Source organism: Euleptes europaea, chromosome 17 (genome assembly GCF_029931775.1).
Source record: "Euleptes europaea isolate rEulEur1 chromosome 17, rEulEur1.hap1, whole genome shotgun sequence".
Lineage (NCBI taxonomy): Eukaryota > Metazoa > Chordata > Lepidosauria > Squamata > Sphaerodactylidae > Euleptes > Euleptes europaea.
The window spans coordinates 10,376,366-10,432,993 of NC_079328.1; the positions used below are offsets into that span (position 1 = coordinate 10,376,366).

Consider the following 56,628-nt stretch of genomic DNA (forward strand, 5'->3'; position numbering starts at 1 on the left):
TATACTCTGCGTTTCTCCCCAGTGGTGACCCGAAGCAGCATACCACTTTATTCTTTCTTCCTTTTTATCCTCACAACAACCCTTTGAGGTAGATTAGGCTGAGAGAGAGAAAAGAGAATAGGCGACTGGCCCAAGGTGACCCAACAAGCATAAATGGCAGAGTGGGGATTTGAACCTGGTTCTCAGATCCTCGCCTGACACTCTGACAACTGTAACGTAATTCAAGAGCACACTCCAAATGGTCATACCCAGGTAGCCTCCCTGTGCGTGGCGGTCCGTTCCTTCAAACACTTGAACAGCTTGGAAGAGCTTTCTCGATGGGTTGTGTTTCTCAAGCAGTAGCAGAAATGAGTGGGGAGGGGGGGAGAGGCAGAGCCCCAGCTGGGCTCCCCCCAGCCATCTCTGCAAGTGAGAAATTTACTTGCCTCTAGAACTGGGAGGTCTTATCCTACCTGCCCGTACAGGTTGGTGCTTCTCACTGCAACCTCTAGAACTGAGTCTTGCTGATCCTCTCTTCCCTTTTTAACCTGTGAAAATGAATGACAGGTGTGCCCAGCCAGAGGCTCCTTCTCCAGATGTGCTTTCTTGCACACTTAAAGCACTATGGTTGAGAGGACTGAGTCCTTATTAAGGCCTGGGGTGGGGAGAACAGGCTTTAAATAAGAAAAAAATATATATAAAAAAGAAAAGCCAGGTTCAGACTCAACTGCAGGGGATGAGGGTGCCTTGGAAGCCGCCTTCAGCCTTCTCATGGGAGCATCATAAAAGTGCTCTGCAGAATGAGGGGAGACATGATCGCTCTCTTTAAGTATTTGAAGGGCTGTCACTTAGAGGAGGGCAGGGAGCTGTTCCAGTTGGCAGCAGAGGGTGGGATTCACAATAATGGGTTGAAATTGCAGGTGGAAAGGTACCGGCTGGATATTAGGAAAATATGTTTACAGCAAGAGTTACTCAACACTGGTATCAGCTACGGGGGTGGGGGTGAGCTCCCCCTCACTGGCAGTCTTTGAGCAGAGGCTGGACAGGCACTGGCCAGGGAAGCTCTAGGCTGATCCTGCATTGAGCAGGGGGTTGGGCTAGAAGGCCTGTCTGGCCCCTTCCAACTCTATGGTTCTATGACCTGAGGGCGCACACACATACAGTTGTGTACTAAAGGGGCCAATCCTTTTACCCCAATACGGGGTCAGCAAAAGCAACCAGTGTATAGTGGGTTGGGGTCAGCGGTCCAAGTGTCGGACTAGGATCTGAGTATGCCAGGTTCAAATCCCCACTCAGCCCTGAGGCTCAGACAATGCCTCTCTGCCTGACTTTGCCTTAGCAGCCAAGAAAATTCAGGCTAAAGCTGTATTTAACCAGAGCATTTAATACCTTTAATGACTAGCATTTTTTGGGGTCAGACTGTTTTAATGTTATTATTTATGACTAGGTTTTATACGACAGATTGTAATGGCCTTTGGCCGCAACCAGGAAACTTTATTGTATTGTATCTTTTGGAAGTATCTTCAGATATTCAACTGAAATTGACCCTTCTGTAATTTAAGCCTGTTAGATCTACCGGTAGTCCTGCTCCGTGGAGCAGCAGAGAAGTCTTTGCCCTCTTCCATGGGGCATCCCTTCAGGTATCTAAGGACCATGCCCATGCCTCAGTCTTCTCCCTGCTAAACATACCCAGTTCCTTCAACCTTTCCTTGTAGGACATGTTGCTCCAGCCTGCTGAGCATCTTTGCTGCCTTCCTCTGTATCTTTATCTATATCTGTTTATCTATATCTTTCCTAAGGTGTGGCATTCCGAACTGGCCACAGGACTCCAGATGAGGTCTGGCTAGCACAGAGTAGAGTGGAACTGCTATTACTTCTCATGACCTGGATATGTACACATGAAGCTGCCTTCTACTGAATCAGACCCTTGGTCCATCAATGTCAGTATTGTCTACTCAGACAGGCAGCGGCTCTCCAGGGTCTCAGGCAGGGGTCTTTCACATCCCCTACTTGCCTAGTCCCTTTAACTGGAGATGCTGGGGATTGAACCTGGGACCTTCTGCATGCCTTGCAGATGCTCTACCACTGAGCCACAGCTTCTGTTAAGGCAGCCTAAACAGTTGCAGCACAGTGCCAACTTACGATCGGCTTGTGATTGACTACAATCCTGAGGGTACTTTTCATCTGTATTACTGCCATCCTGTACTTGTGTATTGGATTCTTTTTACCCAAATGCAGAACACTGCCAAAGCTTTGCACTGGATGTGTTGCAGGTCAGACGCTGGGTACCCAAAGTTGGGTGGGATAAACAAAAAATATAGATAATGAAAATATAATCTATTTAAAGCGCTATGTCAAGATACAAATTATTTAAAAAACGTTAAAACAGCACAATGACATTCCTTGATATGTATAACCACATGCCAGACACGTTTTGGTCTGTTTGGCCTTCCTCAGTGGTCAATTGAAACCCATGTAAAACATACACACATTTACAGGTATATATACATATACAGTTTAAATCCAACCAGGTATGTATGACATTGTTTACCAGGTTGATAATTGCACACATTTTATATAGGAGACATATACAGCCCACTATAACAACTTGAGACAATCTTACCAGATTTGTCTAATTGGTAATATATTATACAACCTATATACATACCTGGTTTGATATATATTGTCTGTATATGTGTATATATGTATGTGTGTGTGTGTGTGTGTGTGTGTGTATGTATATATGTGTGTGTGTGTGTGTGTATATATGTGTGTGTGTGTGTGTAAATGTGTGTATGTTTTGCACGGGCTTCAATTGACCACTGAGGAAGGCCAAATAGGCTGAAACGTGTCTGGCATATGGTTATAAATATCAACCTTAGGAAATGCCATTGTGCTGTTTTAACGTTTTTAAAATAATTTTTATCTTGACATAGCAATTTAAATAAATATATTTTCATTATCTATATATTTTGTTTATCCCACCCAACCTTGGGTACCCAGCTTCTGTTTTCTAGGTTGGGTTTCATTCTCCTCTTTTTTCTTCCCATGTTGCAGGTAAACCACAAAGGCTGAGATGTCGACAACTCTTGTTTGGAGATAAATGCATGCCATGAAGGTGCCTCATCCTGAGACAGACGGTTGGTCCATCTAGCTGTTCTCCAGGGCCTCAGGCAAAGGTCTTCTCAGCCCTCCTCCCTTTTGAGAGAGAGCCGGGGACCTTCTGCATCCCTAGTCACTGAGCCAAAGGGCCTTCCCTAGGACTCTCTTTGAACTTGTTCTGGAAGTAACAGAATGTTCTGGTATGATAATATTTCTGACTTCACAAAATGCAGGAGCCAAGAGCTGCCAAGAGCGCGGGCTTGAAGAGTTGGTAGTGATCAGATGCAGAGGAGGAAAGCAAGGATCACATCCCCTTTAAAGAGACTTGTAGGGGTTAGTCTCAGACTAGAATGAGGGAGACTGCCCTAGTTATGCTGCCCTACATCAACCTCTTCTCATTAAGCCCCCCACCAGTAGTCAGTTGGCTAGAGACCAGCCATTCATGCAGAGACCGGGGGATGGATACATTTCAGGGCCACGTGAAGCCTCGTCCTCTCTTCATTTACTACTTTCCTTTGTTTATGATTGCTGTTTTCCTTTTTGCAAACCGTTCATTTGCCTGCCTGGTATTAATAAGCCTTCCCGTTTGGATGTGCCATGGGTCCACATGCTGCATTTAGCGAAACCGCCCCCCCTGCCCCGCTGTCTCCTGAAAATCTCCAGCGCTGTTTGCAATAATAGAACCAGAAATGCTTAACTATGGGTGTTTGCCTTTTCTATGAAATATTATTAGTTTTGAATCACACAAAGAATCAGAAGCCAAGGATGCCAGCTGGTGCCTTTGGGGCGGGGGTGGGGAGAGAGACAAAGTAGGAAAATAACAGACGGTGTGCAAAATGTAATTTTATATTCGTTTAAAGGCCATCTTCCCAGAGTTAGCACAGTCTTAGTTGCTCTGACATCAAACTTTGAGTAGAACTTCCACAGCTCTACATTGGCCCAAATGGGTCAAACATTATTTAGTTCACTGTGGCATACAAATATTTTGTGGATTAGAGGCCCCTTCATCTGATGTGATAAGTGTTACCTTAAGCTGTAGGGTTGCCAACCTCCAGGTACTAGTGGGGGAAAAACAGCACAAAGGGCTCTATAAATAAACACAATATACAATTACCTAAATTTCTACAAAGGCATATATTATTTAGTTCTTCATATAAACCTGATACACCACTATAATTCCTATGTTAACATGCAAAAACATATGCAAATAGCAAACAACTCAACTGCCGTGAATTGTGCCAAAGCCTAACCGGCTATTGCCTAAAATCAAAATGAAAAGGATGCACAACTTTACAAGCCTAACCAGCTTTCGCCTAAATGGAAGGCAAAATACTACACACACCGGCCGTAGGCCATTAAATCATACAATTAAACTCGAGTGAGCGAACATATAACACACTGTGAGTGCAATAATGAGTGTCCACTAACAAAAATAAGGAAAGTTCTTTCCCATGAAAAAGCTGCGCCCCGCTTGAAGTCTTGGAGGAGGGGCAGCGGTATCGAGCAAAGGATTGACTCGAAGAGTAGAATGAACACAAGAACGTGGGGTAGATCCTGCGGCACGTTTCGATACGATGCTTCATCAGCTTGTATTCTTCTCATGGAAGACAATCAATATCCCATATTATCACAGGTTAAGCAACAGCTGTATTCTGTATATATACAAAGCAAATAAACATAATTATTACATTTCGTCCCATGCAACCTATTTTCAGAGACACTTATTTCCTAATGTAATAGTGTAAAAGTAATGTGCATATTGTTAATGAAATAAGAGCCGATGTCTGTCAGACGTAAGGCTGGGCCAAAGATATCCAGCCTCTCAGATGTTCAGGACTCCCATGTGCCTAAGGACTAAGCAATTAAAAAACTGCCAGACCTCTGCCCACGGAACCCTCCCAGCACCCTCCTGGTTTGGCCCTAAGCAATACTGAGCTAGGTGGCCTGGTGATCTTGGCAGAACCATCGTGGTGTAGTGGGTAAGAGCGGTGGTTTGGAGCGGTGGACTCTGATCTGCAGAACCGGGTTTGATTCCTCACTCCTCCACGAGTGGTGGACGCTAATCTGGTGAAGTGGATTTGTTTCCCCACTCCTTCATACATGAAGCCTGCTGGGCTAGTCACACTCTCTCAGCCTCACCTACCTGACAGGGTGTCTGCTGTGGGGAGGGGAAGGTGATTGTAAGCCGGTTTGAGTCTCCCTTAAGTGGTAGAGGAAGTCAGCATATAAAAACCAACTCCTCCTCCTCTTCTTCTTCAAGAGGCAATACATGTATGTGCCCTTCAAACATGCCCGAGAGCCAGGGTGTAGTAGTTAAGAGCGGCAGACTCTAATCTGGAGAACTGGGTTCGATTCCCCACTCCTCCACATGCAGCCTGCTGGGTGACCTTGGGCTAGTCACAATTCTCTCAGCCTCACCTACCTCACAGGGTGTCTGTTGTAGGGAGAGGAAGGGAAGGGAGAGGAAGGGATTGTAAGCTCCTTTGAGACTCCTTAAAGGTAGAGAAAAAGCAGGGTATAAAAACCAACTCTTCTTCACATGTATGCATTCTACAGCTGGACTTCTGAGCATCACAGTCACCCTCCAAGGAAAGCTTTACAGAAGTGATTCAAGACAGTCTACCTATTATTTAGAAGGGAGCCCCATATATGGCTTAACACAACAATGTTCCCCCTGGGTTAGGGAGGTGCGCTGCAGTTTTTCTCTTCATGCCTTCAGCTCTTCCTACCAAGACCTAACCTGCTTTCTTGCCATTCTAGGAGATGATCAGATTTATCTCCTTCATACAGAAGGAGCAATGTTTCACACCCTGGTAAATTCAGAGGGGCGTGCTTCATAACCGGGAATTTGATTGAATGAAGGTTGCTGAGATACCTGCTCTCCCTCTAGGGATTTATATCGGTGCCATTGGTGTGTTGAGTCAACACGTTATAATGCTTTTAAATTGTATTTCATTGATTTTATTGTATTGGAATGTATATTATGTTGTTAGCCGCCCTAAGCCCGGTGCTGCTGGGGGAGAATGGGATATAAATAAAAGTTATTATTATTATTATAACTGCTGAATGGAATGTTTTTCCTTGTATTGACTTTCCACTGGAGACTACTCTCGATTTAGATTTCATCTCTTCCCCCCGCCCCGCCTGCATTTCTCATAGGTTAGCGGGAATATGCAGGGATATGAAAAAAAAATCTGCCAGGCCACATCCACCAAATATACACAAGGCAGGAATATAAAATAATAACCCACTGGAATATAATGATCTCAGATGAAAAACTATAGTGAACTTGACACTCAAGTGTGAAATTACCAGATTAATTTGCAATAGAGCAACAGATGTTTCACAGTTAATATGAACATAAGCAATGGATAGGGTTGCCAACCGCCAGGTAGAAGAATCAAACCAGTTTACAATCACCTTCCCTTCCCCTCCCCACAACAGACACTTTGTGAGGTAGGTGGGGCTGAGAGAGTTCAGAGAACTGTGACTAGCTCAAGGTCACCCAGCTGGCTTCATGTGTAAGAGTGGGGAAACCAACCCAGTTCACCAGATTAGTGTCTGCCGCTCATGTGGAGGAGTGGGGAATCAAACCAGGTTTTCCAGATCAGAGTCCACCGCTCCAAACCACTGTTCTTAACCACTACACCACTAGCTGGAGATCTCCTGCAATTACAACTGATCTCCAGGTGACCGAGGTCAGTTCACCTGGAGAAAATGGCCACTTTGGCAATTGGACTCTATGGCATTGAAGTCCCTCCCCTCTCCAATCCCCACCTGAGCCAAACTCCTGCCACAGCAGTGACAGACTTTGGCTTGGACGTAGCCAATGGTGGTGTGACACACACTAAGACAGGAGACCAGCTGCCTCCTGAGCAGCTAAGGACTGGGACTAACTCAACCCCCTGCAGTGCCTCGGGGCCACCTTCCTTGCATCCCCCTAAGTAGTCACTTGGGTGGCTAGGCCACGCTTCCTCACTGCTGAAATGGTTGCCATCCTTTGACGACCATCTATGTATTTTTAAAAATAATGGTTTTAGTTGCATTGTAAGCTGCTTTGAATTCAGCCAGCTGGAAAGGCGGCTAATGATTCAAATAAATAAGCGAACTAGCAAACGAGCCACAGTAGGTTGAGCTACTGACAACTGATCAGTCACTTAAATGCAAACTCAAACTATCAGTGTTTCCATTCAATGACTTAATATTTTAATTTCATTCTCCTCTTGGACCAACATTTTGACTAAACAATAAGGGGCTCCACCATCTTCTTCCTTGCTGTTGAGCGTCTCACAATTTGATGTAGTCTTTGAGAATAGTCTCCAGTCTGTGGCTGAGCAGGATGCTGCCTTTCACCTTTATCTTGCCCACCAAGAAAGCCCGTTGAGGCTTGACCTTGCCCAGAACGAGTTCCATGAAGTCATTTTCGGAGAGGGTGAAGATGGCATCGGCGGACTGGCGGGAAGGTCCTCGGTAGATCTCACCCGAGCCGGTCTTTAGATCCAGAGTCCATTGGGCTGCCATCAACTCCCCACTCATGATATCCCACTGAAAGATGGCATTCACCTTTTTGACGAGCTGCCCACCAACCTCTCTGATGCGGCGACCGATTTCTTCAAACACCATGTCGCTCTGATGTCTGACAGCTTTTGCTGGAGAGGTTTTCGGGGCCATCATGAGAGCCACATAGAGTTCGGAGGTAGCCGTTTCCTCTGCTGTTTTCATCTTGGAGTGAAGATACTTTTTTTTCATTTCCTTCCACATATTCGGTTTCAGATTGGGAGGGAGAGAAGGACCGTGAGCTATTCAGAACACGGATTTCCGATTCCTTTTGTTACAAACGCAATAGCCGTACATGTTCCAGCAAAGGCCTCCTTGTCTCTCCAACAGTGATTTGGTATCACAAGCACCGCTGGCTTTAACACAAGATGAAGTGTGACTCATTGTTGGGCGGTCACATTGTGAACTCAGAAGTAGCAGCCAATCAGCATCAAGTTTTGATTAAGTTGCATGCTGGAATCCCATTGGTGAATTTCAGACCAGACCAGCACCTGCACAGGTCTGAGAGGCGGTTCAGAACAAATGCACCAGGGAAGACCAGGTCAGGAATCTCCCAACTCTCTCCAAATGAGAGAGGATCATTTAAAGCACTCCTTTCAAACTGAAGTCCAAGAGGGAGGACTGTTCTGGGGAAAAGTCTCCTGGTTCATCAATTTCCTTTTATGAATTCCAGGCAGCATCTAGATTAGCAATTATTATTATTAAATACATTATTACATATAACAATAATGATAATTATGTATTATTCCACAACCTTGTAGACAACACAAGTGCTAACATTTACTTTGCATGTGTGTTGGGAAATGAGGGGGGGGGGAGAGGCTGATGAAGGGCTGGTAAGACAGAGATGTTCTGCCAGGCCTGTGGCTGAGGACAGCAACGGTACATATTATATCATAGCTGGCCTCCCTGCCCACCTCTTCCGTGTTTATTTTATTCCATCGACTCTGGTGGGGCCGGATTGCTTTCCCCCCAACTCATTATGGCTCCATTGTGTATCAGTGCGCCGCCAATCATTCTAAAGGGTTTTATTGGTTTTAGTGTCAAATTTTTCTGGTTTTTAATTATATTATGCTTAATTGAAATTTTATGTAATAACGTTGTCCTGATTAAGGATTGTTAGCCGCTCTGAGCCTGGCCCCAGCCGGGAAAGAGCGGGTTATAAATCTAAATAATAATAACAACAAGAACAACAATGACATGGGGGCAGGGGGAGAATAATCCTACAATTGTGTGCCCTATAAAACAAAATAAGGTAGATTGTGCCCCAGCACCCGAGAAAGAGAAGCCCTGCCGCAGGGAAGGACAACGGGCATGAGCACACTGGCCCTGCCCCCTGCCTTTATGTGATCCGAGCCGTATGCACGGTGTGAACACCAGGAGGAAGCGTCCGCACTCCCCTGTGATCTGTGATGCTGCCATCCAAATGCTGCTGGTCACAGCAGGGTGTCTGTGCAGCCACTTCCTCTGCGCATTTGCACCATACATCCACCTTGGCTATTGTAGGGAGATGGGTGCAGGGCCCAGCATGCTCGCGCCCACCTCCCTCCCTGTGCATTCAATCAGCGCACAGATGGGTCATCTGTGCTGGGCTACAGAGTGCTTTTGTCAAAGAATAGAACACAGTAGGCAGGTCGCAGCTACAGGGTGGAAGAACTCTCCTGGCTGATGTCTTCTCCACAATGTATCTTGCTGGTTGTTCCCATATTAAAAGAGTGCAGGTCGCCAGCATTGATGGGATAACTGCCTCCTTGTGAAGGAGGGGCTTGTAACATTCGTGTAGTTCCACACCCTGGGCTGGATCCAGTGGCGGCACCTTCCTGCAGCTCAAGCCTTCTCCTGACACACAAGAGCAGGGGGATCAAACATGAGGCCCGTGGGCCGGATCCAGCCCCTTGAGAGCTCTTATCTGCCCCGCTCTCAATCTGGGCTGGCGAGGCGTGGCCCGGCTCCACCAAGTGGTATTTACGTCATATCCGGCCCTCGTAACAATTGAGTTCCACACCCCTGCATGAGAGCCTTGTCTCAGGAGGAGGCTCTCTTTGTACTACAAGCAGAACAGATCGGTGTGATCTAATACGTGACAATCAACTCTTAATATGTGGCGATCAATCTAATACATGGCTCTCTGGTTAAGGGATCCTTAGGAGGTGGATGTTTCCAAACATGTTTGCTCCAACTGCACACTGTTTTTCAGGTGCACACCAATGAAGTAAAATGTTTGAAGTGTTCCTTATTTGTACGCCTAAGTGAAGATCAGATTCCAAGAGTATTTAAGAATATGATTTATATCTAGCATGTGCAAAACATAAACTCAATCCCCGTATCATATCCCTGCCTCCCCACTTACCTGCATGTAACCAGAATGGAATTCAAAATGACTGTTCTTTTCTCAGTGTATTGCAAGTAACACTCTGATTTTAAACAAGAGTGATACCTGCCTTACCAGCTCTATAGTTCTGTGACGTACCACCCCATCAGCCTATTTCACTATGGTTGAAGGCTCATGAAGCTTCAGAAGGCTTACTTCCCTTTGCTTTGTCTGGATCAGTTTTAATTAAATGGTGGATGGAATCAGTTAAAGGAATGGAATTATTAGGTCTCTTTCCCCGATTATTAACAGTGCTCAATAAAGAACAAACAACGTCGACAGTGAAGCAAAGATATGATACTGAAAGACAAACGGATCTTAGGAGCTCCCCGACTTATTTTGCTCCCTCCCAAGGTAAGATACCAGCTGGCTCCTGCTCAGTATATACATACTATAGAAGTAAACAAGCCAAGGCGAGCTTTAACCCTCGCTAGAGGTTCCGTACTTCCTTCAGCAGCTCTGGGGGGAAAATTCAGGAGTCTTCCAAGAGCACAGTGGGAGTGCCCCTGTGGGATCAGAGAAATTGAAGATTCTAGCCATGTTATCCTTAGGAGTAACTATTATAAGGACATTAGACAGAAGTTGATTCATCTACTTGTGAACCTAAGGGAGTTTGTCTCAGAAGAAGAGGAAATGAAATTTCTGCTGTGGGAAGGGGACACTTTTTGTCTTTCCCAAGTCGCTAAATTTTGCTCACTGGCAATTAAGATCCGTTCGAGAGACATCACTAATGGTAAGGTCAATACTGGTCATAATTAACTTTAATGTAAATTTTAAGACAACACTTTTAAATGTAATTATTTTGTCTTTTAATATACTTCTGTTAAGTTACGGATATATTTTTAGATTTGATGCCTATCCTTTTAAAATCCTGTCTAAGATTGTAATTGTTTACTTTGTTCTGGCAAAAGCTGTAAATAAATTATTCATTCATTCTCCCCATCAGCCAAGCAGCTGGAGACCTTCTTTTCCTTCCTCATCAGGGACTGAAATCCCTTGGCTTGCCGCAGCAGCGACCTGTAACCTGCTCCCCTTTTACACTATGCCTGCTTGGGATGACCAGGCTCTCTTTGCTGGCTCAGACAGAAATGCCAGCAGATGCACAGCGCAAGAGGAACGGTGGCGTCTGAACTCACAGGGCCAGATTACGTTTTGACATGCAAATGCCCAATGGTGGCTCAATAGCTCCTTTTCAAGAGGAACGGCCTCTGGAAAGGGCTCCTGTGACGCACGTTCACGTGCATCCAGCACTGCCTGCAAATGGCCACTGTAACTCGACAAAGCTGAACATCCCTCATGAAAGAGATGCGGCAAAAGAGCACCTCTGCCTTCCTTTGAGAAGAGGCTGATTGCAATGCGTTTCTCCAGGCAATTTTGGTCCCTCACATTGTTTGCACGGATAAAACCCACCGAATTTCCTGGAACATCTATAGAAATCCAACACGAGAGAGATTCAGGCGGCACACTTTATTAATAAAGTTTTTCCCCCATTTTGAAAAAAGTTGAAAGAACATACACACACAAACACACACAGTTCACAGAATAACTGGCAGATGTGCCCTGCCTACATATTTTCCACAGAGATTGTACAGCCAGACACACACATACACACACAAAATACACAGTCAATGTGCACACATTTTGTGCCCAGTGCTATGAAAAGAGACACCAGATGACATCATACCAACCATCAAAATAGAAGCTTGCTTTTTAGAGTTCAAGTGAAAGCACAAGGGAAAAAAGCCGAGTTTATCAAAATGGATCATCTGATCCGTTGTACTAGCGCTGCTCCGACCTGCACAGAAAACCCACGGGCCTGTGTTCAAAAGCTCTTCCCTTTCTGCCTTAGTCTGCTGGGGAGCTGAAGCAGCAGGGTACCTTACCCTACCATTCAGGTGACACGGGGAACCCTGGGCCTATGCTACAGTTCCTCTTCCACCTGCTGGGAGGGATGCAACATGGCTCCTCCCACACGGCCTAGGCCTTGTCATGGGATCGTGGAGGTGTTGCTGAGTCAGACTCAGTTGAAACCAACGGAATCGTGGTTATGTGATATTTGGGGCGTGACTCCAAACCCCCAAGGTCAAGCCCCTGGCCGTTCCAATCCCATCTGTAACCAGGAATAAGGAATCTACAAATTCTGTGCGGCCTTGTGGCCAGCCCAATATCCATGCATAGCAGAACCCCCAATGGGTGTGTGTGAGGAGTAGTGTGCTATTCCTGATGTTAGGGTGATTGTCAGAGGCACTCAGAAAGGCCTCCAAAGATCAACATAAAGTTTTAGGACAATCCATGGCTCCCCCCTCCCCCCCCAACACCAAAATCAGGAAGAGGACTGGAGCTCTTCTGGGTAACTCTGCACTTCTAAGGTGCATGAAGGACCTCAGAAAACAGTGGAACACATGAACCCCAGACTCCTCTGCCCCTCAGACCTGGGAAAGGGATTGTTTCTACAGGTGCCATGTATGTCCAAGGCCCTGAGAGAAGCTCCAAAGGACGGGGAGACTTGAAGTAGCCCCCCCATCCCCCTCCCCAGTTCCAAGCTCCGCAAGATGGCGAAGGGTTCATACTTGTGGCAGGAGATGAGTGGGACAGACACTGACCGGGACAAGTGCGTTTAATGAACTGAGTGGGGCGGGCAGATGATGAAGTTACTCCCCACCAATGTGGAAAGCCACCCTGCAGAAGCGACCACCATGGCAAGCTAAGAACTGATGCAAAGAAACAGAAAAATATGATTTACCCCCTCCACTTTTAAACATGTTAGTAATGGATATAGGCAACATTCCTTTGGTTGGATGGTTGGTTGTGAAGGCAGCATGACGCGGTCCTTAACTTCCAGTTTCTCTCTTGCTTTCTGCCTCAAATATTTTGGGATAGGAATTGGGTGTCATCCTCTAACGAGTACTGAAGGTCACCAGCAGCTTGTTATGGAGCTTTTCCCTGTCAAAACACAGAAATAGAACAATCACATGACCTAGAACCGCATGACCTAGAAGGCTGCCTTTCCAGAACACACAATACTATTTTAGATTCTTATTGATTTCAACCTGTCACAGCAGGAACTACTTTTAAAAATTCCAGGGGAATAGCCTTGTTTACATGCCAGTTTAAAACTTGGTTAACCTTTGGAAATAGCTGCATATTTATAAGGAGCGATCAGCCCAGGACTTCCCCAGCCTTTGATACCCTGCCTGAGCGTGCAGTCTTTTCTTCTGGATTCAAGCTGGGGGCATGGCTTCCTTTTTGACTTTAAAAGGCATGTGCAGATTTTCTCGGTCACTTCCCAGCGCAGGGGGGAAAGCTGCCTCCTTGCAGCTGTGCAGCAGCTCCGGTTATGCTTCCTCCGGGCAGCCTGACCTTCCCCCTTTGCTAAGTCAGTCAGGGATCAGACAAGGGTGGATTTGATTGACAGCCAGCACGGTGTAGTGGTTAAGAGCGGCGGACTCTAATCTGGAGAGCCGGGTTTGAGTCCCTATTCCTCCACATGAGCGGCGGACTCTAATCTGGTGAACCGGGTTGATTTCCCCACTCCTCCACATGAATCCTGCTGGGCCAGTCATAGTTCTCTCAGAACTCTCTCAGCTTCACCTACCTCACAAGGTGTCTACTGTGGAGAGGGGAAGGGAAGGTGATTGTAAAATGGTTTGAGACTCCTTAAAGGTAGAGAAAATCGGGGCATAAAAACCAACTCTTCTTCTTTTAAATCAAATTGATGTAAATCACAATTTAAATCACTAGTCAGACTAGATTTAAATCATGGTTTTCTACATAAAGACTTGTGGAGTATTCTGCTCAAAAGGTTTCACTTTCATTTTAACTGTTTGCCCCGCCCCTCCTCACACTTAGCTCCTTGTACAGATCTATTCCACTTCAAACTATCTTCTATTCACTGAACTTCTTGAAACTTAGCACTTAAGAGGTAAAGGATTGATTCTGTGTACATACATTTGTAAAGTAACAATGAGATTAACGTCTTTTTCTCAACATTGTATGTTTATTTTATAACATTTTTGCTGTGAAGAAGAGGCATGTTATTTCTGCAGACACAAATTCGCAGTTTTGAGAACTGCAAAGCCAGGCATCTGTGATAATAACGTCTAGAAATAATCTTTCACAAACCTCTGGAATAGCATGACATTGTGAATGGATTAATGGAATACATTTACCAAAAAAATTTAACATTGCATGAATATACAGCCTCATGCTACATAATTAAAAACTAATCCTTATTTCACGATGAATTACATTTGGACTATAATGTATCTTAAATAGAAAACTATCTTTAGATAGATTTTTCCTCAAAAAGCATTTTATTTTTCAAAAACCCCATTTAAAATTTAAAAATCCAGTTTCTAATTTTGGTAAAAATCATTGATTTTTATCCACCCTGGATCAAACTGTGTTTTTTAGGCAACTTTGATGCTCCTGGGATTCCCCATGCCTGTCAGCAGTAGGGTTGGCTGTGGTCAGGGAATCCTGCTGCATCTTTCAGGGAATCCTGCTGCAGCCAGAGAGGTCATAGGGGCGAGAGGGAAGGAAGAGATCAATGCATCGAGAGGCCTGCCCACTCCAAAGGACAGAGAGCTGGGGGATTCTTCCAGGCACACTAGTGTCTTCTGGCCCATATTTTGGGAACCACAGCTCTAGAGTGCTTCCAATTTTGTATCATCTTTTTCTTCCGTGGGAGACTGAATAGCGGGAGACAAGAATAGGTCCATACGGGAAGGGGAAGGCCAAGGGGAAAACTCCCCATTTGCGTTGAGGGAAAATGAGCGATCTGACCAACAGAAGGAGAACCAGCGAAGAATGGAGTCATGGAATCCTCAAAGACAGAGGAAGTCATGAAAAAAAAGGGTGGTACACACCCTAAGAGAGGTCAAGGAGGAAGAAGAGGACAAACGCAGAAACCTTTAAATTAGAACAGCCTCTGTAATTTTAGGAAGGGGAATTTTAGCAGCAATGGAATGAGGAAGCCAGATGGTGAAGGCTGGAGAAGGGAGTTGGAAGAGAGAAAACTGAGGCATCAGGGGAGAGCAGCAGGAGCCAGACATGGAGGCAAAGGGAAGAAACAAGACTTTGAAGGCAAGGATGGATCAAGGGAGAGGATTCTTTTTCATACACTGGGAGAGAGAAGGGTGAGTTTGACCTTGGTGAGGAAGAAGCCACAGCAGAGGAGCATGTTAAGGCAGGGAGTTGGTAGCCCGGAGTCAGGAAGGAAAAGGCTCAAGGGAGCAGATGGACAGGCATGATGAGGTCAGCAACATCTCCCTCGAATCATGTGAGGCAAGAGGAAGGGAAGATTTGAGGGAGGTGGAAGAGGGAAGTGGGAGGGAGATGGCACGAGACCCTGTTTTAGGCATTGTATACCTAAGAGCAGCCTGTCAAACACAGAGGAGGAACTGAGAGGGGAGCCCCCTGCACTTTACAGCCTGCCTTGGAAAGGTTATTCTTCTCTCTCTCTCTCTCTCTCTCACACACACACACACTCACTCACACACACACACGCTGCAATTGTTCCACACTAACTTGTTTCCCAGCATCCACTTCAAAAATGGGAATTATGCCCTTCCCAGCTTATAAAAGCCAATCAGAAAAACAGACTCCCTCCAAACAGCTGTTGGTCAGTTCCTGTTCTGAAAGAAATACCAAACGGAATGCGGATCCCCCACCTTGCTATGAACTATGTACAGTTCTGGTTACCATGCCTAAAAAAGGATATTGCAGAGCCTGAGAAGGTGCAGAAAAGAGCAACCAAAATGATCAGGGGACTACAGCAACCGCCCTATGAGGAGCGGTTGAAACGCTTAGGGCTGTTTCGCTTGGAAAGAAGGCGATTAAAGGGGAGACATGATAGAGGTCTATACAATTATGCATGGCATGGAGCGAGTGGACAGGGGGAAGCTTTTCTCCCTCTCTCATAATACTAGAACGTGGAGTCATCAGCTGAAGCTGAAGGGTGAGAGATTCAAAACAGATATAAGGAAGCATTTCTTCACACAACACATAGAACTCCTTGCCCCAGGATGTGGTGATGGCCACTAACTTGGAAGGTTTTAAGAAGGGAGTGGACATGTTAATGGTGGCAAGGGCTATTCATGGCTACTAGTCAAAATGGATACTAGTCATGATGCATACCTATTCTCTCCAGGATCAGAGGAGCGTGCCTATCATAGTAGGTGCTTTGGAACACAGGTGGGATGCTGCTGCTGCAGTCGTCTTGCTTGTGGGGTTCCTAGAGGCACCTGATTGGCTGCTGTGTGAACAGACTGCTGGATTTGATGGGCCTCGGTCTGATTCAGCAGAGCTTTTCTTATGTTCTTAACTCCCCCTTCCTTTCAGAACGGCTGGCGGATGAGGGGCAGCCCTCCGATGCCAGGCATACCCAGATCCATCCTGGACCTTCCGCTCAGGCCTGGCACTACCCGCCGTGCTTGTGGCCTCGGACAGCCTGCACTGCCTGCAGCAGGAACACCTCCAGAGCCAGACATATTTATTTATAGCCCGCCTTTCTCACTGAGACGCAAGGCAGATTACAGATTGTAAATCAGTGCAATCAACAAAACAAGACATCCAGTAAGCAAGACCACGGCATTAGGGATGTAGAAAGTAAAACCAAGTAAAAATCTGGAACAAACTGAAAGTGTAAGTATTAACACGACATATTAAATGATGCAGAAATTACATAACAGGATAAACCATAGAATAACAGATAGTAGTACCACACATCCACTATAGTCCACTATCGCTTTCCCTTTATTAAAGCATCTTCCTGAACCACTGCATTATAATATAGCCCTAACTCCTTAGTAAAACTGCCCTCCTGAATAATTAAGTTTTGCATAGGTTGCAAAATGTCAGGAAAGCGGGAGCCTTCCTGACCTCCTCAGGCAGGCCATATACATGCACGTGGTCATCATGTTTGTGAAAAACATCAACCCATTGAGGCTTGAATCAGATGGTTGGTTTCATAATTTTATGCTGGATAATAATTTCTGGCTCTGTGTGCTGGAGGTTTCCTGTGTGCCAGGAAACACATCGACACTATTTTATTTATTTATTAAAAGTATTTATTAACCGCCTTTCTCCCCAACAGAAAAATTCCTTGCAGAACTATAACAGGTAGATTCAACAACAGCTTCCGTGACCCCCCGCCCAAGCAGGATGCGACTGGCCTGCACGCCTGCAACGACACTGACAGTGGCCAGTGCTAGGGTTGCCCATCTCCAAAGATCAGTTCCCTTGGAGAAGGTGGCTGCTTTGGAGAGTGGGGTCTACGCCACTGTACCCCGCTGTGGTCCTTCCCCTCTCCAAATCCCGTCCACTCCAGCCTCCACCCCCAAAATCTCTGGGTTCCCACCCAGAGCTAGCAACCTTAGTGGCCACTCATGAAAGCTTAAAGGTAAAGGTAAAGCACTGGGTCATTACTAACCCACAGAGTGACATCACATCCCGACGTTAACTAGGCAGACTTGGTTTATGGGGTGATTTGCCATTGCCTTCCTCAGTCATCTACACTTCACCCCTAGCAAGCTGGGTACTCGTTTTATCGACCTCAGGGTGGAAGGCTACCTTGAGCCGCTACCTGAAACCAACTTCTGTCGGGATCAAACTCAGGTCTGCTACCATAAATTTGTTGTGTATTTTAATTTTTCATTGTGATAAACTCACACAGGTACCCAGCTAGAAATGATTAAGAGCCAGCGTGGTGTGGTGGTTAAGGGCAGTAGTTTGGAATGGTGGACTCTGATCTGGAGAACCGGGTTTGATTCCCCACTCCTCCACATGAGCAGTGGACGCTAATCAGGTGAACCAGGTTGGTTTCCCCACTCCTACACATGAAGCCAGCTGGGTGACCTTGGGCTAGTCGCAGCTCTCTTTGAGCTCTCTCAGGCTCTCCTACCACACAGGGTGTCTGTTGTGGGGAGGGGAAGGGAAGGTTATTGTAAGCCACTTTGATTCTTCCTTAAGCGGTCAAGAAAGCGGGCATATAAAAAACAACTCTTCTTCTTCCGTTTCGCTTTTCTCACTCGATGCTCCAGCACAAGGTGTAAAAACAGGACCCCTCCTGTGAGCCAAACACCCCTTCTCCCTGGCAATCAAGGCTCCCCAAACGTAGCTACGAACCCAACTGTCTGCCGATTTGGTACAGGCTACATTGGGTCATTTCCATCTGGATCGGGATTTCTGGGGGTCTGGTGTGTGTGCGCGTGTGTGTGTGTGTGTGGGGGGTGAGCCACTAATTAGTAGCAGATGCTGCTTTAGCAGATGCTGTTTAAGACTAAAAGGCTGCAGCAAACTGGCGCCCAGCCAGTCATGATGCACAGGGCAGATTCTCTCCATCTCCCCAAGAAACAGAGAGCAAAGGCTTTGACTTGCACAAAATGCTGCACAAAGCTGATCCACAGGAAAGGAAAGCAACCGAGGGAGAAAGAGAACAGAGGTGGTTCTTGTAGGTTATCCGGGTTGTGTAACCGTGGTCTTGGTATTTTCTTTCCTGACGTTTCGCCAGCAGCTGTGGCAGGCATCTTCAGAGGAGTAACACTGAAGGACAGTGTCTTTCAGTGTCAAGTGTGTAGGAAGAGTAATGTATAGTCAGAAAGGGGTTGGGTTTGAGCTGAATCATTGTCCTGCAAAAAGTAACAAAGGTAATGTGCTAACCATTGTCCTGTAAGTATCAAGATAATGTGCTGATGAGAGTGTGGCATCAGCACATTATCTTGATACTTACAGGACAATGGTTAGCACATTACCTTTGTTACTTTTTGCAGGACAATGATTCAGCTCAAACCCAACCCCTTTCTGACTATACATTACTCTTCCTACACACTTGACACTGAGAGACACTGTCCTTCAGTGTTACTCCTCTGAAGATGCCTGCCACAGCTGCTGGCGAAACGTCATGAAAGAAAATACCAAGACCACTGTTACACAACCCGGATAACCTACAAGAACCAATGAATTCTGACCGTGAAAGCCTTCGACAATATTTAGAACAGAGGTGATCTAGAAGGCTACTGCAGATATCAAAGATTTCAAAAAGAAAGCCACCAAGGCCTTTTGTAGGAGACAGGCAGAGCAGAAATATTTTAAGGAAGTAAGATTTCTTTCGACATCTACTGCATTTTGTCGGTCACAGTGCCAATTTTTGGAATGCCATCAATGAGGCATCAGAACACACAAAGAGCCCCTCAATTCCAGCACCACCTTTCAAGTAGAGGCCTGGCAAATGCCTCTGGGAAACCCCCAAGTGAGAACTGAAGGCAGTCAGTCTCCTCTCCTGCGGCCCTCAGCAACTGATGCTCACAGGTAGAGAGCACCTGATCCTGGAGGTTCCATGGAGAGGCCGAGCCTTTGTGAATGTGGCCAGTGTTTTTTCGAAGCCATCGGATCCAGTAGTTGTTACCACGGGGCGACACATTTCACAAATAAATTATGCAGCATGAAGCACTTTTGTCAGGTACCAGACTGGCAGAGCAAACCTTGCAAAAGATTTCGAATTCCTGATTGCACAAAAGCAAGAACTACATTTATGATTCTCAGAATCACTTTGTTGAGTAAGGAATTAGCATCTCTTTAGGAATACCGCATGCCTCCTATTTCAATAGAGAATCTATATTCTGCAGCTCCTCTCTGCTATTTTCTGAGCGCCTGCTTTCCCTGCCTTTGTTCCAAAGCTTCCACTGGACAACTTGAAAATGAGTCTGCTGGAAACCTGACGGCTGCCCAGCATGTGAGTCTTAAATACCTTCCTTGCGGGAGGTAAGAGAGTCAAAGCAATTTTCAAAATGAAAGCCTGGAAAGCAGCTTGATTGAATGACTTCCCTACAGAATTGTATGAAACCATCGTTGAACTCAGTTGGGAAAATTGTACAAAATGTTCAGTGAGTCATTTTGAAAGAGCAGCTTCACCCCACCCCCCAGAGAACCAGAAATAGTCTCTCTGCCCAATGAGCGAGTTTAATCGTGCGGCGAAAGGGCTGCCCAATTGCACCACCATGTGGCCAGATCAATATTTGGCCCGTGAGGATCGGCAGAGTTCCCCCGCCTCTTCCATACACCACCAAAGGCTGAAAAGGTATCGATCCAGCAGCCCAACGGAGCAGTTAGATGACAACTCTGTTTGTAAAGTGACTGGTTGTCAACCACGAGGATCGGAAGAGTTCACTTGCCTCTTCCATACACCACCAAAGACTGAAAAGGTATCGATCCAGCAGCTCAATGGAGAAGAAGAAGAATAGTTGGTTTTTATATGCCAGCTTTCTCTACCACGTAAGGGAGACTCAAACCGGCTTATAATCACCTTCCTTTCCCCTCCCCACAACAGACACCCTGTGAGGTAGGTGGGGCTGAGAGAGGTCTAAGAGAGTTGTGATTAGCTCAAGGTCACCCAGCTGGCTTCATGTGGAGGAGTGGGGAAACAAATCCAGTTCACCAGATTAGCCTCCGCCGCTCATGTGGAAGAGTGGGGAATCAAACCTGGTTCTCTGGATCAGAGTCCACCACTCCAAACCACCGCTCTTAACCACTACACCATGCTGGCGGTGGAGGCTAATCTGGTGAACTGGATTGGTTTCCCCGCTCCAACACATGAAGCCAGCTGGGCGACCTTGGGCTAGTCACACTCTCTCAGCCCCACCTACCTCACAGGGTGTCATGCCCCCCCACCCCATGACTGACTCGGAGGCGTCGGATGCAGAGCTGGAGCAGCTGGCTGCTCCTCCTGGGAATGCAGCAGAGGAGCCTTCTGAACTGGCTGATGGATTAAAGGGGCCGTTAGATGCTTTGACGCCTAGTCAGGTTGAGGAATTCCAGGGCCCCTCGGAGGCTTGAGTGTCAGATTTAGAACAAGAAATCTCTCCCATAGGTCTCCGGAGACAGAAACAGCTAACGCTGCTGAGCGAAAGAAGACGCTCAGCACGGTTGCAGAGACGTAAAGGTATCGCAGCTGCTGAAGATGACAGTGAGTGATGTCAGGACCAACCTCACTCTGATAGCTGGCCAGATTTAAGGTGCGGCAAAGCGCAGCTGCAATGTGGAAGCAACTTATTGAATCCCGGTTTCAGTCACGCTCCACTCCGGTTATTATCTTGCCTGACCATGACCTTGGACTGATTAACGATGACGATGACCACCTTGCCTGTGACCCTGACCTTGGACTGATTATTGACGACCCTCGCTGCCTAGCCTGTGATAAGTACGAGACCCCGGCCTGATTTCTGGACTGTTTCCTGGACTTTGCATTATCCCTGCTGACCCTAATGTTTCAGTGCAGCTGCCAGGCGCCTTGGCTTCTGTTCCCTCCTACGCTTCCTGCCACGCCCACTCTCAGCTCCCTCTGCACCGTGCTGTAGCAGCAGCCCTGCCAGCCTGCCCGGCCCAAATGGGCCAACAATTCTGTATTTAAGATCACAGTGGCATACAAATATTTTGTGGATTAGAGGCCCCTTCATCTGATGCAATAAGTGTTACCTTCAGCTGGGAGATAAACATGGGATCTGGAAGAGCCAGGCTCGAATCCCCACTCTTGCCATGGAAACTTGCTGGGTGACCTTGGGTTAGTCACACACTCTCAGCCTCAATCCAGGAAAGTATTTGGATGAGGGACCTCCAAGGAATACCAGGGGTGTGACGAGGAGGCAAGCAATGGCAACCATCTCTGAACGTCTCTTGCCTTGAAAACCCTACGGGGTTGCCATAACTCAGCTGTGACTTGACAGCAAAAAACCAACAAACCAACTAACCAAAAACATTATACTGCAAAACAAAACATATGACAACTCAGAAGCCACTGCAAGTTGGGAGAATGGGCTACTAAAATCCTGACGTCTCAAAGGTCCATTTGCCTGGAAAGGTTCTGAAATGGACCCAAACTGTGCAGGAGGGGGCATGTTTTCCCAGTTATGAACCACTGGCCTAGAGGCAGAGAAAATAATTAGTTGGGGGAGGTATGATGGTCTTGTCCACAGACTGTGCCTCCCAAATCAGTCAAGAATTTAGAAAGCTCCATTCACTCCATCACACGACTAGGATAGCAGAAAGTCCAGCGACTGTGGAGGCGGGTCCAAGGTGGTTCAGGGGAGAAAGGGCCTGATCCTTAGAGAATGGGCAGGGGGCAAGAGAAGCGGATGAATATTGCATCAAGATGGGACAAGGAGAGCAAGGAAAAGGTTGGATGCAGAGAACTTTCCAGCAGGGGCTAGAAGATTGAATGAGAAGTGGAGAAGGGCAGAGTTCTACAGTAGACGGACAGTCTGGCAGCGGGGCAGCAAATCGACAAAAGAACAGAAGCCAGGAGAAGCCAGTATGAGAAGGTCACAGATGATTCCACCAGGGGTGGGCAAATGTCCATCCTGCATGGTCTGTTGCACCCCCACAAATTCCAGTGGTCTACCAACATGTTTTAAATTCACAAGAGGGCACACTCTGAAACTCTTTAACGTCCACAGCATATGTTAAGCAATCCCAAATATTCACACTTACCTAAGAATAGCTAAGAAATCAAGGCCCACTCCTTCCAGCATTCTTCGCAAGAATACCAGCAGGCATGTGGTAGTCTGCAAACAATGGTTAGCGAGCCAGCAGTAGACCACAAGCCTCTTTCATCACCATGGGACAAAGAGAACGATTTAGCAGCAAGTAAAGAAAGGAAGGGGCTAGAAAGGCATGCCTCTGTAACTTTTTATTCACCCAGCCTGGAATCATGCATAGAAGTTGAAGCCATTAGCAGAAACACCATCAGTTCATACCTGACCTTACGTGCGATTAGCTAAGGTTCCCTTTCTGAAGACACATCCCCTTCTGCTCCGCTGCTGGCACTGGGATCATTTTTACTTCTAGGAACATTCCTCTCCCTGCTAGATTCAGAGGGCACCTTCATTCTGGTCTTCTCTTTCCTCTGTTGCTGTTTCTCAAGTTTTGCCAGCTGTTTACAAGGAAAAAGAGAGAGAAAAAGGTTTCATGGATGCATACTAAAGAGGTACAAGAACTATGACAGAAGCCTAAATTCCAATTGCAAAGATGAAGTCGGGCTGGACAGACGCTGTCCAAAACATCTTCAGCTGACGATTACATATGGAAAGCTGCATCTTTGATACCAACACCCTCACACCCCCTTCAGATTATGTGCCTGTCCATTGTTCAGCTATGATTCTCACACCACCACTTCCTTTTGGAATGTCACCAAAAGCATGCCTTCTCAGTAAAAACAAACGTGCAATCCTTCTTTACTAATGTTTGCATTCATTTTAAGGAACAAGACTGCATGCAATGTTATGAATATTCCTAACCATAAAGGTACAAAAAAAATAGAAAGGAAGCACCCGGCCAAAACAAAGTACTTCAAAGCCCCATTGAGATAAGTGTAAAGGATTTAAATCCCTCTTGCTCCCATGGAAATCAACTGAACTAAAGAGAGCTTAGCTTTGGCAAGACTGTGCCTTACGACTGCCAATATGAAACAGTAAAAAGGGATAGAAATCTCCATACATCCATAAACCACGTTACCTGGACAACATGTTTAAGGTTCATAAATAAAAAGTATGTATAGATTATTTATTTTAAACTTCCACACCCAGCATTAACAGTATGCACTTTAGCTGAATTAAATATACATATTTCCCATATGCATTTTTCTAATTTTGCGGACATATTACTTCCTGCTTTTATCATGGCCCAGCAAAGAATTCAAGTTACTAAGACGGCAACAGAGAACCTCCCCTCATCTCCCCAATCATGCTACAGTCTGCCCGGTGAGAGATATTACGTCAACTCCAGGGGAGGCACACAGAAAAAAACACTGCTGGTGTTTGCATTTTCAGCAGAATGCTTTCAGTTGTTACTGCTTCTTCCTGGATGGCCAAGGATGCAAGCAGGTGCCAACACCATTTCAACCCTGCATAACTGCACGACATCTCACACAGGACGTTTGCAAGATGAGGCCGTAAGATCATGGCTTAAGACACACCCCACTTTAAAAGACATCCTTGACTGATGACGCATTCAGGGGAACTCAAAAGCTTGTAAACTGTTTTGCATTGCTTTAGTCAATCCTAATACAAGGTATTGTGGTGTTTTTTTAAAAAAAATCATTGCTGTAAAAAAAGGTTATTTTGGCAACTGCATTTTCTAACCATTCTAAAGCAGGCCTAACAACCAGGAATGTAAATATACCAATTGAGATAGACTGTGAACAATATCATCATACTTCTTGAACAGAAAAAAATAGTATCCTATAGAAGAGAGATAATCAGAACACAGAAAGAAGAAGAGTTGGTTTTTATACCCTATTTTTCTCTACCTTTAAGGAGTCTCAAACAGGCTTACAATCGCCTCATCCCACAACTGGCACCGTGTGAGTTAGGTGGGGCTGAGAGAGTTCAGAGAGAACTGTGACTAGCCCAAGATCACCCAGCAGGCTTCATGTGTAGGAGTGGGGAAACCAACCTGGCTCACAGGATTAGAGTCCGCTGCTCATATGGAGGAGTGGAGAATTAAACCCGGTTCTCCGGATTAGCCACTACACCACGCAAAAGCAAAGAAGGATGTAACAGGAGGCAACGTTGGAAGTGCAAAATGGTTTGAGATAGATGTGCAGAGTGGCAGGATTAGGAAATGCAACACAGTACAGAGGATGGGGAGGAAGGTAGTCTGACCCTCTCCTTCTTTTGAGCTTATCTTGCCCTTACAGATGCTAAAGTGGGCCCCATGGATCTATTTTGCCAATGGCAGAGCCTTCCTCCGACAGCAGCAGTATGTTTCATGTAAACCAGCAGGACCTGTGATAGGGAACAGGCGGGGACAAAGCTACTGGAGATGACCATCTTAGCCAACCCAGCAGTGCACATTTCAATCAGAATATCAAGAGTAGATATGGAGGCCATAGGGGGATCCTCAGAGGAGTCTAGAAGGCTTCAGGTGATTTCAGGTGTCAACCACTGTAGCCTAAGCTATTAGCTCAACAGACTGGCATTCCACAGGACATATGAAGATGTCTTTCACTGTCAGGCCAGCAGCTCACTTGTCTTCTCCTGCTGGCACTGGCTTTCATCTCACAGAGACCCTCAAATGTTTTTAGGTGGAAATGCCAGGGATTGAAATGAAGCTGCCTCATACCCAGTCTACCCAGCCCAATATTATCTACTGACTGACAGCAAGGCCCTGAGGCAGAGGACATCCCTTGCTTCCTGAAGAACAATCTGCCATATCTCCCTGACATCTCGGTAGAGGATTTCAGATAAAGAGATGTCAGGAATCTCATCCAAGCACATGCTCTACCACTAAGCTATGGATTCTTTCATCCAATTACTTTGTTCCTTAGGAAAAAAAGTCCGAATGAAATGAACCATGCAAGTGTACTTAGCATCAGGTCACCCCTAGTGAACAGAATCACCATTCCTACCAAGTGTCTGTGAAGTTGCAGTTATCAAGGCCCATATTATGATCTCAATTCCTTTCCAATATGAACAGAGCTTTCTACATGGCCACCCCATGAGAGCTACTGATCTACCACACGTTTACTGACCCACCACAACAATCATTGTATTTTTCTTCACAACCTTGCTGGCATCATATAGCTACATATAGCTATATACAAATTGTATTAAAAACTACACATAGCTATATAGAAATTGTATTAAAAACTGGTATTCACATTCAGTATAATGGGTACCACAACATGTTGTTTATCTTTGATATGTTTGGCACTCATACTCCCCATTTTTACATTATAAAAATAAGGATGACAGAGGAAGGCAATGAGTGTTTACCTGAATGATTCACTCTAATCAAGATCTTCCATCTATCTGTAAATGTTAAGTGAATGAATCCTCACTTTTAAATTTCGCAGAACATAGCTAACAGGCAGCTTGCGTGCATCCTTAAAATTACGCTACTGCTCTATATTCAGCCACAGCCGCAGCTCTTCAAAGGACAACAGACTCCTTCCCCATTCTCCCTGCTCCCCTATGCCAGAGCATTCCCTTCCAAAGGACAGGCATAAAATAGCACATAACTGATTTCCCTATGGACACTAACCAAACAAATGGGATCAATTCAAGACTTCTATTACAGACTAGGCATTAAAAATTAAACGTAATATTCTTTTTCTAGTCAGACTATTAAAAGAATATGGTACATTTTCTAGTACAAGAAGTCCTGAAAGAGGTTTTTCTTCTCTCCATGAGGCACCATATCAACCTTCCAGATTCTGTTCAGAGATCCAACCCTCTGGAAGAAACATGAAGGTTTTTCAGTTATTTTCAAATCAAGGCTTATTGGGGGGGGGGGATTATGTTTCAGGGGAGTGATAAAGCTTGATCAGGAATGAACAAAGAATGAGCGTGGAGAACAGCTTTCGGGTCCTCATAGCAACAGCAACGAATGCAGGGCTGGAGTCACACAGCATTAGTTGAAGAAGCTTCAATGAGATCAAAAATGCTTGCTCCTAGAATCATACAATTGGAAGGGACCACCAGGTCATCTAGTCCAAACCCCTGCACAATGCAGGAAATTCACAACTATCTCCCCTCCACACCCCCAGTGACCCCTACTCCATGCCGAGAAGATTGCCAAGGTGCCCTCCCTCATATGATCTGCCTGAGGTCATAGAATCAGCATTGCTGACAGATGGCCATCTAGCCTTTTCTTAAAAACCTCAAGGCAAGGAGAGCCTACCACCTCCCGAGAAAGCCTGTTCCACTGAGGAACCGCTCTGCTGGAAAATTCTTCCTGATGGAAGCCCCCCCACCCCCAATCTCATTTCTGTGCTGCAAAACTAGGGGACTATTTTACTACAATTCAAGAGAAAAGCACAACACAAAGTCCAACTAGACATGTCTGTTCAGAAGGTAAAGGTAAAGGTGGTCCCTGTGCAAGCACAGGGTCATTACTGACCCATGGGGTGACAGCACACCCTGCTGTTTACTAGGCAGAACGGGGTGGTTTACCATTATTTTCCCCAGCCATGTACACTTTACCCCCAGCAAGCTGGGTACTCATTTTCCCGACCTTGGGAGGATGGAAGTCTGAGTCAACTTTGAGCCGGCTACCTGAAGCCGACTTCCATCAGGATCGAATTCAGTTCATGAGCAAAGCTTTTGACTGCAGTACTGTAGCTTACCACTCTGTGCCGGGGGCCCCAGAAGGAAGTCAGACTTACTTTGATGGTATTTAAACCCAAGAAAAGATGAACAGGAGTGTAGCTTTAGACACGAGCTGCTTTTGACAGCCACCCAAAGTGGACATTGAATTTGCATGCTGACCGCAAGACCATCCACCCTTGCAGCGAATCCTGCCCTTATTAGGATAATATGCTGCTCCTCCTGCAGAAAATATAAATTAGGTTGCAAATTTAGCCCTAAACAGACCCCCCCCCCAAAAAAAGGATTTTACTAGTCTGGTCAAACAAACCCCAAAAGAAAATCATAGAAATAATAAAACATTGATGGTTTAATTCAGCATGATACCAGCTGAAAATCTATTGGATGTTTGTCTCTGGCAGTAGTGATAGAACAGCAGAAAAGACACCAGAGAAAAATTTAAGAAAATACAATTTTGTCAGTTACCCCCTATACGCCAATTTTAGGATCCCTTTCAATGACAGTGGGAGTAAAGAAACTCCTACCGCTACCCTATGCTTGGTTAGGATCAGCAGGTTTTGGAAGTTTCCTGTCCTACTTCTGAATGTGTGCACCTAGACAAACTGAGTTTGCTTTGTCACCAACAAACTGGGAATCTAAACTATGGGTTAATCCTGGGATAGAATCCTGGTAAACTTCCACATTCAGACATCACAAGTTGGGGTTAGAACTAGAAGCATCTGAGGGTGCTAACAAAACTCACATAATTGCTTTGCCTTTTACAAACAGATTTTTTCTTGACATTGGAATAGTACCAATGCAAAATAAACTAAAAACTGAGTATTAAACTTCCATTAATTCAACTAAACTGATGATAAAACTGGGACTTTACTTTTAAATTACCTAGCAGAGATGCAACTGCAGAGGATGCAATTTGACCCTTGAGCTTTTCCAACAGCTATACTTTCTATCACGATTTATTTGAGCTCAACCCAAAGGCAGAATTATGACAGTGGACTTTTCAAAGAATACTTTTGTTATCCTAAAGTACTTCTTAATGAAGCCTTTTATCATACACATAATAGCTGCAATTTAAAATTTATGCAAGTAATATAATTGCAGAAGGGTTATTAGACTCCCAGAAGGCTTTACAAACGAGGCCATAAAGAACCTCTGAAATACTGAGAAGGATCCAGCAGTTTATTTAGTGCCCTTGAAGGCATATGTGCCATAGGAAAGGCTGTTATTTTTTGCATACAGAAAAAAGGCAGCTGTTTTCTCTCCTGCAAGGCAAAGAAAGGTCTTCAAAGATAAATGCCTTCCCAGAACACTTGCTGTAGCAGCCACCAGTAGGAAACAGGCACTGATTTGACAGACGCTGGATAGAAAAGATGTAGCAGCAGAAAATTATTTAGTCAATGAAAATATTCATTCAGAAAGCACAGACACACGAATGAAAGTAACAGAAAGAGGTCTGGCCCATACAAGCCTTCCTCATTTGCTTCTGTAGCATTCAGTAACATCTGATGAAAATTCAGAACCTCCACATTCAGAAGCAGTAAACCTCTGAATACTAGTGCCAAGAGGCAAGGTCAGGGGAAGGTCTCAGCCTCTATGCCCTGCTGTTGGACCGCCAGAGAAACTGGTTGTATGCTATGTGAGACAGGATGCTGGACTAGATGGACCACTGGTCTGATCCAGCAGGGCCCTTCCTTTGATCTGAAGTCAGTGCTTATTCTGCTACTACCCGAGTCAGCCTGTGTGAATGAACAAGAAACAACACTGGTCGCACTTTGAAGAAGAAGAGTTGATTTTTATATGCCAACTTTCTCCACCACTTAAGGAAGAATCAAAACGGCTTACAATCACCTTCCCTTCCCCTTCCCAACAACAGACACCCTGTGAGGTAGGTGGTTCTCAGAGAGCTCTAAGAGAGCTGTGACTAGCCCAAGGTCACCCAGCAAGCTTCATGTGTAGGAGTGGGGAAACCAACCCGGTTCACCAGATTAGAGTCCACCACTCATGTGGAGGAGTGGGGAATCAAACCCGGCTCTCCAGAGTCCACAGCTCCAAACCACTGCACCACGCTGGCTTGGATCTTACACTGAAAAATATAGGAACTAGCCCTACTTGAGTGGTGTGGGTGCTATTACACATGAACACACACAAAGTTGCCTTACACTGCATCAGACAACATGGTCCATCAAGGCAATTACTGTCTACTCAGACTGGCAGCGACTCTCCAGGGTCTCAGACAGAGGTCTTTCACACCACCTCCTACCTGATCCTTTTAACTGGAGATGCTGGGGACTGAAGCTGGGACTTTCTGCACAACAAGCAGATGCTCTACCACTGAGCCACATCCCCTCTACTTGCTTAGAAACAAACAAACCTATTGCTGGGCACAGCTTTTTGTCAGAACTTGAACTATATGTTTCCCCCGGGCCACTTTTCAATTACTCTTCAAATAAAGCTAAGAAATGGGAATATAATCCCACCAAAGGTACATCTGCAGCAACTGGTTTTCGCAGGGTAAACGCCAAAACACATCTCAATCTGCTGGTGCAGTTTTCACTCCATCCTGGGTGGGGTTCCCAGAAGGGCTCCGCTCCTGGCTGTTGTCATAACGCTAAATTATAACCCAATCTATGGCATGTTTTCTTGGGAGGGAAATCCCACTGAGTACAATGGAACTAAGTTCCTAGCAGCTGTGCCTACTGCTTGCAACCTCAGAGAGTCAGTTCAGAAGTGATGGTCTGTCCCCCTCGAGAGTGTGCGATGTGGGGCCTGTGCTCTTTCATCTCCCTTCACAAATGCTGATTGTTTTTATTTTTGCACATTCTGATTTGCTGTAGCCAGAAACTTCCATGGTATCTGAATCGGGCAAGCTTCAATGACTGAAAACCATGACTTGTCTACCGGCCAGAACTGGAAACCATGTGTCCGGAATGCTGGCAGAGACAAGGGCCAGAGGCAGGTAGCGTAATCAGGAAAACAGTCCGGGGTCAGGTACCGTGCTGTTTGAGTCCAACTTCTAAGCAGAGGGGCAATCTCAATTCAAGGTCAAGTTCAGTTCCAGGGTCAGGGTAGCAGAGGTCCAGGAGTCCAGAGGATAACAGAGACACGAGGTGGCTGCAAGAGAATGAGTCGCTTCCACATAACGCTGAGCACATTGCCTGCCTGGTTTCATCATCGCTTAGTGGGCTGTGCAAAGCCTGAAGCCTTGCAGTTTTCCAACGGCTTTCTGTCATGGCCTTGATCTTCCGGCGTCTCTGCTCGAATGTTTCTCAGCGACTCTCCAGCCGAGGCCACCTGTGGCTGAACCCCAGACACAGCCAGTTCTCCTGAGCTGCCAGGCTGCAGACCCGGTGAGACCTCCTCTTCTTCACTCCTTTCGTTGTCTTCTGTCTGCTGGGGCTGCTTCTCTGTTCCTCTTCATCTGAGGAAGTGTCGGCAGGCTGACCCACAACACCATGAATCCAAGAGGGATTCTGGTTTGGAGGCAAATTATGACCCACACAGCACATTCCCAACAGCCAAAGCAGGATTTGGCTATCATGTCTGAAATAGGCCACTCTGTATATGAGAGGTCCCCAACCCTGTTGAACCTCTGGGCATGTCTGGAATTATGAGAATTTGTTGTGGGCACCACAACAAAACAGCTGCCGTGGAGACTGGGTCCAATCACAAAACATTGTGAGCCTCCACAATATCTCAGCTGTTTCCAAATGAATGATTCCTACAGACACAAAGGTCTCCTGGCATTTTCTGAAGCACCCCCCTACTCCACTGAAGTGCAGGAAAGGCACAACTGGCTCTTTGATTTGGGGAGAAAATGTGGACACCAGGAAACACATTGGCAAACACTACACTGAGGATCATTGGGGTATATACAGGTTGAGTATCCCTTATCCGGACATCTGATATCCAGACTGATCTGAAAACCGGACCTTTGAGCTGGCATGCAGGCAGATCTGCGCTGCTCCAGCCTCTTGACTTCCAAGAGTCCGGGCGGCGCGGATCTGACTCACATCCACACCGCCCGGCCTCTCCAAAGTCTGGTGAGATAGTTACACTTATGCTTTCTGATGGTTTAATGTACACAAAATTATTTAAAATACTGTTTAAAATTACAATCAGGTTCTGTGTATAAAGTGTATGTTTAAACATATATAAAACATAAATGAATTTGGGTCCCATCCCCAATATATCTCATTATGTATACGCAAATATTCCAAAATACGGAAAGATCCAAAATATGGACCACTTCTGGCCTCAAGCAATCCAGATAAAGGATACTCAACCTGTAGTGACGTTCTTAAGCACCCATTCTCTCAGTATCCTTTATCTGAAAGTCTTTTTATCTTCATATTATATTGGGGGTAGGGTAAATGAGAGAAATGTTGGCATGCCCAAGGTCATCCTGGCAAGACCACAGCTAAATTGAGATTTGAAGTGGGGACTTTAAAGGTAATTATTCCATCCCATTATTCTTATTGCTTTTATTTTGTTTTGTATCAATGGAGTAAGTTTGCACCAGAAGGCAAGATAGAAGTCTTTTTAAAAATTAAATGCACTGTTCACTTCCCTCAACTGCTAGAACAACTCTCTTTCACGTGAGACAGACATTGCCAAAATAAATAAATATATAAATAAAGGTCCCCTACCTACCGGGTTAAGCGTGACCACATGCTATTGCAAGCAAATTGAGTCAACTTACTTGCATGTAAGTACTGTAGACTTGAGCCAGCATGGTGTATTGGTTAAGAGCGGTAGACTCGAATTTGGAGAACCGGTTACAATTTTCTACTCCACATGAAGCCTGCTGTTTGACCTTGAGCCAGTCACAGTTCTCTCAGAACTTTCTCAGCCCACGTGGAAGCAAGCAATGGCAAACCACCTCTGAACGTCTCTTGCCTTGAAAACCCTATGGGGTTGCCATAAGTCAGCTGTGACTTAACAGCACACACACACACACACACTGTAGATTTATACAGCAGATTTATCCTTGGCACATGGTTCCTCTTTGCGCACAAGCACTGCACACATTCAAAAAGCAGCACAGGAAATGAGGAACAAATCAAAATGATACCCCCCCAAAAATAAATGGAGGCAAAAGTACTTTGATGCCGATACAACCACAGTTGATGCAAAAAGCACCAGCAAGGGTGGGAGAAGGAACTTCATGGAACTTGACTGACACCTAGCGTCACCGGAATCACTCAAACCCTTTAATGCAGTGGTTCCCAACCTTTTTTTGACCAGGGACCACTAGGACTTTTTTGTTCGGTGCAGGGACACCAAGGTTCAAAATAAAAATTCCGAGAATTTGAAAATAAACTTTAATCATAACTGTTAAACATTAAACTTAGAATAATATTTGAATATATTTTTTATAATAGAGAACTTTTAATTGTAAATCAGTGTGATTTTTGAGCTTGCATCCTTTTTACAAGCTGGGCAATTCTGGAGCTAATACTGTTGCTCAGAGCTACACGAATATCATCACTTGCTTCCAATTGATTTCTTGTCGTGCTCTTAATTATAAGCAAAGCAGAAAACCCTTGTTCACATAAATAAGTTGTGGAGAAGAGCATAAGATATCGCAAGGCGAATCCCCGAACTGTAGGATATGAAATTGCTTTTTTACACCAGAACTCTTCAAGAGAAACTGATTCAAACACATCCTTACAGTGCCTATCATTTTGGAATTCAATGAGCTCTTCCTGGATTTCTTCTGCAACCTCTTCAACAGCAATACCAAAAGGATTGCGAATCAGCTTTTGGGTATCTTTTGATTCTGTCTGGTTATATTTCAGGAAATAATGGTGGAATTCATCGACCAGCATTTGCAGATGACTTCTGATGTTGTCTTGTATATTGCGGTGATCATGTCATCTTTACTATCATCGACCAGTGCTTTTAATGTCACAAACGCAGAATAATTGTTTTCGCCTACCCATAATTGAAGTTTGCAAATAAAGGCATGCAGTTTATCTTCAAACATAAAAATGTTTCCCACACCTGCTAAATTTATGTTTCCAGAACCTTGCAACTGTAAGTTTAGTTTATTCAAATGTGAGAAAATATCCACAAGATAAGCCAAATGCATTTGACTTTTCGAATCAGAAAACAGCTCTAGTAAATCTTTAATTTTCTTCTCAGCTAGAAACAGCTCAACCTCTTTTCTTAGTTCAAATAACCTTCCCAGCATATTGCCTTTCGATAGCCAACGAACTTTGGTGTGGAAAAGAAGAGTCTCATGATCGGAGTCCATTTCAGTGCACAGTTTTTTTAAAAGGCGTGTATTTAAGGCACTGCTTTTAATAACATTAACCACTTTTATGGCCATTTCCATGGTATTAACAAGGCTTTTAGGAAGAGTCTTGGAAGCTAACACCTGACGATGTATGATACAATGAGTTGTTATTGCTGAAGGATTCTTCTGTTTTATTAATACTGCTAGACCGGAGCGTGATCCTAACATGGCTGGAGCGCCATCCGTACAGAAGCCGGCGAGCTTTTCCCACATAATGCTATGTTTCTCAAAATACTCCTCTATTATATTCATGACGTTGATACCTTTTGACGTCGTTTCCAGTTTCCACGAAATCAATAATTCCTCTTTAATAGTGTCGTCTAAAAAGCGGACAAATACGAGCAACTGACTGCAATTAGAAACATCTGTCGATTCATCATACTGCAAAGCGAAACATGGTGAATTTTTTATTTTCGAAACAAGCTGCTCCTCGATGTCATTTGACATAATTGCAATTCAAGCTTTTACCGTGTTGTTCAATAGAGGTATTTCTTGTATTTTCTTTTTGGCTTCCATCCCTAAAACCTCTTCGACAGCTATCATCAAATAAGGTTTGACAAGTGTTTCTCCTATTGTGTGTGGTTGTGTGAGGCTCGCTTGCACCCTCCCCAGGCCTCCCCACCCCTGCATGTTCCTTACTTGTCGCGCGCCGCTCCCGTGAGTCACCACCGCGAGCAGCCGTGCTCTGCGCCCGCGAGCCGCCGCCATGCCGCCCACGTATATATTAATTTATTATGGGTTTATAACTTTGTTTCGCGGACCCCTGGTTTAGTTCTCGTGGACCCCTGGGGGTCCACGGACCCCTGGTTGGGAACCAGTGCTTTAATGGAACAAATATTTCATTTGAAAAAGCATGCAACGCTCCAATAGGTATCACCCTTCCAGAAGTACATGGAGAACTGGGACCTAGAGAATACGAAAGGCATTTTGCAACAGAGTCCTGCTGCTACCACCGGTCTGTGACTCATTGCGTGATTCTGAGACCAGGCCACAGGAGCAGCATGAAGTGTCACCACTTTCTAAAACATTCCTAGCCCACCACTGGAATAATGATGAATGGCAACAGGTGTATTCATGCCATAGTAGGCAGGCTTTTATTAAATATTATTAAAAATATCAAGGGCATTGCCAGGGACTAAAGACTGGCTCGCCATTTTGCACCAGCGGTCCTTAATAACTCAAAATGTCAACAAATAAAACAATGAACACACAACAGGGTTAGAGTCACGGTTCTGCTGTTAGAACAAATATCATTATTTGTTCTCAGAAAATCCATGCATGTCTCTGCTGCTGCTGGAAATGCAGCTAGTTCTAGGTAATAAGCCTATCAGTACCCTCTGATTATACACCGATTTGCCACAAGATAGAAACAAGAACCATGACTGATCAAATGGAGGATTTAGCAACTAGTCCTCAGTCTGAACATAAAGACGACAACTGAATGAGTTGTTGGGGAGGTCTCCAAACCCCACACAGAGAGGGGTCAATTCAGATATCACACAAAACCAAAGTCTGAGCTGCCAAACATTTGGAAGAACTAGTGTTTAGAGCTGTTTGTCTGCTTTCATTTCCCTTCTGGTCAGCATTTCTCTATCTAGCTGCAGTGGCAAAACAACAGCTGTAATTATGATACGTTAATTGAGAAGTCATGCCAAACCGCAGTGAGCGTAAACCATGGTTTGCAAACCAACATCAAACCATAGTTCCTGGTTGCACCAGCAATTGCCTGAAATAGTACAGCATGGCTGACATCACCCATAGTTAAGCTCTTTTAACAACGGTTTGCTGTGAAGCTTGAACTGAATCAGTGCTTTGCCTCCCTGCTAGTACAACCACAGTGTTATGGCTATAGCATTATGTGGCATTAGGGTTTAGAAAACTTCTCTGAGGACTCAATGCCTATCTCAAACACAGGTCTTTATCTGAACCCCTGCAATTCAGGAAGAGCACTTGGAGTCCCTGGTGACTGCTAAAACACTTGACATTTGTATGTATGTATGTAAGTACTGATATTGTCTGTTTGACCAGCCAAAAGTTAATACATAAAATTATCTGACTTAACAGAACTGCTAAACTAATATAAATTACAAACTTAGATAAAAGTCTAATGATATTAAAATGTAAAATATTAACACATATCAAGAGAATTAACTTAACATCTTAATATTTCTAAAAGTATAGCAAGGTTTAATAATTTTTTCCCATCTTGCGAGTTTTAATTGCGATGGCACAAAATTTGGCAGTTGGGAGTGAAAAGTGTGGAGTTTCACGCAACAGGAGCCTCTTAATCAGGAACTCTACTGGCTTATCAGGGAATCAACTGATCAGGAGAGCAATGAATTTAATACGGGCCTCATGATAAAATGGATAGCTGAACAAGACATGTTTGGTGGTTTCGCACTTGACATTTTAAAATCATGCAGGTTGTTTTAACTTGAAATTTGGTGGCTAATAAATTGAATGTTTTAAACTAATCAGATATGTTACAGTGAATACTCAGCTTTCCCCTGTAGTATGTGACAAGATTAATCAAGATATCTAATTCTGAACATGCCTTTAGAATGCAGATCAAAAAATCTGCAGAATGGGGCCATGTACAGGCAGGGAAATTTTCAGCAAACCTGGGGGCACTCCTAAGCTTGCAGAAAAATCTCAGAGAAGGGAAAAAAGTGAACAATGCTTTTTCAATGTACTGGGGGAAAAACTGATATCTGGTTCCATTTTGAGGGCTGCCCAGCAACTTCACAAGCATTGTTGCAGTGACCGCAGTTGCCATCAGGAGAAGGGAACAAGAAGGTATAGTGAGGAAGACAATGAGACGAGGCAGTGGAGGGAAAGCGAGGTGGCTGCAGAAGCAGTGACTGAGCAAGTGGACAGGAGAGATGCAGCAGGTGAGCCAGTGAGGAAAAGAGAGGCGAGACAGAAGGAAGCTACGAGTGAGCAAGGAAGGGGGTGAAGGAGGTGGCAAAGGAAGAAGGCACAAGCAAACTGAGAGGAGAGGAACAGCAGTGATGAACGCGAGAGCGGGAAGGAATGAGGAAGGCGGAGAATGAAAAGCGGGGGAGGGGCAGGAGGAAGTGGGGCAAGCAGGAGCAAGTAGGATTTCTTCACCACTATAAGTTTCTTGCAGGTCTCCACTTGTACCATATTGATTATATAACAAGGGTTGCATAACTGAAGGTAAAGTGCTCAGGACTCCAATGCAAGATTCAGCAAAAGGGACAGAGAAAAACAGCTGAGAACCTATTCTGAATACATACATGAAGTCACTTTATACTTAGTCAGCCCACTGGTCTATCCAGGTCAGTACTAGCTACTCTGACTGACAGCAGCATTCCCAATGTGAAAAGATCTCTATGTCACCCATTGCATGATCCTTTTAACTACAGATGCTGGGGGTTGAACCCAAGGCCTCTAGTATGCCAAGCAGATGAGCCATAGTCCCTTCCTTATTTTTAGAGATGAAGCTTCCAGTTAATGTCATGTCATGATGAACACGCTAAAGCTCCAGTGAACCTGAGTGATACCCATAAAGCCCTTTAACGCTGGACCTTTTGCCTGAGCTGTTCCCTGTGACATAAACCCCGCCTAGGACGAAATTATGATTTGTTTAAGATGACAACACGAATTATGTGTTTTGAATGGGAAACACCCTTTTATGCACACTGTATACAGTTGTGTTTCTCTGCTGGGGTATAAACATGTATAATTTGGAACTGTGAGTAGGAGCCTACCATGTATTTCTGCCACTGTAAATTCATTGCCACTGGAGGAGTGGGAGTGATTTCTGCTGATCGCTGCCCCCCAGTGCAGATGGCTACAAGGTGCTCAGCACTATCCCTGTAGGCACCTTGAATCCAGAGGGTGGGCAGCATTTTGGGAAGCATGAAGGAGTCTACATAGGGAGGTGGAAATCCAGTCATGCAAACAGAGATCTGCTTGTGGAACAATTAGATCCAACTGCGTGTCTTTACGGCTCAGTTTGATGGGAATGTCACTATAACTGGTACCCTTCCATTCCTCAAGAGGGTGTGCATTTACACATTGTTTGGGTTGTTATGGACCATCCACCTCATCTTGCGGGCTCCTCGTTTCGTTCTGTCTCTCTGTGCCTGTTTGCACAATGCCAGAAATTTGGGAGGTTTGCATTGGGAGATCTTCCACATACAATCACAGCATTTCCCAATATGAGTCTTTGACATGATGAAACAGGAACATGTTATAGGTATTGCCTTTCAAGAAGGTGAGGAAAACAGCACCCATTTGATGTACATTTGCAGAAGATAAACAAGGCACTTCAACCCCACTACTTATTTATCAGAAATCTCTGTATGGGCCAAGAGAAGTAAGATACACCTTACCTGCTTAGCATCAATGAGAGCCGTAGGAGACTCTAGTTCTATGGTCACGGGCCCATCATTCTGGATATTTACTTGCATGTATGCACCAAATTTACCATCTGAAAAGAAAGGGGGAGAGACGTTTGCTTATCCAGGGAGAATGTTGTTTTCCCGACTTTTCTATTTTAGGAAGGCTGTTTTGCACAGCCTATGGGGAGTTTTGAACACTTTTTCCAATAACTATGAGAGTGAAACTTTAAAAACAAAAAAATAAAAGTCACCTCTCTTTGAGAATCAACTTCATTTTATTGAGAAAGACTGGGAGTTTGTGTTTGGCTCTAAATGCAGCCCCCCACCCCCGAAAAGGTTTTGGTTCGGCAGCTTTTTCAGGCATTAAATATACCATATCATGTGATTGTTTGGAGGAAACTTTTCATTTTAACACAAGTGTCAAAACAAAAAAGCTTCACCTGTCATTCAAAGCAGATTATTTGTGGAGCAACAACTGTAAAACGGGCTGCACTGAAACCCTTGACACAGTTGACAGGAGTGTGACATTTTAGAAATGGATTTAAGCACTATCCAATGCAATCCATTTCAAAAGATCGTAAGGTATGGCCATATCTTTGTGCTGCCAGTCAAGATCTTAATCTAGTTATTTCTCTAGTTATTTCTTTCCATTCAAGCTGGATAACAAATGCTTTTTGCTATTTTTGATGCTTCAGTTTGCCCCATTTTTAAGGCTACAATCAAAAGAGAAACTATGTGCTGTACCAAAGGTTGTGCAAAATCATCCTAACCAGAAGGTGGGAGGGGTGTTGAAAGAAAGTTTTTTACAAACTTTCTTTCAACACCCCTCCCACCTTCTGGTTAGGATGATAAAAGTACTCATATCTCCATTTCTACTCTACTGTGTCTGACGAAGGGGGCTTTGACTCTTGGAAGCTTACACCCGGAAAGTCTTGTTGGTCTCTAAGTTGCTGCTGGACTGAAATCTATCTGTTGATAACACAGGACTATCAAAGCACAAGACTATCAAAGGAGTAACAAGCTGGAAGCTGGTGAGGAATTACAGAGGAAGGTGGGGAGATAAACAGTTCTACCGCCCCCCCTTCCAAATGGTCTCCTCCAGGATTCTGTAAACTCTCAGGGGCTTGAGCGGGCCAATTTCTTTGCTTCCCTAGTTTCTCCCTCCCGCACTGACTGACTGTTAAATGCTCTCAACACTGTGTGCCTCTTGGAGCATGTTTGGTCCTCCGTGGGCTTCCCTTTCTTATTGTTAGTTGTCATCCTCCACATTTTTTGCACACGGGCCAGGTTTTGCTGCATTGATGACTGCCACAAGCCACCCAACTATCCCATTAAATAGAGTGGTGCTTTTAAATAGAGTTCCCCGAGAATGGTTTTTTAATGAATCAAGACAACTACAAGTTTTGCTCTGGAAGCACCAATCCTTTTCTACACGCTTGAGGGAACAAAGATCTAACTGCTGCACCGACTGATAGGTCCCTACAAACAAAGCACGCAATCCCCAAAGGGTGTCTGCTTTTATGGCACATAAAGAATCCTCCTTGAGAAACCCCCCCATTGGTCTAGGCTACTTGAATCCTGCGTTACCTTTAATGAGCTCTGGCTTGTATGTTTTGCGGAGCTGTTCCAGGAAGCTGTTGTAGAAAGTTTCTGCTTGGTCTGTTGGCATTGCCATGTGATAATCAGGCTTGTTTCCTTTCAGAATACACTGCAGAGTGAACTGGCTGACACACAGCACCTCATACTGCTTGTCCATTACGCTTTTAGACCAGTGCTTCCCACTTTCGTCTTCAAACACACGGAGGTTTAATATCTTTCGAACCCTAACGTAAAAGCAAAAAAGGCGCAAGAATAAAATTGCACGGTTCAACATAAAAGTGAGATAAAACACAACCAGAAAATAGTAATCAGGATATATTAAAAAAACCTAGACCCATTTTTCCTGAAGGATTCAGTTTGCTAATTCAGCTGCCACAGTTGGAAAGTTAACATTGGTAGAAGAAACTGCATGAACATGAAATATTACATGAATGCTTTGTCCTGACTTACATATGTTCAAGTTCTTTCTGAGTGTCCTCCACAGATAGACCCAGTAGTACACAAATGCCTTGTCCAATGGAGCTTATTTGTTCCCCACCAACTGTAGAAGGAAGTTTACAAAAAAAAAAAGACGTTAAAATTTGCAAAATATCTCTCATCCACAAGCAAAATCCTAGTAAGCTGCCATCACAACAACTGTGGGGCTTTGAAGGTTCTTCTTTGAATTGATACCCATTCTATTTCTGGAAAAACAGCATTTTCTAATAACCTTCTAAAAACTTTCCTTGGAATATTATGCAAAGGAGCTATTCTTTTCACATATAAACCAAAAGAACAAGTACGCCCTTGTTCCTTGAAATGACTTTCTGCTTTGAGAGCCAGCATGGTGTAGTGGTTAAGAGTGGTGGACTCTAATCTGGAGAACCGGGTTTGTCGCCCCACTCCTCCATATGAAGCCAGCTGGGTGACCTTGGGCTAGTCACAGTTCTCTCTAAGCTCTCTCAGCCCCACCTACCTCACAAGGTGTCTGTTTTGGGGAGAGGAAGAGAAGGTGATTGTAAGCCTTTGAGACTGCTTAAAGGTAGAGAAAAGCAGGGTATAAAAACCAACTCTTCTTCTTTAATCCAAGGTCAGTCAGTAGCAGACCCTCTGAATGTCATGTGCTGTCAAATCCTATAAAGCACTCCTGTACCCCTACACTTAACAGCTAGATAGAAGGAAGACAATTTGCAGGCAACACTTTTCCCACAATGCTATGCTGCACCTAGCAACACTCTTCTAATACACTGTCTTTTTAATGAACAGGAGCCTATACCCTTATTGAATTAATCTGGTAGCACGACTGAATATATCTACCCTTTCCCTTAAGCAGCTTACTAACACAGGGTGACTTCAAAATATTATGTAACAGATTTCAACCAGTTCAAATCAGCTTGGCTATTGAGCATCAATCTAATTTTGATCAAAACACATGAAATCTTTTACAAATTATCCCATGTTTAAAAAACTCATAAATATGTATGACTTAAACGCCTTAAAACACAACACGCCTTAAAAATAGCCATTCTGAAACAGATTTCATTCATTTCCACAGCATGATAGAAAGATGAAATTGAAAATCTGCCAGTATTTAATCCCAAGCACAGCTAATTTATAGACATCAGTTAATGGCAGAAGCAAGGTTCTCTATTACTTTTTTAGGGCAAGGCTGCATTTTGCTGGGGGCACCTCACTTCCAGACAAGGTACTGCACTTCATCACTACAGACACAGATTATGCAACAGAAAAACAAGCACCTTTTGAGCTGCCTTTGAACAATCACTAAGACAGTATCATCTTCCAATGAACCCACGATGATGCAACCAGGTGTTCACCATTTGTCCAGTTACTGATTGGTGAACAAAACACTGGCAAAAAGGCAGGAAATATTGAAAAGTGGATGTGATATAAGATTTTGCACTCAAACCTCACTACCTCCCATAAAACACTGTACATGTTGCGTGGCCAGGTAAAGGATCCATGGGGGGACATGCTGCATTTTTGTTTGTATGTTTGGTTTTAGTTTTTAAAGCAGGTATTATTTAATTCACCCCTTCCTCCTAGAAATATGAAATTTCTAGAAATTTTGAAGCCTTGAAGAAGAAACCCAAAAAAGTAGAATTTGGGGGGAGGAATATAGACTTTCCTATCAAACTTATTTTGCTGCCTTAATGACATAAAATGCACCATGTATAACAGCATACAAAACTGTACTAGTTGACACATTAATGGAATTTGAAAGTATAAATGCCTTCGTTTTCTACACTCTAAATTGAAATATTTGAAGAGACAGCTGCAAACTGCTTCGACCCTATCCTCTTTTAGCAGATGTATTTTAATTTTTGCCATCTGAGAGACATGGAAAAATAAAATTAGGCAATAAATTTCTGTGGTAAAGAAACTATTATTCTCAAATGGTCACAGCTGGTAGGGTTACCAACATATCTGGATATCCAAGTTCAACTTCATAACCCTCAAAACAATTAATTCTGAAATCAATTCTATAATTATAGCCTACCAACTGTTGCATAAATTACTCACATTTACCAAAACATAGCCTTGAAAATATACCGTATTTTCAAAAATATTCACAAGATATATATATTACCTAATACTGAAGACTCTTGTCAAGTAAAATTTTTCATTCAACACATTTTAAGTGAGTAAAACCTTGTCTTAAAAAGTATTTCAACCAAAAAAATCATAAAATATTGAAAAAGAGCCAATGAAAAAACTGGTTTATCCCTCCCCCTTTCTCTTCCCCACAAGCCTTCCTGTCTCATCTCTGCTTCCTCCAAAATCCAGCGAGGGTGCAAGGCCAGAAGAAGCCCAAAGGCGCTTCCTCACAGACACTGAAACTACACCATAAACAGACCTGGCAGAGATAACACAATAAAGTGTGCCAAGCAACTTAGAACCCCAAACTGGTGCTTATATACACAACCAGAACACAGCACTTTGACATCAATGGCTGCCCGGCCGAGCAGCCTCTCAATGGCAGACTCAGTTTTCTTATTGTGTAACATGTGAAACAGCCCTTAGTCTTTCATGCCTACTGAGTCCAAAAGAGGACCTAGCTAAATATTGTTTCACACATTACAGGAAAGGGCGGTCAATCCCGCATCTCTGATTGATGTTCCTGTAACCACCTGTATGTCCTACTCCAACCCAGGGTTGCCAACTTCCACGTGAGGCCTGGAGATCTCCTGGAATTACAGCTGATCTCCAGAGGGCATGAACCCATTGCCTGGAGAAAATGGCTGTTTTGGAAGGCGGGCTCTATTGGAACTATATCCCACTGAGGTCCACCCCTTGCGCCATCCCCAGGAATGTCCCCACCTGGGGTTGCCCACCCCACTGCACCTTCGTTTTTAACTGAAGGAGTATGCCGTGAAAAAGCCTTATAAAGAAAATAAAACACAGTGGGTAGCCGTGTTAAGTCTGTCAGCAGTAGTAGAAAAGGGGAAGAGTCCAGTAGCACCTTAAAGACTAACAAATTTTTCTTTAGTAGACAAGGGCAAGAGTCCAGTAGCACCTTAAAGACTAACAAATTTTTCTTTACTAGAAAAGGCCAAGAGTCCAGTAGCACCTTAAAGACTAACAAATTTTTCTTTAGTAGAAAAGGGCAAGAGTCCAGTAGCACCTTAAAGACTAACAAATTTTTCTTTAGTAGAAAAGGGCAAGAGTCCAGTAGCACCTTAAAGCAGGGGTGGGGAAGGTCAGGCCCGGGGGCCGTATAAGGCCCGTGAAATCATTTGCTCTGGCCCTTCATGGGTCCTGGCAGATCTCTAGCTCAGAAGGATCTAAGACTGGTGATCCGCCCCCTCCTGCAAACAGGAATAGCCTCTATTCTGGATGTGAGTTTGTTTCGCCGAGAAAATGAACCTTTTTTCCCCCTTGCAGAAGAGTTGTTAGCTGTGGAGCTGCTAGGACCGCCCAAGAAACTGTGTTAACCCTTTCCCACCCGGGCTGTGGAGAAACTACGTGGCAGACACTTGGAGCCGTCTCTGGTCGTGCCTGTTAGCTAAATGTTTGACCAAATATAGCAGGTTAATTTTAATTAAGCTGATAATTTTTTGTATGGCCCGCGAATGATGTTATAAATATCCAAATGGCCCTTGGCAGAAAAAAGGTTCCCCACCCCTGCCTTGAAGACTAACAAAAATATTTTCTGGTAGGGTAGGAGCTTTCGTGAGCCGCAGAACGAAGTTCTGAAGAAGTGAGCTGCGGCTCACGAAAGCTCCTCCCCTACCAGAAAATATTTTTGTCAGTCTTTAAGGTGCTCCTGGACTCTGGCCCTTGTCTACTAAAGAAAACAAAAGCAACAGCAAGAAGAGTCCCAACAGGCAAGGAGGGTGTCCGAGTGGTCTGAGTGGCATATCACAGTTAAGTGCTGAAGGACTGCGACACTGGGAAGGCGCAGGGCGATCCCCAAGAGAACGACTCCATTCATTTCAACGGGCTTCGGCTGGAGCCACGCCGCGTAGGACGGCGCTGTTCCCGGGACGAGCTCCCTGCAAACGGCCGGCGCCGCAGGCAGCTCGTCCCGCCGGGCCCTGCCGGCCCACGACGCGCCGGCCCGCTTCCCTGGCGCCGCAAACGCCGGCCGGGGCCCCCGCGCACCTGTCACGCTGGCCCGGCTGACGCGCTGGATGATGGCCTTCATGGTGCCGGCGAGGAGGGGGGGGAGGGGGCGCGGCGGCCGGCCGGCGGGGCAGCCGCACACCTGGGCAGCGGCCGGCAGCGACTTCCGGCGGGAGGGGGAGCGGAAGCGGAAGCGAAACTGGTCTCCGACCTGAAGTGACCCGGAAGTCGTCTTTCTCTGTCGAGGTCAGGTGGGAGGGGAGGCTGGCGATGGGCGGGAGGCTGGAGCGGCAGTCCCACGGCTTCCCCCGGGCAGGGGGGTGAAGGATCGATACTTTTCTTTTGGGGAGGGGCCGTGGCTCAGAGGTAGAGCATCTGCTTGGCATGCAGAAGGCCCCAGGTTCAATCCCCGGCATCTCCAGTTAAAGGGGCTGGGCAAGTAGGTGATGTGAAAGACACCCTGGAGAGCCATGGAGAAGGGCCGTGGCTCAGAGGAAGAGCATCTGCTTGGCATGCAGAAGGCCCCAGGTTCAATCCCCGGCCTCTCCAGTTAAGGGGCTGGGCAAGTAGGTGATGTGAAAGACACCCTGGAGAGCCATGGAGAAAGGCCGTGGCTCAGAGGCAGAGCATCTGCTTGGCATGCAGAAGGCCCCAGGTTCAATCCCCGGCCTCTCCAGTTAAGGGGCTGGGCAAGTAGGTGATGTGAAAGACACCCTGGAGAGCCATGGAGAAGGGCCGTGGCTCAGAGGAAGAGCATCTGCTTGGCATGCAGAAGGCCCCAGGTTCAATCCCCAGCACCTCCAGTTAAGGGGCTGGGCAAGTAGGTGATGTGAAAGCCTGAGACCCTGGAGAGCCATGGAGAAGGGCCGTGGCTCAGAGACAGAGCATCTGCTTGGCATGCAGAAGGCCCCAGGTTCAATCCCCGGCACCTCCAGTTAAAGGGACTGGGCAGGTAGATGATGTGAAAGCCTGAGACCCTGGAGAGCCATGGAGAAAGGCCATGGCTCAGAGGCAGAGCATCTCCTTGGCATGCAGAAGGCCCCAGGTTCAATCCCCGGCACCTCCAGTTAAAGGGACTGGGCAGGTAGATGATGTGAAAGCCTGAGACCCTGGAGAGCCATGGAGCAAGGCCGTGGCTCAGAGGCAGAGCATCTGCTTGGCATGCAGAAGGCCCCAGGTTCAATCCCCGGCATCTCCAGTTAAAGGGACTGGGCAGGCAGATGATGTGAAAGACCTCTGCCTGAGCCCATGGAGAAGGGCCGTGGCTCAGAGGCAGAGCATCTGCTTGGCATGCAGAAGACCCCAGGTTCAATCCCCGGCATCTCCAGTTAAAGGGACTGGGCAGGTAGATGATGTGAAAGACCTCAGCCTGAGACCCTGGAGAGCCACTGCCAGTTTGAGTAGACAATACTGACTTTGATGGACCATAATTTGGGAAAGGACCGTGGCTCAGTGGTAGAGCTTCTGCTTGGCATGCAGAAGGCCCCAGGTTCAACCCCCCGGGCATCTCCAGTTAAAAGGTCTAGGCAAGTAGGTGATGTGAAAGACCCTGCCTGAGAGCTGCTGCGGGTCTGAGTAGCCAATACTGACTGATGGAGCAAGGGTCTGATTCAGTGTAAGGCAGCTTCATGTGTTCTGTAGAGGGCTCACGTCGCTTTAGCAGACGGCTGCCAACTCTGGATGGGAGATGCGTAGAGATGCCACCCTCCAGGGGATCCCCCAGAATTACTGCTCATCTCGACTACAGAGGGGTGCTTTGGAGGATAGACTCTGTGGCATTGTGCCCCACTGAGGTCCCTGTCCTGCCCAGGCTCCAACCCCCCAAATCTCCAGGAGTTCCCTAGTCTGGATCTGGCAACCCTAGGGATGCCTGGAAATGTGGGGAAAGAGCCTGTGCAGGGCAGTTTGGGGAGGGCACTCAGCGGCCCTAGACCCCACCCTCCAAAGCTGCCAGTTCCTACAGGGGAATTAGCCATTATGTAGATCAGTTACAATTTTGGGAGCTCTCCAGTTCCTACCTGGAGGTTGGCACGATACCTAATAATGCAACATGCCACCTTCCCCTAAGAAATGATGGGAGAAAACTTAGCATGCTGATTGAGTCAGCTTGCCCTCCCTCCACAATCAAAAGAAATAGGAGCAATGCCATGAAGGATATTGGTTACAACCTGAATAAAGAGTAAGGATGCCAACCTCCAGGTAATGGCTGGAAATCTCCCTCTATTACAACTGAACTCCAGGTGACAGATATCAGTTCACCTGGAGAAAATGGCTGCTTTGGAAGGTGGTCTCTGTCACATTATACCCCATTGAAGTCTCTCCAATCCCCGGACTCCTCAGGCTCCACCCCCAAAATCTCCAGGTATTTCCCAGTCCAGAGCTAGCAACTCTAATAAACAGCAAGTTCTTACTATGTGGGGCTGAGACACCACCAGACTAGTTGAAGAGTTCTCCCTTCTGCACAGGATAAGGGAAACAAAGCCTGTCACAGCATTTGCTAGACACACAGTATTCTGAGACAGGTGACATTTCCACAGAATAGTTAATCCCCAAGATCCCTAAAATATATTCTAATCAGCCACGCTTTCTACACACCTGCTTTCTCAAAAATTATTTTCCAGCCTTAGCCTATAACACTCCAAACAATGTGTGTGTACCTATAATTGCAGGCACATCTGAATACTGGACCATAACCTTTACGATACCAGACTTAAAAGAAACAAGTTTGGCAACACACTAATTGGCACAATGGGAATATATACATAAATGCCATGAAGGCTGCCAACAGCTGAATGGGCAAGTGAATACCTGTCCAAATGGCTTTGTCTGCCTTCACTGAGCTAGATCGCTGCTTCCTCAGTTCTTTCTTAGGTCTCCATCTGCTTGTACACCTTGGCCCCTGTGCATCAGGACAGTTCTATTTCTGACCAGCAAAACATATGGGACATTATGGCAGCAATGTGTGCGTGTATGCACTTTGCCTTTCATAAAAACCAACAGTTGTTTCAAACCAGAGCTGGGGGGAGTGTGCACACAGCCATTAGTGTGGTGCTACAGCAACACAAATCCTCAACATTTTAAAATAGTATTTTTTCTGCCTCTGTCTCATTCCCAATATATTAGCCTCCTGGTCTTGCTGAAATGTTATTCCACTGGTAGCTTCAGAATGACTGCAAGCTGAGTCGTAGAAGCAGCAGAGGACAGGACTCACAACAATGGGTTTAAATTACTGGTGGAAAGGTGCCAGCTGGATGTTAGGAATTTTTTTATATATAGTAAGAGTTGTTCAGCAGTGGAATGGGCTACCCAGGGGGATGATGAGCTCCCCCTCACTGGCAGTCCTCAAGCAGCAGCTGGACGAACCCTTGTCAGGGATGCTTTAGGCTGATCCTGCATTGAGCAGGGGGTTGGACTAGATGGCTTGTATGGCCCCTTCCAACTCTGTGATTCTAAACTCTAGCCCTTGAGGACGGAAGAGGTGAATTCAGCTCACTCCGGGGAGTGGGGGAGAAAAGAAAAAAGCCATTTATCCCCCTGGGCCTCTGTGGGGGAGTTAGATGTTTGGGTGCAAAGCAGAACTCCACCAGACAGAGAATTTAGGAGGCAGAAAACTATAAACAGCTTCTAGTAATCTGAAACACACTTGTCTCAAAGTCAACTATTAGACACCCTACATATGCCCTCTTGTGTTCAGGGGCTTTGAGAAGTGGGCTACACTTGTCCTTTCTGTGCTTTGTGTTTCATCCCTACATACTTTTGTATTTCAGCTCATCTTGACAAGCACATTAGAGTACTTCTCACCCTCTTTAGAGGCTGCTTCCCCACAAAAGAAACTGGTGGGCACACAGAAATCAAAAGAAATGGCAAATAATATGGAGAACAGTATATTGTATTCCAGGTCTCTGTGTTCACACCATATAAATGAGTTATTTTATGTTCCCAGATTTGGCTTTTCATGGAAAAAGTTAACCGGGGGGCAGGGATGACAGATGAAGGCATAGAAAACATTTATACTCATCAGCTTGACAGAAAAAGAAGGAATTCATTTCTTCTTCCTTGCAATAACCCAATCCAGTTTAGCTAATGATACAAGCAAGATAAATGGGTCAGTATGAAGACAAACATTTGCAGTCCAGTTCACAGAATCCAGAGACGTTATACAGCAATCCTCATTCTTGTCAACCCTGTGGGCTCTTCTGGAATTTTGAGAACAGGTGGGGGAGGGGGTTGCCATAACAAAATGGATGCCATAGGGGAGGAAGGTTCCACAAAATGTAGGGAGGTTTCAAGTTGAGCATCCTCCTTTGATGAAAGCTGCTGATTCTGAATGGGTGCTCCCTGCCAATACAAAGGTGATGCCTCCTGAGCTCTTCTGCAGTGAAGGGAAGCCCGCCTAGACTGGCTCTTTGCTTCACAGAAGAAACCAGTGGGGACCAGAAAACACACAGGCAGGCATCACATTAGGGATCGCTACTTTACACAGTACAATAGAACATTTCAGTCTCACAACTTTAGAGAAATGTCACCCAAGACAAACCATGTTTTAATAGGTCCAGAATTCTAGCCTGCCTCCATTCTCAGTAAGGCAGTCTAGGAAAGTCAGTGATTTTTATAAACAGACGGTTTTAAAAACTTGCCAAAATCCGTTACTTTAGACTTGGGCCTCGTGCAACATAATAGAAGCTGGACTCGGAGAAGGCATCTTGACATTGACTTTTGGAAGCATTGGAGCTCCTGCACCCAGAGAAGTTTATTTTTCTTTGCCACCATTGTCGTCAAAAAAGGATTGCACGTAATTATATAAGCGAGTGGTATAAGGCACAAAATTGGGTTTATAAGTTGATGTTGTCACAACAGAAAAGCTTCTCCCTGGTGAGTTGTATATAAAGGTCTCTTTCAGTCCATCTTCAGAAATGATTACGGTAGAAGCTGTTTCATTACCTAAATATAAAATTGAAGTTAAACATCCCAGTCCACAGTAGCTGGAGTTAACAAGTTACTACAACTGCAATCCTTCCCAAATTTCATCATCATTTAAACACAGTCTTCTGCCAGGCCAGTGGGTGAAGTTTTTCCTATTTGCCAACCTGCAAATGGGCAAAATCCACAGCTGCCCATAAACATACTTCCTTCATTGTGGACCCCCACCTTATGGAATGGCCAGCCTTATGAGGTCAGGAAGACTACCAATCTCCTGGCTTTCCACGAACTATGCCAAAGTGAATTACTCAAGAGTGCTTTCCCTCACATATAATAGGGCAGTAATGTGGCAAAATGGTTCAGAAGGCTACTTGGGTAAAGGGTTAAGGAATGCAATCTGTATTACTGTGTATTGTTCATACTGCCTATGGCTGTAAGTAGGATCTTACTGTGAAATTTCTGCATCATATAATGCATGATGGTAATTTTATTTCAGTTGTTTTCGGGCTTTTGGCTGCTTCTAGATTTTTGCCATCCAAATCCTAGTGCATTGTTTATTGGATGTCCCATCCTGTTAACTATAGTTTGCCTTTCTCACTGGAACTCAAGGTGGATTACACAGAAAAGTCAATAGACTTTCTGTATGTAATCCACCTTTAGTCCCAGTGAGAAAGGCAAGCATAGCATAAATTTTAAAAAATATATTAAAGCTTGTTTTAATGTGTTTGATTTTTGACCACCTTGGAGACTTTCCAAGTTTGGTAAAATGAGTACCCAGCTTGCTGGGGATCAAGTGTAGATGACTGGAGGGCAGTGACAAACCACCCCACAGACATGGTCTGCCTAGTAAACATCGGGATGTGACATCACCCCATGGGTCAGTAAAAACTAAGATGTCACTGAAACAAGGAACAGATCCAGAAAAACAAGGAAATGGGTCAACAGAGGTCCCTGCAAGCAGAATGAGGCTGCAATCCTTTTTCCTGAAAGAGCCCCATTTAATAAAATGGGATTTACTTCTGAGTATACCCACTCAGGACTGCTGAGTCTTCTAGGTCTGACATGACAGTCCCCAGAGTGGAATGGTGGCCCCTGGGATCAGAAGGAGTGCTCCTATGCCTGGAACACAGTCTCTGGTAGTGGAACAACAGTCCCTAGATTGATGTTAATGTCCCTGGAAGTTGCACAATGATTCCAGAATCACTCCTGCACCCTCTACATCCAACTGTTACACTCCTTTTTATTGACTGCCTTATTTTGCACTTTATATCATATTTCCAGTTTTCTTTGTACTTCTCCCACTCTATCAATTTCTGAGTTTTTTTTCTTACCCTTTCTGTTCATATTATCTATCACTCCCAGTGATGTGGGTTTTCTGGAAAAATCAGAAAATTTCCATATTCAAATTTAAATAAATAATTTTAGCAGAAGCCTGGACCATGTACAAACACTGAAGTTTTCATCCCGGCTTCATATCCCCCATTTAGCCCATCCAACATGATTGACTTGCAGCACAACAGCCCTGACAACTGTAGATAAAGCACACTATATTGATATCTGTGGGGCAAAAAAAAAATCCATATAAAATACATGGCATTGGAAAAATTTCTGCCCCACACCATTCCCCTGCCTGTGCCCCCTTCCCACTTTCACAGTGACCTCTGCCCAACAGTGCCCCCCTTTGTGAAAACACTCCAACCCTTATTCTAATTGATGTTTGCTTTCCCACGTGACAATTCGCATCTCTAAAGCTCCTTCTCCTGAGCCAGCTCTTCATCCGCTGCCTCTGTTGTTATTTCTCTGCCCTCACTGATTCTTGTTTCCTGCCAGGTAGGGAAAAGCTCCATGCAAAAGACAACAAGATGAAACAATTATTTCCAGAACGCCTGAAAGAACTAGGGGGTATATATGGAACAAGTTCCTTTTCGTCAAGGAGAGAGAGAAAAAAACCCATTGGAAATATTGTTGAAGGCTTTCACGGTCAGAGTACATTGGTTTTGGTGGGTTATCCGGGCTGTGTGACCGTGGTCTTGGTATTTTCTTTCCTGACGTTTTGCCAGCAGCTGTGGCAGGCATCTTCCGAGGAGTAACCCTGAAGGACAGTGTCTCTCAGTGTCAAGTGTGTAGGAAGTAATATATAGTCAGAAATTAGCACATTACCTTTGATACTTTTTGCAGGACTATGATTCAGCTCAACCCAACCCCTTTCTGACTATATATATTACTCTTCCTACACACTTGACGCTGAGAGACACTGTCCTTCAGTGCTACTCCTCTGAAGATGCCGGCCACAGCTGCTGGCGAAACGACAGGAAAGAAAATACCAAGACCACGGTCACACAGCCCGGATAACCCACAAGAACCAATCAACCCATTGGAATACACACACACAAAGCTGTGTTCTCTGGGGCAGAGTAGAAGACAGGCACAGTGAGCTAGTCTGTTGGGTTGCCAACTCCAGGTGCAGAAATACCTGGAGATTTGAGGGTGGACCCCGAGACGGTGGGTTTAGGGAAGGGAGGGACCTCTTTAGGGTATGCTGCCATGCAGCCCTGGTTCCAAAGCAGCCATTTTCTCTCGAAGCGGGACATTTTTTTTACATGCACAGATAATAAATAAATCAGGGGTGCATGTACTGTAGAGAGCAGCTGTAATTCCACGAGCTCTCCCGATCCCACCTGGAGGTTGGCAACCCTACCAGTCTGGAAGGCCCTGAACCCACCTGAGGAGCGCTTCTCCTGGAGGACCGGCTGCTTCTCCTCCTCCTCCTCCTCCCTCCTCTTCCCTATGGATTGGTTGGAAGTGTAGAGGACATAACCGAAAACGGTCCAGGCGCCCACCGTGTACGCGAGGGCGCTGCGCCACCGCCACACTTGGGCCCACTTCATCCCGCCCTTCCTCGGGCGGCCTCCGCTCCCCTTGAGGCGGCGCGCGAGGGGGGACTGCGCACGCGCAGGCCCAGAACGAGAACGCGAGCCGGCTTCCCGATTGGCCAGCCCCTCTCCTCCCCTTAGCAACCGCGGCCGGTCTTGGTCAGGGAAGAGGTGGGGCTTAAAGGGCAGCGCGAGGACGTTGAGCCCCGCCCTTCTTGCGACGCGCAGGCGCGGGGGTGTCACGTGGGGTCTTGAGGAAGCACGTGGCGCTGGGGCGTAGCTCCTGTCTTTGGCAGCGTTTTGTGTGCGCGTCTTTAGCGAAAATACACGCACACACATATATACATGCATATGTATATGTGTGCATGCTAGGGTTGCCAACCTCCAGGTAGTCAGTACAGGAGCGAAGACAATTTAAACAAAAGTGCAAAATTCTTTATAAGCTGCTACATGCAAATGAAGACAACACAAGACAAAATGTACATCAAAGACCTACAAAAGACCATAAATACAACTTCATATGTACAAAAAAATTTTTTTTCAAAGTTGTCTCAATTGTGAGTACAAATTCTTCTTATCGAAGGCAGATATCATGTAGTAAGATAGAGGCCATCTGTTTATGGAGGACATGTCTTCGCTCCTGTACTGATTTGTTTTGATACTTGTACAGTGGTGTCTATTTCGTTCTCCTAACCTCCAGGTAGTAACTGGAGATCTCCTGCTATTCCAACTGATCTCCAGCCAATGGAGATCAGTTCAGCTGGAGAAAATGGCCGCTTTGGCAATTGGACTCTATGGCATTGAAGTCCCTCCCCAAACCCTGCCCTCAGGCTCCGCCCCAAAAATCTCCCGCCGGTGGCAAAGAGGGATCAGGCAACCCTAGTGTATGTGTGTATATTTGTGTGTGTGTGTATACTGCCTCCCTGGGACAAGGAGGTGGCTCACAGACAAAAAAAAAAAGTCAAAGCCAGAGTGGTTAAGAGTGTCAGAGTCAGGGAGACCCAGGTTCGAATCCCCCACTCGTGCCATGGAAGATGGCTGTTGACCCTTGGGCAAGTTACACTCTCAGCCTAACCTACCTCACAGGGTTGATAGAGATAAAATGGAGGAGAACGATGTAACCCACTAGGGGGTCTCCACTGGGGAGAAAGGCAGGGTATATATAGATGACTTAAATGAGTACGTAAAAGATAAAGGTTACTGACCCATGGGGTGACATCACATCCCGACGTTTACTAGGCCGACTATGTTTACGGGGTGGTTTGCCATTGCCTTCCCCAGTCCATCTACGCTTTACCCCCAGCAAGCTGGGTACTCATTGTACCGACCTCAGAAGGATGGAAGGCTGGGTCAATCTTGAGCCGGCTACCTGAAACCCACTTCAATCAGGATCAAACTCAGGTAGCGAGCAGAGATTTTGACTGCAGTACTGCAGCTTACCACTCTGCGCCACGGGGCTCCTTAATGCATGTTAAAAAATGTCTTCATCTCAAGCAACAAACTGGAAAAAAAAAGGGGAAAGGATGCTTAAATTTATAAATTTGGGCCACCAATGCTAAGACACTAGATCTTGGGGCTAGCTGCTGTTCTTCAGGTGGTGGGAGCATTTGCAACAAACCAATCCTCCATCCAAAGATCGTTATTCACTCTTATTCTGCCGTTTCATCAAGTAGGTCAGTGATGTTTGCAGCTCCTCTTTATTTGATCCTCACCATAGTCATAGAGGACATAGATTAGGCTAAATGACGTGCAAGGGCATCCAGCAAGCTTCACAGAAGGTTGAGGATCTGAGCCCAGGTTTTTCCTGTCCTAGGTATGATGTTCATAACTCCTACCCCACACAAGAAGGAATAAAAAGGAGCCTGCATTAATAGAATCATAGAGTGGGAAGGGGACATACAGGCCATCTAGTCCAACCCCCTGCTCAATGCAAGATCTGCCTAGAGCATCCCTGACAAGTATTCCTTCAGCTGCTGCTTGAACACTGCCAGTGAGGGGGAGCTCACCACCTCCCTAGGCAGCTGATTCCACTGCTGAACTACTTACTGTAAAAAATGTTTTCCTCATATCCAGCCGGTACCTTTCTGCCCATAGTTTAAACCCATTATTGCGAGTCCTGTCCTCTGCTGTCAACAGGAACAACTCCCTGCCCTCCTCTAAGTGACAGACTTGCAAAAAGGGCAATACACCCCAAGACCACATTAGCCTTTTTTTGCTGCTGCATTCCACCGTTCATATTCTTTCATGTCCACAAACAATTCAGGGCTTTAAACACTCACACAAGACATTTGAACTGTGTCCGTAAGCCAACTCATATAATTAATGTAACCTTTTATTCTACAGTCCCCAACGACCTGCCTCCCATTCAAGAATCTGCTACCTGCAGTTTGGAACACTTGTCTCCTAACAGCCCTCAAAGTCAGAACCCCAGCAGACATTCAAAGAGTCACCTGTGCCCTCTTAAAGACAGGGCACGGCTAACTCACCAAGCAAAGCCGGCACCTGGCACTGCAGCAGCAAAGCCAAATTTACAGACCTGCTTTTTCAAAGAACATATGACACGCACCCCGCCAAGAATAACTATAGGCCATCCGCTGTCTCTGGATTTGTTGATTACAGGTGGGCATTAAATCAGATTGGTTTAGCCAGGCCTTCACAAACTCCACCCATCTACTGAAGGACTCTCCCCACCTCATTACAACTGAACAAAAAGCAGAGAACTGTTGCTCCAAAGACACTGAACTCCAAATCCTCAAACAGCCTCTTTTCAGTGATTTCACATCAATCCTAAACATTGATCCATCCTCCACCCATGGAAAGAGCTGGAGTCTTTCTAGCCTGTGGCTCAGGTATGCAGCAACAGTGTTTTGTGTGTTTTAATTCCTTATAAAACTGTTTTAGGGTGCAATTTTATCTTGGGAATAAGTCCTATTGAAGTTAATAGGATTGACCTTCCAACTCTTGATTCTGTTTTGTAAAAGTTGGTAACTGTATGGGCCTATAAAATTCCATGTTATACCTTTTATTAGGACCAACCAAAATTTTATTAGGACCAACACCGTAGTGTGGAGTGCCAACCTGTAGGACCTAGCTATTGCCCAACGCAAGATGAGGGAGTAACCTTCAAGTTATCCACCAAACCTTAAATTCCATGTCTGGTGGTGAGAGACCAAAAAGGTCTGTTAGACATTTGATTGGCCATTAATAAATTTCTCATTAAAAATACCTCCTAAATATAACTCTTACAAAATTGGGGGGGGGCATCGTGAGCTCATTCTACAATACGGAATGTAAATTACAGAGCTCAACCGGTTTTCCCATTAGTGATCTTGCGAGTGTGTGTGTGTGTGTGTGTGTGTAAAGTGCCGTCAAGTCACAGCCGACTTATGGTGATCCCTTTTGGGGTTTTCATGGCAAGAGACTAACAGAGGTGGTTTGCCAGTGCCTTCCTCTGCACAGCAACCCTGGTATTCCTTGGTGGTCTCCCATCCAAATACTAACCAGGGCTGACCCTGCTTAGCTTCTGAGATCTGACGGGATCAGGCTAGCCTGGGCCATCCAGGTCAGGGCTGCAAGTGAATAGAGACTGAAATATAACCAGTGTTTTAATGTGGAAGACTGGAGAACAGAAGCTGTCTCTACCAGGACTTGCATGTTTGATCACCTTCACAAAAGTTAAGCAAATATAAAGCTTACATTAGCAAGAATACACTTTATGTGTTCTATAACAATATGACCCAAAATATACCCTGGGGTAGCTTTTTGGATCTCATATGAACATATTACCCCTCCTTGAACACACATGAACTTGCCCTATTCCGAATCAGATCTTTGGTCCATCAAGGTCAGTATTAGCTACTCATACTGGCAGTGGCTCTCCAGGGTCTCAGGAGGAGGTCATTCACATCACTTACTACTTGAGCTTTTTCACTGGAGATGCTGGGGACTGAACCTGGGACCTTCTGCATGCAAAGCAGAGGCTCTGCCTGAGCCAGGGCCTCTTCCCCTCCTTGTACTTGAAACTCCCAATGCCAAGACTGTAAGCTGCATGTAAAATAGACACCTTTTTAAAAAAAAATGCAGAATACTTTTAACACTTGTTCTCCACCTTTCTTCCTACTAGGCCTGTTTCATTCACTGTATAGGAAAACCGTGTAAAGAGCCATGCTGTGTTATAACTAAATTGTCCGACACATAGAAAGCAAAACTCGAACTTGAAAGATGCAATTTATTTGCTCCTACCCACCATGTGAGGGCACTGTGTTCAGGTACCTTGATTAGACATATACTATTGCAGTTGAAGGGAGGAAAGGCAGCATGGTATAGCCTGATCTTGTCAGAGCCTGGAAGCTAAGCTTCCAGTACTTGTAAGAGAGACCTCCAAGGAAGACTCTGCAGAGGAAGGCAATGGCGAACCCCCTCTGCTTCTCACTAGCCTTGAAAGCCCCTTGCTGGGGTCGCCATAAGTTGGCTACGACTTGACAGCTCTTTACACACATACACAAACTGCAGTTGCAGGGGAACGAAAATATCTGCTGGTAGATGGAACATCACATGCTCTCACCCATGAAACAGAAAACAGGCTCACGTTCACATTAGAAGACCAGAGAAAATGAGGAGATTGAAAGGTGTAATCTTCACAAGGAAATGTCCCCTTCCCTCTCTCACCCACCCCCCTTTGACTGGTGGTTCCATCAGCCTTCCTGGCCAGGGCTTGTCTAGAACCCCGTGAACCTCACGAAGTCTGTGTCCGCTACAGAGGGCTGTACAGAACTTTGGTAATGCAGAGAAGACCAGCTCAGAGGCAGCACGTGTACAGGTGGTCCCTGATTCAACATCCCTGACAGGACAACTGGGGAAGACTTCTGGAGCCCCAGTAGATGACATCCCACTGGAT

At 45.4% G+C, this 56,628-nt stretch overlaps 2 protein-coding genes across 2 annotated transcripts; both read right to left on the reverse strand.

The window, feature by feature from the left end:
• Nucleotides 1–7,368: 7,368 nt before the first annotated feature.
• On the reverse strand, nt 7,369–7,842 carry SCP2D1 (SCP2 sterol binding domain containing 1). Its single transcript, XM_056862279.1, has one exon. The coding sequence runs from the start codon at nt 7,840–7,842 to the stop codon at nt 7,369–7,371; it is 474 nt and encodes a 157-aa protein (XP_056718257.1).
• A 14,933-nt stretch (nt 7,843–22,775) lies between these two features.
• Nucleotides 22,776–44,032, reverse strand: DTD1 (D-aminoacyl-tRNA deacylase 1). Its single transcript, XM_056862743.1, has 5 exons — nt 43,978–44,032; nt 39,826–39,916; nt 39,364–39,599; nt 37,768–37,865; nt 22,776–22,934 (listed from the first exon to the last, which is right to left on the reverse strand). The coding sequence occupies exons 1-5, from the start codon at nt 44,018–44,020 to the stop codon at nt 22,779–22,781; spliced, it is 624 nt and encodes a 207-aa protein (XP_056718721.1). The 5' UTR covers nt 44,021–44,032; the 3' UTR covers nt 22,776–22,778.
• Nucleotides 44,033–56,628: the final 12,596 nt, after the last annotated feature.

Coding starts and splice junctions, on each gene's coding strand:
- SCP2D1 (XM_056862279.1), bottom strand. CDS start 7,842: ATGTGGAAGGAAATGAAAAAAAAGTATCTTCACTCCAAGATGAAAACA.
- DTD1 (XM_056862743.1), bottom strand. CDS start 44,020: ATGAAGGCCATCATCCAGCGCGTCAGCCGGGCCAGCGTGACAG. Junction 39,600..39,825: donor CAGAAAGAACTTGAACATAT/GTAAGTCAGGAC, acceptor CTTTTACGTTAG/GGTTCGAAAGATATTAAACC. Junction 37,866..39,363: donor CAAGCCAGAGCTCATTAAAG/GTAACGCAGGAT, acceptor CTTTCTTTTCAG/ATGGTAAATTTGGTGCATAC.